The following is a 72089-nucleotide window of genomic DNA, read 5'->3' as shown; positions in this document are numbered from 1 at the left end:
CAAAAGGAAAACATGTAAATTTTGTCTTTTTAAAAGTTAGATATATTAAAACTTATCTATATCTATCTATCTATCTATCTATCTATCTAATTTAAATACAAAGCTTACAATTAATTGCCATTTCATATAATAATTATATGAATATATTATATGAATTATAAACAATTACCATTAATATAATATAAATATAATAAGTAGCTGCAAAAGTTGGGCAATTTTGTCTCTAAACTTATTTGACTGGTGACCTCTAGTAATTTGTAATAATTATGGAGGTTGTCTGTGATTGTCTTAATACCATGCGAATCAGCCATGTCTGTAATTTGTAAAGTAAAAATTCCTCCACAAATGACCTACAATATTTTGTCGAACACCAAAGTGATAATATTAATCCAGTGCAAATCAGCATCTCTGTGATTTGGCCAGCATTTGGAGGTGTCATATATCATTTCATTTCAAGGTTTTTGTTTCCTGTGCGCCTTTTTATCCATCTTTTGTGAAAAATGGAGGCTGCAAAGTGTTTTGATAGTATTTTGGGTGCATATCGCTATACACCATACTACTATACAATTTGCACTTTTGCATAAAGAGAAAGCTGAAAACCATCAGAAGAGCAAAAACAAGAATGATTTGATGGAGATGGATGACATGTATAGAAGCATGCGGTAAGGAACATTCTTCTGTTTATCATATCCGGGAGATAAATCAGTAAATTAGAATAAAATAAATGCCAAGATTAGACATTTTAATGAATAAATGAATGAAGGAATGAATGACCCACCATGCTCACCAGCTCGGCTTTCAATGTGATGGTGATGAATTAATCACATAGTTGTCTCTTGACTCTACATAACCTTCTTATTAATAATCATGCACAAAAACATAACATAATAAATGCACTAATATATGCATTCATTTTATGGATATTTCATGGATATAATGGACATGAAATACATGAGATGGGTTTGCAAAGAGCTAAGAGTAAACTTTTAAGAGAAAAATGTGTTGGCATAAAGCAGCGGTTTTCAATTCCAGTCCCCGCGCTTCCCTGCTCTGCATATTGTCCATATGTCTACTTTGTAGGGCACTTACGGTCAAATAGAATAAACATCTGACGTGATAAGAGATACAGTACATACAAAATGTGCAAAGTGGGGGTGGAGGAGGACTAGATTTGAAAAACGCTGGCATAAATTCTCTGTCACTGTAGTGCCATGGTCACACCAGGCTCTTCCCTTACACATATGCAGTTATCTTGTCTACCTCGCAGTGTGCTGCTCTGCCTGTGAAACCATTATCATTTTTGGTTTAGATTATCGCTGCCACAACTCACTCACCTGCTTTCACGAGTTCACACTTACATATAATAAACTGAGTAAAGGTTTATGCGTATTTGGCGTGCTGTCCAGGGAGACGGCTCCAAGCTCGGTACTTACCCCCGAGCCCAGGGTACTCCCCCTGTACGGAGAGAGGGGTCCGAGCTCTGCATTTAGCCCGGACCCAGAGCGTTCCCCCCATGCGGTTGTAGGAACAGGCAGAAGGTGAGGAGTCGGGGTGGTGGAGGGATGCTGAAAGACTAGAACTGATGGAGGTAAGACTGCTTTGATTATTTATAGGGGTTCTCTCTTGAGCTGATTGGATAGATGGTGTGATTGCTGATGATGAAGTGGCTGCGTTAATTATCTGCGCGTGCTCCTCCCGAAACTTGTTAATAAAACATCACTTATTTTGAGTTTCTGTCAATACATTCCTGCATTGGGTGCAATACTTACATCTCCTCTCATCTAGTATCCCCTAACAGAAGGCTAGACCATGCCACCATGAACCCTGCAGGCACAGCATCTCCGGATCCATTTTAAGAATTAGTGTACACCAGGGATCTCCACCCCTGCTGTTGGAGAGCTACTGTACTGCAGACTTCAGTTCCGACCCTGCTCCAACATAACTTTTTATAATGTTCAGGTAATCCTGAACACCTTGATTAGCTGGTTCAGGTGTGTTTGATTGGGGTTGGAGATCCAGGAGCAGGGCTGGAGACCACTGGTGTGTAAGGGTGGTTTTCCTAAAGTGGTTCAGGCTGTAGGATTGCCAAATGACTAAAGAAACATTATCAGCACGATGGTATAAAACTGTATATTTCTAGTCTATTACCACCCACTGTCATTTATACCAACAACGGAAAAAAGTACAGTTAGAATAGCTAAATATGTGGGAGAGCCTTGCTATTGTGTGACTGTATTGTATTGCAATAGGCAGCACTTCAATGTTAATGTTGAATCAAGACTAGTTAGCAAATCATTTATAATTAAAATGGTTTAATAACAGTATTTTGTTATGGTTACAATTGAATTGGTGACAGAATAGATGAAGGATGTTAAAATATAAACAGTTAATTGTACCCAGCAGGTATGTAAAATATTACCTGAGAGAGAGAGAGAGGGAGAGGGAGAGAGAGAAAAAGAGGGAGAGAGGGCAGAGCCCCAAGAAGAGAGCGCCAGAAAAGAAAAGAGGCAGAGCAACAGCTACAATCTTCTTGTATCCCTTCCTTGACGATATGACTAAAAACCAAATGTGAGACATTCAAACCGACCAATCAGCAGATTACAGCTTCACCCACTGTGCAAAAGGTGTGACAATTAGCAGACCCCCGATGTATACATAACTTGGCCTACAGGCCTTGATCACTATCAGCCACTTTGCGCCTTCAAGAATTCCAAATGGCCCTTTTGTTACTGAAGATAGGTTTGGGACAGGGAGGCAGAAGTCTTTGATTATTTTTGACCCTATGTACACCCTCGACCATGCACTCCAATCCTTTCCTCCCTTCAACACCTCCATCGTGCAAGTCAGCTTTACTTCACTTCCCATCTGAAATATGAAAGCATCATTCCCACTGTGCTTGTGGTCCGTCCTATCCAGTGGCCCCTGTATGATAGAATGCTAAAGTTGCCTTTATTGAGTCAGCTCCGCCGGGCTGCCCCATTAACCGCACATACTCCTGTCTCCCAAAGGATCTCCTTCATTGAGTCCGCACAGTCCTCCATGGGCACTGCTCAACCAGGGACCAAACCTCTCACTCCTTAAACCCTCACACTCCTCTAGAATCATTCTGGTGGCCCTAGATGGCAAGAGACATCAGAAGGTTTGGGTGCCGTGGAAGAGCAACTCAAAGATGGCAGATGCTGCACAAGGTGCTTCTTGTATCATCAATTAAGACTGTTAATGGAAAAGTTAATGTAAAGGATGAGTTTGTTAATTTACTTGCTATTAAAATTAAGACATTAAGCCAGTACAAGATTGTTCTGTTGACTGCAAATAGGTTTGATTCTGATACAACTGAATCCTCAAAGAAAGCATGGTTTGAACTCTGTCCTACAACACAGTGGAATGACATGCCTTTCTGTGGGCATGTCTTTTGTTGGCACTGGTGCTATCGGCAATATCAAAATGGTTAAGAACGAGTTGGTGAGTGTTTTTGCTTCCAAGTTTACACCTGATCTACAATTGGAACTTTGAAAGAAAGAAGATTTGTACTGTACACAGCAGATACAGTATCTGATGAATGTAATGAGATTGGTGAAATGTACAATCTGGAGCCTTGCCAGAAGGGTCATTTGTCAGGCACTATTATGAGCCATGCAGGGTGGGAGTCTAAGGCCCCGTTTACACTGTCAGTTAAATGTGACCCGTTTCCGATTTTTTGCTCATATGTGAAACAGATCGGATCTGTTCTATGACAGTGTAAACAGAAAAAAAAAAAAATGCATGCATTCGGATATTTCGAGATCGGTTTCAGGCCTCATTCATATGTGGAAATAAATCGGATATAAATCGAATATATGCCAATGCGGCTGTCATGTAAACAGGCAGATCGGATTTTCTGAGGCATCGCGTTCTGTACGTTATTAAAATTTGACAAGTTGGTACTTCTCTGCGGTTTAATGACGTTATATGGGACCCATGCTGGCAAAATGAGTGTAAATGTGCACGGGCTATTTTGAGCTACAAAATGAAAAAAAAAAAAGGTTTTCACAAAAATTTGTTAATTAAGCCCTCGTTTAGCTATCCCAATGCTCCAAATAGTAATTAAACATCTAAAAGTATCTTTAATTGTATATTTTCTGAGAGAATTACCTTTTCTCCGCTCGCTCTGACTGTCATCTGAAGAGCGCACGATCCCGATAAATACATAGAATTACAGTATTTCAGTATTCTCGCTAACATAATCTGTTCTGTCTTAAGTGAACGCTTGGGGAGCTGATGGGGAAAAACATCTGATGTGTAACTTTATATGATTCATGCATTACAGTAGGCCGTCTGTCTCAATGTTATCTATCAATAGCCTAAAAGAAAAGAGGCAATCACTCGTAGCACTTCATTTAACTGCTTTTGTAGTTTTAATAATCAATTTATTTGTAATGAACACACTGAAGTGATTTTTACACGATTTGATAATTTGTTTTTCGTAGGCTATATGAATGCTTTTGTTTAGATGTAAAATGATAAAGGATACAATTTGTTTCTTTCTAGGCTATTAGTTCCTACGTTTTTTTTTTGTTTGTTTTTTTTTATAATAAATTAAAAAAAACAGCTATATTGTGATCATTAATATAGTAGACTAATTATTAATAAGAGAAGAACTGGAGGAAAACTTTAATCTTTCCTTTATCAACCTTGATGACTCTATATCGACTTTAAACGGGTGTAGCAGTAATTTTGTGTCCGATTCCAAAAAATCATACATCATTTTGAAGGTCTTTTAATGGAGAATGTGAAAAATAAAAATAACTCATTTTTCAAATTTGCTCGACTCGTTTTGTCAGCACAGGCCACATTATTCTCGGGAGGAAGCACGTGTGGAGGCGCTAAATGACAACAACGATTAATGATTAAAGATTAATGGTTGGTAAGTAAGTAAATCAATCAATCAATCAATCAGTCTTTTAATGATAATTTTGAAGTGGGTTGGTGAGTCCACAACAGATATTGGCATGGGGATGGTTAGTGGCCTGGTTAGTGGTAGGATAAATGGGGGTTTGGTTATCCTGTGGAATAAGAAGCTTGACTTATTAGTAAATGTGGTTAGAGTTGGTGCCAACTGGTATTCTGCAATACAAGGAATGTGTTATCCTAAATGCGTATACCTTATGAATGTCATCATAGTGTGGATGAGCATTTAAATAGGCTTGCCTTCATTAACTGTTTTATTGAAAGTAACAATACCTCTTGTGTAGGGTACAACGGGGCTAAAGGCCCCCCTAAAGAAAAAATGTGCTATTCACTGCGCCTAAAATGTATAATTGCAGAAAAAAATATATACGTTGTATTGAACATTAATGGAGCAACAGATTTTGTGTGGAAATAAATCATTCAAGTTTTGTTTAAAAATCTTATAAATGTATGAGGGGGCAAGGGGGCCCTTTTACCCCACACGGGGTAAAAGGCCCACCAGTATGGGGTAAAAGGCACACGGTATTGATACAAATATAATTCAGCTAAAATAATGTTTTTTTTTTTTTTTAAATAATGTCTAAGTTAATACTTGTTCAAAACAATCACTTTAACAAAGTTTGTACTATTTTCTGCTTATTTTAAAAAATAAAATAATGAATTTTTGTTCAATAAATATACTGTCATTAAAATTTGTTAATATAAAAAATATATTTAAAAATACAGAAACAAAATCATTTTAATAAGTAAATATTATGAAAGTATTGAAGGAGATCCAATAATAATTGAATATATACAGTACAGTAGTAACAACAAATTATATTTTATGTTTTTAAATACGATGATTCTAAACATGGTGATTATCTCTAATATGGACACCCAACATAATATATGATATTTACCATCTGAATCTAACCATGTCATGTCAGCGATCTATTAATTATCCTGTTAATTACTGTGCGCCTTTAGCCCCAACAGCAGGGGCGCTTTTTACCCCAAATACCATAATTTTACATATTCTTCATTATTTAAAAATTGTTGCTTTAATTATCTAAACAAAGCAGAAAATCATAAAGAAGACCTTTGTCTCAAAAATACATGCATTCATTTCAGCGATTCGCATGTGCTACTTAAATCTACAACATTTAAAAAAAACATAAAATATTAGATCAAGTAAGCACGGAATCAACTTTGCGCTGCTGCGCGCGATCGCCTCAAAGATCAGATAAATATACACGTGCATCTTAAAAAGGGATGTTTCGGAAAGTCTTAAGCTATGTTTTTGTGCCATCTAGTGGTTTAGATGAAAATAATATCAAAGGCGCCTTTTACCCCGGGGCGCCTTTGATATTAATGTTGTACCCATATGTCACCGAGGATATGAATGTGGACATTTCAGATAGAAATTCACTATTTGATAGTTTTGTCAAGATAATAATCTCATATTTTCAAGTAAAGTACTTTTGCTTGTAGATAGTTATATTTATACAAGCTGCAGGGCTCTCAAGTTATAGCGAAAGTTTAGAGTGAGATTAGGGGAGGGGCCATGCAAAGGGGAGGAGTCACTCAAAGGGGAGGGGCAAGTCAACGTGGAGGAGCAACTCAAATATTTGCAGCACCCAAGTTTTTGTTAGCAGTTCGATTTTAACTATTGTTCATAATTGACCAGCACAAATAGAAGTTATAACATTTGGTAAATTCGATGAAAGAAAGATTCATTCTAATAAAATAAAAAGATTTATGTATTTAAAAATACAAATGTATCAAAAATAAAAATAAATCTTGCCTCAAACGAGCCAAATGAACAGCAGTACTCAATGCACACACTGTACACATATACATTACAGTACTTACCCTGAGCATGTATGTCAAACTGTGTGTGTGTGTGTGAGAGAGAGAGAGAGAGAGAGAGAGAGAGAGAGACAGAGAGAGAACACATTTCAGTTTATGTTTCTTTTTTTCTGTTGTAAATGTTTGTTGCACATTATGATGCCTGATGACAGGTAGAGGACTCCCACATAAAGCACTGTCATGACAATAGCGTTCCATCCAGAGCCAAACTGTTTCTAGTTTTGTTCAAACCCACCATGGAAAACACACTGCATCTGAATTTGAATTTGGGGAAGCCTCAGTGCTTTATACGGGAGCCCTCTACCCCTGTCATCAAGGCATCAAGATGTGCAACAAACACAACAGAAAAAAAAACATTCATAAGCTGAAATGTGTTCTCTCTCTCTCTCTCTTTCACACACACACACACACACACACACACACACACACACACACACACACACACACAGAGAGCTTGACATACATGTTCAGGACAAGTTCTGTAATCCTACTGTGTGTGTACAGTATGTACATTGAGCACTGCTGTTCAGTTGGCATGTTTGGAGCCAAATTTCTTTGTATTTTTGATCCTTTTTTAAATATGTAAAACAATTTATTTTATTTGGATGGATTTGTCTGTCTTTTATCAGATTCACCAACTGTTATAAGATCTCTAGTACTTTCCTTTCAGGAAGCCAAAGCTAAGTTAAAGCTCCTGGTTGCAAAGCAGTTGGAGATTTTTATTTATTTATTTTCTTTCCGACTGCATCAGTAATACTTTAGCACGAATTTGGCTATATTCCCCAACATCAGCTCTCACTATCTTTTCACAGGCAAGCGATTTCGTAGAGTAATCTTAAAATCGAGAAAAAAAAATAAAATGAAGGGGTTACCTACAGCATTCATCGGATCTTTCTCTTCCAGTTTACACTCCATGCGCGCGCGCATCCATGTTGCTTAGTACGAACTAAGCAACATGGATTATGAACACGCTTGCGGCAGAATTGCGTAATGTGGCATTTAACTCTGTATAACTCGAGAGTCGAGAGAGCTATGAACTCGGCAGAAAACTTACCTCCATATTCCCTCATCCATTAATTGTATAGTAATTGTAGCGGGACAAGTTATCCCTTCTCAGTGTGAGAAATACAATGTGTGGCGTGAGAGCGTGTAAACTGGTTGAAATGCGAAATACTTGATAACCCTGCAAGCTTTCTGACAATAGAGGAAGTGGCCTAGACCACATCTCTGTTGACCATCTTAAATATGGTAGTAAGAGGATAGCCCCCCTTTTAACTGTCTGTTTTACTGGTTTTTTGATTCATGGTTTGTTACCAGACTTAATAATGTCTGTTTTGTTAGTGCTAAGTTATTAAGGACAAAGTTGGTCTGCTAGGATGTACAGATAATTACAGACCAATAGCTGTTGTCAGGATAGGATAGGATAAATGAGTTCATAAATTCTGCAGATAACTAGTTTGGTTTTAAAACATGGCAGTGACGTTTGTATATATGTTTTAATATGGTAAACGCGTATGTAACTCATCAGTTCTGTGCGTGGTTTTGAACATGGTATCATATAAAGTGCTAGTAAGAGTGTTGTTATGATCTGAAGACTTAAACAGAATGTCAAAATTTTCTGGCTTTAAATTGTCTGATAAGGATCTTACGGTTTGTGTTGAATTGAAATATATTGGACATTTTATTACTGAACACGTGGCAGAAGATGAAGACACTGAAAGGCAAATTGTATGAGTAAATGGATGTTTTTGTTTTGGTACTTGTACTTTGGTACAAGTCAAAGAGCTCTAAAGCAAAGGTCTTCAACCATACTCCTGGAGACCCACTGTCCTGCAGAGTTTAGTTCCAACCCTAGTGGGTCTCCAGGAGCAGGGTGGACGACCTATGCTCTAAAATATATACTCCTCAAGCCTCAAGTGTATATTGTTGGGGGTAAAAACTAGGTGATGGTCACCAGTTTTCATTTTAGGCAACCAGATGTTTCCTGTGCTCTGAGAATGGAAGTGAGTTTTGTTTTTCTAACAGCTTGGTTTATCTAGCACTCATCTGCATTTCTACTGGGGTTAGCAGTAATGTCAACCACAGCAACCAGGGTCCGACGTCACATGCGAGCAGAGTTTCCTGCATAGGTACTGGAGTTTCTGAACAGACATGTATCCAGTCACTTGCTCAAGCACAAGCAAACCAGCCACACAGGTAAGAGTGCTATTCTTTTCTTGGGATCTTAGCATTTATTCAAAAGCAATTCAACAAGTTGTAGGAATAGATGAGTGAAAATCTGTTATCATATAGACCATTTTTTTACCTTTTCCTCCCATGCCCCATTAGGACAATCAAAAATCACTGTATGTCAAGATTTTGAGGAGCAGCGGTCAGCAAGTGTACACCATTTATTTTTTTTGGCTGTCACAATGTTGCAGGAAGGCAATTTAACCACCAATGAGTCCTGTCAGATTCATGATGGCATATTGTGGCCATTCTTGCCCATCGGCTACATTCTCATTTGTTGCATTGGTCTGCTCTGTAACACCGTCACCCTCTACATATTTTTCCTTCGGCGGCATACAGACTCTTCCATGGCCGTGTACATGCGGCACCTTGCCCTGGCGGACACCCTCCTGGTCATGTGTTTGCCCCTGCGAGTTTACTACCACAACAAAGAAGGTCCCTTCTACTTGTGCAAGGTGGTGGGCATCTTTTTCTACATCAACATGTATTCCAGCATCCTGTTCCTCAGCCTCATCAGTCTGGATCGCTATTTAAAAATCATCAAGCCTGTTTGGGTCTTTCGAATCCAAAAGACAAAGTGGAGCCGCACGGCAAGCTACATCGTTTGGGTGATCCTCATTTTAGGATGTATTCCCTTTTTTTCAAGCAACAGTCAAAAACATCCGTGTGACAAGATTTGCTTCCACTTCCACAGCAAAGGACCTGTCAGTGGGATCATTAACCTGACAACAGTGGTGCTCTTCCTTGTTTTTTATGTAGCCTTTCTTTGTTTTTACGTGAAGATCACTAAGAAACTCAGCACTATGTCCATGGGTAATGGTGACCCTAAGGCACAGAGTCGCAAAAAGATGGTCATCATAAAGACTTTCTTAGTACCAGCCATTTTTACATTGTGTTTCTTGCCCTACCATGCAGTACGAATACCATACGTTCTGGCTCAGCTGAATGTGATCGGAGATCTTCATAGCCAACAATTGTTGCACATCTTAAATGAGAGTACTTTGCTATTGTCTGCTCTAAATAGTTGCCTAGACCCAATTATCTATTACTTCTTATCCAGTGCATACAGGAAAACAATACTTTGTGCCATTCAGGGCAAGTTTAAAAACATGCATGCTTTAAACAGAAGGAGAATCAGCATAAACCGCTCACTCACTGAAATTTAGCATTAGTCACAGCTTGGGTACACGTGACTTAATATGTATCAAATGACCATAACACATGTTTATACAGTATTTGTATAAACCTGTAAGGCATATGTATTCGTGTGTGTGTGTGTGTGCGCATGTGTGTGTGTGTGACAGTTCTAACATCGTTGATAAGATTTGTGATATTTCATACTTTTGATCATTTCACTATTATTCTAAAATACAAATAATGATAATAACAATCAAGAATTATAAGTTTTGTCCAATCCTCTGAATGGCAGTTTAAGTGTATTTAAGTATGTCTTGTTTTTCTGTAAATAATGAATATGTAGCTGCATTTTCTCTTAAGCAGTGGTTCTCAAATTATTTTCCTTTGATGTAAATTTTGTGGTGGTGCCCAAAAACAATATCAAAATGGTTTATCCAAAATCAAACATGGATACATATCAGTATGAAATTGTACAGGTCCATTCATGATACAGGCTGAATAGGAAAATGAGCATTTGGTTTCAAAATGTGTTATTTAAACATGCTAAAATGTGTGGCAGTTTATTATTATTATTATTATTTTAAATGATAGATTGGATGCACAGCTGTTAACTTTAACAGCAAGACATGGGAAGTATTGATTTATAGCTCAACTGTACACTATTATATTTGTTTTGCTTTGTTTAATTATCTCCCTCTATCCCCTGTGTGTGTGTGTATATATATATATATATATATATATATATACACACACACACACACACACAGCATTTTAAATTTTTTTACTGTCTGTGACCTAGAACTGATGTGCAACCAACCAGTTGAGAACCACTGAGTAGAGTACTCTGAGTGTACATTTGTGGATAGACTTTTTAGATTTCTTTCATGGCTTTATTTAACTGAGAGAATGACCTATATTTATGATAGTTATAATATGTGAAATAAGAAAAAAAAAAACTTTTGTAAATGTTATGGGTTCCCCCTATTGTAATAGATTCTGTGTGGTTGAAATGGGTGCTGTTGTGTTATGAGTGTAACCCATGTTTGTGGTGGTAGATTCTGTATGTGTACATTCCTCTAAACGTGAGAGCAACGTGGGAAAATACTAAATGTTGTTCATAATCAATATATATATATATATATATATATATATACACATTTGCACTTTTTTTGTATTATTTAATTATTTAAACAATTTAAACTTTTTTTTTTTTTTTAAGAATTTGGTTGAATGTTTGATTTGATTTTGTTGACAAGTAACTGAAAACTGATTGAGATCAACCATGTTGCATACTGCATTACTAACCTAAAAAATTACAAATAATATAAAATGGTGTATATTTTTTTTCTGTTATAAAATGCATTACTGTCTGCATGCCTTTCTTCATGTTCTTTATAAACTGTGTATGTACATATTAATACATGTCTGTAATCTGGCTAAAGCCATTATTGTAACAGTTCATGGTAATAAAATACAAAATAATTGTTATTTAAATCAAGTTTTCATTGTTTGTTGCAAAAACAGCAGTTCTCAGCTGATGTCTTAGATAGGTTTAGGGAGCTTAACATGATGTTCAAAGCCGCTGTGTGGGTTTGATGTTGTCATTAGGTTCTGATCAACGGATTAGAGAGAGCACTGATGAACTGATGAGGAGTTTTTTTCTGCAGCGTGTGGGTAACTTGCAGGATCCTGTTTGTGACTTGAGTTTCAAGTTCAGATTATTTTCCACTTACACACCATTTTGCATTTAATACATCCTTACACACACACACTTTGTGTATTCCTTTGTGTATATGATCGAGATTTAGTTAAATGAAGTGAAAGGTCACCACTACATTTGCACTTATGACCTAGTTGCATAGACCTTGTACTGTAACCAGTTATAATCATCAAACGTTAAGCAGCAGTAAACCTGAGCTGCTCACATTTTTTAGTGCTTTTTTTGGTGTATTTGTGTCCTTTTCTGAATTATTATATTATATTACATTATATTATATATTATATTATGATAATTACGTACAACATAAAAATAATGAAAGAAATGAAGCAAAAGCAAAATCTTCATTTCTCATTTGTTTTTCATGTTATAAGCTACACGATATACTGTCAACTCTTTAAAAGCACTCATGTTTTACGACATGTACTGGATATTTGTTTAAAAAACAGAAAATGCCCATAGCACTGACATCAATTGTAATGAAATGCTTTGAAAGAGTGGTCAGAAACTTCATTACATTGGTCACTGGTCAGAAACGTCCCAGGATTAATTACAGTTTGCCTATACCATAATTAACTGACAATGCCATCACACACCTTTCTGCACACGGCCCTGAACCATCTGGATGTGAGAAACAGATCTCTATCTTCCTGACTGACAGACAACAAGCAGTAAGGGTGGGCAGACATGTCTCAACCTCAGCGCTGGAGCTCCCTGCTGTACTCATTGTACATTTATGACTGCATGGCCACTTTTAACTCCACCACTTTTAACTCCGCCTGCCTATAGATGGGATCAAAGGCCTGGAGGACTGGTGCCAGGAGAACAACCTCCTTGAACCAGTGGTGTACTCAGGGCCATTCGCTGTTTGCTTACTTTTTGCCCAAGGCTGTTTGCGTGTTACGACTTCTTTAGATCAATGCCTGCGTATACCCTCGGTTTTTGTTGTTTTGAAAGTCCATAATCTGCTGTCATGACAGCTTCCCCTTTAACTGTGTCCCATGTTGTGAAACTCATGATTCATTGTTGTAATTGGTGCATTATCACTACCATTCTACCTTTTCCTACCTATCATCAACTGACAGTGTGACTTTGCACTGTAGCGAGAAAAATGAAAAAGGTCCTTAGCTGGTCATCAGCTGGTTTTAAGCTGGTCCTGAGCAGGAGCTATAGTAAACTTAAAAATAAAAAGCTAATATTTACTTATTTTTTAAATATGAATTTTCATCTTTTTCAAACTTAAAATCAGTAGGTTTTTATTTTGGCGGGTTGCCAGCAAGTAACTATATGCACTTCTGACGCCACCGTGGGCATTTTCAAAAGACTTTTGCGTGCTTTTCTTGTATTGTCAAACGGCGGTAAGTTATTTACTTCCACAGTCTATAAATATGTAAGCAGAAACACTGTAATGGTCAGTGGTCGAATTGTAAAAAAATAATAATAATTCAGGGGGGATGGTGTGGTCGGGTTGGGGGGTTTCTTGTAGCTAATTTTACACAATGATTACAAAATTGGTTTCATTTTTAAAAAGGTTTCTATTTAATGAAAAATTTGCCTTATTAAATGAGCTGTTATTTATAAGTTTTTCCCCTTCTGGGGCCTGAAATAGAAGAATTTTGGTCAATATTGATGATAATTAAACAATATTTTGCTGAAAGTGTTTTTGTGCTGGCACCTTGGCTGGTTTTATAAACATGACAATACAACCGCCAGTAGGTGGCAGCAAGTCCCTGTTTTAATAAATAACTTACTAAATCATTCACATCAAACGATTCGTTAAAAACGTCTGAATAGTCCATCTGAATGGACCGTTGAATCACTGGCTCACTCGATTCGTTCAAAAACGGATTCATTCATGGAATGAAACACCGTGTTGCTCTGTGCTGTTTTATAAAACTAATAGCACTGTAACTGTTTGTCACATGTGCTTGCGGCCTCGCGCACATGTGCTGATATGCAGAAAAGTACATTGCTTGTGCAATGAATATAAAAACGTAAAAACTCATACATGGGTATTTTTTTGTTTCATTGCTGGAAATATAAGGGCATTCTAACTGTATTCTAATGGGCTTCATCGCGCAGTGAATGCTTTTGGACTCTCAAGACTTGTTTTTTTTCTTTCTTTCACAAAGTTGGATCATTTCAGCTCTCCTTATCGTCTTTCAGTCACACATACATTATGTCAGGATAATGTCTTTAAATTCTAATCAAGGAAAAATCATTTTCTTCTTTTAAAATAACTTCAAAAGTTGCGCTTACCATTTTGCGCGAAAAATGACGAAATTTCTTCTGCTTGTGCGCTGCTTCGCTCGCTGCTTGTTGCAGTACAGAGTTCTGATTGGTCAATCGCCGTTATTTAGATCGTAAATGACCATAAGCAGAGAATTTTAACATTTCATGTGCATGATATTTACGTAATACACAAAATGAATAATTACAGAGGGGATGCTTTTTGTCATTTTTTTTCGACCAGGGGCATGCCATTGGAATGGCAATGCTTAAAGTGTTGTCAGGCGGCAACTGAAGCAAAATAAACCCTTTGAAATTAGCCGCGAAATTAACTTGTCTCATTCTTCGCGCAAGCAACCGCGAAGACGAAATATATTAATTCTGTATATTACCAAACACTGAAGATAATACCACCGGGATAGATTTTGTATGTAATTAATTTTATTTTACATTGAGGATACTTTATAAAACCTACAGAGGATGAGACCCAGCAGCCTTCGCTAATATGATGCAGTTTGGGTCATCTGACAGACGGAGACATGCTAGCCAAAGGTAAGCATTATAAATATTCATCATTTTGTCCATGTAATGTAAAATTTCACGCTAAATTTATATTGTTCTATGTTAATAAGTTTTCAAATTGCCCTCTTTGTTATTTTACACATTGGTTAATTTGCGCGTGAGGTGGTACAGGATACAGTCTGAGGTAAATTTATGTTTGTCCCTTTTAGTTGTTTAAATTGATCACTAAGTCACATAACTTTACAATAATATATGTAATATTTTCAAAATTGTATCTGGTGTGAAGCAGGGGCGAGGCCAGAAATGTTTAAGTGGGTGGGCCGACATAAAACCGGGTGGGCAAGGTGCGTGTAAGAAAACCGCATAATTGCCGACAGAAAATACAGCACAAATGTTCAATGCACAACACTTCTAAAGCATTAATTAACATTAATTTTAATTTCAACATTTTCTAATAATTATTAACATTTAAATTTAAAATACCGAATACCGCAGAAATGTGCACAGCTGCAAATATGCAGTTTGTTGTGGAGAAGAGTATGTAGCACAACGTTTATGTGTTTCTTTCTACAAAGGACGCATCTATTTAGCGGTTTAAACACCGCACCGTTGCTAATATGATGCTTTAAACACACTCATAAATTTCCAATCTAAATCCATCACCTGGTGGTCTGGTTTCATTTGTAGGCGGTCTGGATTCAGTGCTAAGACTTAAGTTTCATTTGGGATATCCAATATTTTTAAAGACTGATTGAGGTTTGTTTCACTATTTTCAAATTCAACATTATTTTAAAACGTGATCATGTTCTTACGTCGTAAACATAAATGTGGGTGGGACTAACTGAATCGGCACGGACGAATCATCATTTTTGACAAGGGTATGCTATATGCACCTATAGGAAGAAAACTCACGTTAAATATATTTTAAAGTGAATATATGAAGTTATAGGGAAACTATTCGTTAATTATTATTATCGTTTAATAAATATCATTCATTTGGAAAAGTACCAACTTCTCATTGGGTGGGCTTCGCCACTGGTGTGAAGTGTTTGTTCTTGTAGTAAAATACGCTAGACTTTGTCGTGGATCCCGCCGGAAGCTCATGCGATTCTATGAGAGGCTTTTAAAATTTAAAAGTAATTTTAAAAAGCACTCTGAAACGATTCAGTAAAGACTAAATATCAGTCTGACAGAAGACAAAATGAGCATCGTGAAGCTATATTTATATTTATAATAATCGTTTATATTTAAATTGTGTTTCAGGGCAGTTTGTGAAGACGGATGTTGTGACCATAGACATAATAAATATATTTTATATGTCTATGTTTGTGACAGCCTGCCACATCAGACTCTGCTGTATATGGAGGCTCTTATGTGTGTACTTTCCATCATTGTGTATGCAGATAATATTCAGGTATGTGAACACTTGACTATTGCATGAATAATGAATGTACCATCTTTGAATGTACCAGAATTTTAATTGGTTAATTGCAGTTGAAATAAAAATGAATTAGAAATTTTCCAACAGGTGAACAAACGCTACCAGTCAAAAGTTTTTGAATGTTAAAGATTTTTAATGTTTTTTTGTTTTTTTTTAAAGACGTCTCTTCTGCTCACCAAGCCTGCATTTATTTGAACCAAAGCACAAAACTGTAAAACTTTTAAATACATATTTAAAAATATTTAAATATTTTGAAATATTTGGTGAGCAGAAGAGACTTATTTACATAAAAAACAACAACAACAAAAAAAAACTTTTAACTAAAAAACAAAAAAACAGACTGTACTGTTCAAAAACTGTATAGACCGTACTGTATGGACCCAACTAAACTAAATAGTTTGTTATTTGTTTGTTATTTTGATTTTACAAATACACTGTGTCTGTGAGTTGATTTGCATGAGTTTTAATTAAATGCAGCCTAAGGGTGTTCATTTTGTCAAGCAGTATAAATTATGTCTAAATGAGACTGTGGTTATCCCTAAGATGTTGAAAATATATCCACAAGAACTACATCTGAATAAAATTTTAACCTTCTAGAGAAGTCTTGTGGAAGTCAATACAAGACGCTGAGAAGATGTCATAAAAAGACGTCCTCAGAGGAGGTCATTTCAATGTGCAACAAAGATGTTGAAAAGACGTCTTTTGAACATACTTTTGCTTACTGGGTATTGGTATTTTGTGATAAAGACCAACTGGATGTACATTGTCAAACTGACTGAATATTTACAAAATATAGCCTACAAGGGTGGGATGGGATCAGGACATGTGATTTAGCTAGTTAACCATTTTGTGTTAATGACTTTCATATCATTTCAGGTATATCCTTAGAACACGCTTAAGCAGTGTTGACAATCTTGCAATATGTAAAGAAAAGGTAGTGTAATTGTAATGTTTGAAGTGTCTGTTAAATTAGTCCCAAAAAGGCCACGTCTCATTCTGAAAGTGTTCACTAACAATGTCAATAATACCTGACGTTCTGGTTACATTGTAAGAAGTATGGCATCTACGTTAATATTAGTCTGTTTCATTCTTATTCCGAGGTCACCGTAGCCACCTGGATCCAGTCCGTATCCAGATCAGATGGTGGAGACAACTCTATAGCCCTGAATGTCAGCAGAGACCATGTCAACTAGAAGAGCCCCAAAGACAGATCCCCAGTGAGGCCTCATCAACTAAACGACCATTGGCACAAAACCTCAGCAAAGACCACGATGAAAAACACCATGTTGATTCATCTGGCCAGAGGAGAACTGGGCCCCCCCTGACTGAGCCTGCTTTCTACCAAGGTTTTTTCTCCATTTCTGTCGCCTTTGGCTTGCTAATTTGGGGACAATTAATTTTGGGGAATATTAACGACTTGATTGCAGAGACACTATTTGAAAAGAACTGAAATGAGCTGGATGATGATGAACTGAATAAACGATGAACTGACTTTAACTGAAATATTGACTCTTTACTTCTGTCCTCTTTTTATAGCTGCTTTACTGCATAACTGAATTTTGATTGCATTATTGACACTATTTTCCTGTTTAACAATGTAAAGCTGCTTTGACAGAATCTGTATTGTATGAAGTGCTATGTATAAATAAGGGTGAGTCGGCTTGATTTTGACAATTCTTCATAGAAATGTTTGCATGCAGTCTGTTTTGAACAATTTTGTATTTTTGAGAATTAATAGCCTTCAATTTGAAAGAAATCAGTAAAATAAGATTACATCAAATCAGTGTAAGGGAAACAGGTAAATTTAGCTCAAAGGGAATCATTTATGATTATATAGGGAATTTGAACAGAATCACTTTTACTATGGGATCAGATTCCCGCCTAAAGTATTGCAGTCACGGATAAAAAAATAACAAGCTTGAATCAAAAAATTAATAACGCATTTTTAAAAATAATAAGCATGAATCAAAGCTTTAAACACATTTAAAATCATATTGCACAAAATTGAAATATTAATGCAAAATTATCTGACTTGCGCACAAAATCATGTTTTCCTTGGTTACATTTCTGTTTTTTCTGCTCTCCGACATTTTCTGCTCATTTTTAATTTTTTTTGTGCTTATGCTGTTTTTCCCTTCGCTCTTGTTTCCACGTTCTGCGCTTGCTTTCCCAAATGTTGCGGTTAGAGTTTCATGTAAATCAGGGCGGGTTTAAGCCTCATCATTGGTCCACTAGTTCTTGATTGACAGCTCCTCCTCAGCATTCAGTCGAAGAGGGACGGTGACGTCACTCCAGTGCGCCTCATTAGTTGCTGATGCTCAGCGTTCACTTGTACAGGTGAAAATGGATAACTGTCAGCTGGGAAACATCTTTCCATACAGGACACCGTTATATGTGTCTGTCTGTCACTACTGTACGTCTGCCTGGCGATCCGTTAACGTTAAATGAGCCATCCTAGCGACCCGTCGTGGTTATATTCACCTGTATTTATTCACCTATGGCCACATCACAAAAGGGAGCAGCCACAGTATATACCGGCCTCGCGAAGTCACCCTTATATGTGCCTGGCTCTCCCATACCTGACTGATACTGATAATAAGTCTTATGGTTATTACTGTTAGGAGAGGATAATATGAGTAAGAGTAATACATCCCAGTCACAATTGTTTAGTTTGCTGTATATTGCTCGTAATTGTTAAATGTCTGTAGGCAATAATTTGCTTATTTTTTGTCATGTATTCTTTTTTGTAAACAGCTTTGCAGCTTTTTCTTTCATGTACAGTATGTAATTGATAAGGATGATGGTTTTGTAAGATTTATCACATTTTGTGTTTACAACGATAAGGAATATCACAGGAGGAAGAGTGTTTTCCCCGAATATAAGCTTAATTGAAAATCTTTATTGAACTGTAGTATAAAATCAATATAACAAGTAAATTTTGAATGAGTTATATTGTAAGTATTTTCTCATTTTGCTCTATTTTGATGAAGAGTCCAAACAAAGCCACAGCAGAACAGTGTCCTACAAGCAACACACAGCAGCATTTCATACTGAATGATTGACTTTATTCCTCACTGAATGAATCTGCCGTTTGAATGAATGATTTAATGTCTTACTCTAAAGATACTTGCCGCCACCTGCTGGGTGTTTTACTTTCATATTGTTGCTGTATTCTAACTTTATATATTTAAAATGTTAATTTTATGCAATTATATATGTAGCTTGTTGCATAGTGTTTATTTAAATACACATAATATGCAAATAAATCATTGTGTACATATCAAATCGACCTGTTCTCTTTAACGGTCTCCTCTGTAACACTATCACTTTCATTGATCAGTAGTCAAATCTAGCCAAGTCAATGCAAAAACATTATTCATTCATTCATAATTAATTGACCAATTTACTCATTTAACGTTAACGGATCGCCAGGCAGACGTACAGCAGTGACAGACAGACACATATAACGGTGTCCTGTATGGAAAGATGTTTCCCAGCTGACAGTTATCCATTTTCACCTGTACAAGTGAACGCTGAGCATCGGCAGCTAATGATGAGTGATGTCACCGCCCCTCTTCGACTGATTGGCTGAGGAGGAGCTGTCAATCAAGAACTAGTGGACCAATGATGAGGCTTAAACCTGCCCTGATTTACATGAAATTCTAACCGCAACATTTGGGAAAGCAAGAGCAGAACATGGAAACAAGAGCGAAGGGAAAAACAGCATAAGCACACAAAAAATAAAAATATGAGCAGAAAAAACTAAATATTTCAATTCTGTGCAATATGATTTTAAACGTGTTTAAAGTTTTGATTCATGCTTATTCTTTTTAAAAATGTGTTATTCATTTTTAGATTTTTCTTTTTATATCTTGTGCAATATATTTTTACTTGCGTTTTTAAATTTTTGTTTTTATCCGTGACTGCAATACTTTAGGCGGGAATCTGATCCCATATTTTACGGCTGATCACTGAGTCGGCCAGCGATTCACTGACCGAGCCGTACAACATCAACTCTGCACTGGATATTAAAATCCAAAATATAGTGAAAACACTATTAAATAGCACAGTTGATCGGCAGTTTAAGACATTAAAGGGCACCTATTAAAATCCACTTTTACATGGCGTTTGGACATAAATGTGTGTTGGCAGTGTGAACACAACCACCCTACAATGATAACAATCCACCCACTCCTCATTTTTTTAATCCCCTTTAAACAAGTCAGTCTCATTAGGTCTGCCGTTTTGATTCTCACCGCAGTGTGATGTCATATTTCGGAGGGCGGGGCCACATGGTTTGATTGACAGCCCTGCATTGCTATAGTTTCCGCCCTCAGTGGTTACACTGTCTTTCTTTTTCTCCGCGCTCGAGCAGCTGTAACGTCAACAATGTCAAGCAATCCCGATGCTCTGTGTTTGGATGTAAGACTGAACATAAGAGTCTTGATTTTTCTCCCAACATCTGAGCTGCTGAGGACGCTGTGGATTACTTTCATTTTTCAAGGTAATGTGCCTCAAAATCTACCTAAATACGTGTATCACTCCAGACTCCTTTGTAAATGTCATGTCGTTATAGTGCTAAGCGTTTTAACTGTATTTGTGTGTGTACATTAAATATTTTTAACTGATCAGCGCCATGCTTGTGAGATTAGTTCGCGCCGTTCGTAGCTCGGTCCATTGCACTTTCAGTGCATTTGACTTCCCATATGTACGGCTAAACACCGGTTCTCTCTCGCTCTGTTATGTTGCTTCTACGGCTGTTTATTGCTGTAGATAATGCAGAGAGACGTATACGTGACACCCTCTTCTGGAGACGGGGTGGGAATATGCAGCTCATTTGCATTTAAAGCCATACACTCCAAATCAGCTCTTTTTTAGACACACCCCAAAAAATTACATTTTCCAGCTGTTATAATAAATGATCTGCTGGGTATTTTGGGCTTAAACTTCACAGACACATTCTGGGGACACCCAAGACCAATATTACATCTTGTAAAAAGGGGCATAATAAGTGCCCTTTAACTTGTAAGTGTCACAAACTGAGCCGATAACCAAGGGTGAGAGGTGCAATGTGACTTTAATTAAATGAATGAATAAACAGAGGAGGTGAGGGAGTTGATGAGGGTCCAGGAAGGGGTAAAGAGTAATGTCCTTGGGAGTGAGTATCCGGGGAGCAATGGAAGTAATCGTAGGTATTCGCTGGAGTAACGGTGGAGTGTCACAGGGGAGATCTGAGGATGAAGCACAAGAGAGTTACAGGAAAAGAGGAGCCTGGTCTGTGTTCAGGGTGTGAACCGTAGACCGGACGATGAATGCCAGAGAGTGGGAGTGCTTTATGGGAGTGCTGATGAGGGTGCGCAGGTGCTGGTGATTAGAATGCAGGTGATTGCGATCTCGTGATTCCTGGTGATGACGGAGACAGTGACTCTCTGACAGTAAGCACAAAACACAAGATACTTCTTTTTTTCAATATAAATAAGACTTTATTGGAAAAATCTAAGACATGTAAACTAATCTAACACATGAACACACACATTCACAAATTCAATGGTTGGGCGTTGGCTGAGGATGCAGAGTTGCGGTCTGGTTGAAGTTTTGAGGCGGTCACACTCGAAGTGAACGCAGAGACACAAAACTCTCAACGGAAAGAAAAGAAAATGAAGTAAAAGAATAAAAGGATATAACGAGACTAGGTGGTTTTTCTTCTCATCGTGGTGTTAGCAGCTGGCATGTAAGCCAGAGCACACTCAAAGAGCGCTAAAATGCAGCGTCAAAACGCGGTGGCAAAAGGCAAGAAAAGCCAAAACACAAAAAGGGGATGGTTTGATGGTGTCCTGAGTTTTTAAACTCGGCTTTTGGACACATCCCAACTGGTGTCTTGACCAATTAAATACTGTCTTAGCTCAGGGTGTTGCTCTGTTTCTCCTCCCAATAAATAAATCAACATGTTATCTGGTCAGTCACATGGTCCGAATTTTCCCGTTCTTGCAGAGTATAATTTTGGACATGATTTCTATAACCAGAATAGGATACATTTGACGAAGTACTGATTGGAAGAAACGTTTCAAACTAGATTTGTTTTTTATACTAATACATACCAAACATGAATATAAACCCTTAAGCTATTCAATAGCTATTAAAAGACATACACGATGAGTGATTAGGACATGAAAGTCAAAAGTGTGGGCTACATACATAATATAGAGTTATGCATAAAAATGATTAGTTGCTCATTAGTCCTTTTAAGATGATTTTAGCTGCATCTACAGAGTTTCTGTGCCGTTCTGTGGACGTGAGAATGCGTTCTGAGGAACACAGGTCAAAAAGGGTTTAGAAGGAATTTCACTCTGGTTCTTGTTCTCTAGGTGGGGGAACCCATCCAACAAAGTCTTTACTAATGATTTTCCTCATGTGATGGCCATGATGTGCTGTGTCTTTGACCATCTTGATTACTTGCCCCAAATTTGACAATCTCCTTTCTGAGTTGGGATTATCAATAAGTGTTCTTTGTGTCAATGTTGTACGATGTTCTGTGAAAGAGGCTTGTATGTTAGGCTTGCTTCAGACAGGCTGGCACTAGGGATCTGATTTATGACATCTTGTTGTGTTGTCCTTGGCCTCTTTGTGGAATTTGGCTCTTTTGGTGGTTCTAACACCAACCTGATCGACTCTTAAATTGTCTGATTCGCTCTGATATCCTACATCAGTCTCAAGTGAATTGTAATTACTTAAATACAATAAGTTGTGGTTACTTAATTTTTTCAAGGCATCGGGTTTCCTCAATTTAATTAAGTAGACAGAACTCAGATTAACTTGTTAGTTTTAAGTTAATTAGATTCACACTTTTAAGTAATAGCAATTTAATGAATTTAAGTTAGTCCAAATTAAAATAAAAAATTACCACAACACATTTTCTTTTGTTTATTTGTTAATGTAACTCAGAATTGTCAATTTCACTTACCTTTTTTCTTTTAATTATGCATGAATTTCGTTTACTTAATAATTTTAAGGCAACGGGTTTCCTCTTTTTTTTTATTTTATTTTTTTTAAGTAAAGTCAACTGATCGCTTTTTACAATAGAGCCCTGCATTTCGGCCCGGGCCTGACAGGCCCCGACTTTTTTTGTTACGTCCCTAGGGCTGGGCTTCGGGCCTGTTTTAGGCTTCTCATTATTTTTATATTTTGGACATCCATCAATTAGTGATGAAAAAAATAGCCGTGCTAGTGGAAACAACACGAGATCGTGCTGCCGCAACTGAGAGTGGCTCGACAGTGTTTAGTGTCGCAAAGATGAAGATGAAGATGATGATCCTGATTCGCCATCTCCTCATTAGACGCGCCTTTAGAGAGAAATGCATCTTCAAGGATTATGATTATAATGAAAGAGTTTTTGTTTTCGATTTGATTTATTTTGTTAAGTAGTAATTTAAAACTTTCTATAGATATATTTATCATGTCTGTGATGCATATATTCGCTGACATTCGGTTCATTTTTGTGAAGCGCTCCTGTTCAAGATGAGATGGCAGAAAGCGCATCGTTTATTTTATAAAAGCACGACATTTTCTTGATATCGTGAGTGCACACAAATAAAAGTAGACCCTTTACAGTTCCGAATGATTTATTACTCTTACCTTTATAAACAAAAATTATTTTAAGTTGTTTCCATTGAAAAAAAAAGCTTTAACTTCCACTCTCCGCACAAACTATTGGATGCAGCGCACATTTATCTAGGTTTAACGTTTAAACATGTTATATGCTTGAACTGTTTCAGTATATAGATTTTATTTTAGGCAAGTCGTGATGATTTGAGAAGGCTAAATTCATCAAACATAAGCTATGATCAGCCTGATGATCAGCCGGTCTGCCGCTGGCCGCTTGGTCATTACTTTAAGAAAGAAAAAACTGATTTAATGAACAAAAAATTGCCCCAAAAGTTTTTCTAAATTAACTTAATAAAAAAACAAAACGACATATCACTTATATGCCGGGAAGTCACCTGTAGGAGAAAAAAAAACAATCCGTGCCGACGGTTTTGCAATCCGTTCCCTCAGTTTATAAACCGTACTCACGAATTCTTAAACTGTTCCCTCGGTTTAACAAATCGTGCCCACGGATTAATAAACCGTACCCACGAATTTCCAATCTGTGCACTCAGATTTTGTAAACCGTACCTTCGGTTTTTGAATCCGTACCCACAAATTAATAATCCGTGCGCACGCTTTCGCAATCCGTTCCCACGGGTTTGTAAACTCGTGGATTTGTGGCTCCGCCCCCACCGGCAGATTCAATCACACCACCTGTTTTGTGTTTATTAATATATTATTTGTCATAGTAGCCTATGAGACCACGATCCGCACTCACAAAATAGTCTTCTTTTTAGCGTTTATTTTGCATTAATCACCAATAGGATAAAACACCGCCGCCTGTAAGAATAAGAATAGAAAAATAAGAATAGAAAATTTCCTGAATTTTCTAAAAAACAAGAGTTTTGAGAGAAGAAGGTAAAAGGCAATACAAAACAAATAATGTACCAGTTATGTTGACATTCCTTTGCTCTCTACATGAATGTAATGTTATAATAGGCCTAGTTATTTAATAATAACATTAAGGCAAGGAAAGGCAAGTTTATTTATATAGCACATTTCATACACAGTGGTAATTCAAAGTGCTTTACGTAAAAGGACGTGAAATAGTCATTAAAAATAATAATAATCACAACAATAAAAACAAAATGATATAAAAATTGATTTAAAAAGAATTTAAAACAGTTAAGGATAGAAAATGATTATACATAGTGCAATCAGTTCGGACGTAGCACAGTGCTCATTCAACAAATGCACAGCTAAACAGATGAGTTTTGAGTATGGATTTAAATGTGGCTAATGTTTTAGCACATCTGATCTCTTCTGGAAGCTGGTTCCAACTGCGGGCGGCATAATAGCTAAAAGCAGACTCCCCTTGTTTTGTGTGAACCCTTGGTGTTTCTAACTGACTCGATCCTAATGATCTGAGTGGTCTGTTAGGTTTATATTCAGTGAGCATATCTCCAATGTATTCAGGTCCTAGGCCATTGAGTGATTTATAAACGAGTAAAAGTACTTTAAAATCAATCCTAAATGTAACTGGAGGCCAGTGTAAGGACCTGAGGACTGGTGTGATATGCTCAGATTTTCTGGTTCTTGTCAGAATCCTGGCAGCAGCGTTCTGGATGAGCTGCAGCTGTCTAATGGTCTTCTTTGGAAGGCCGGTGAGGAGACCATTACAATAATCCACCCTGCTGGTGATAAAGGCATGAACAAGTTTCTCCAAGTCTTGACTGGAAACAAAACATCTAATTCTTGCAATGTTTTTGAGATGATAGTATGCTGATTTAGTTACTGCTTTGACATGACTACTAAAACTAAGGTCTGTCTCCAGAATCACCCCAAGATTTTTGACTTGATGTTTAGTTGTTTGACCTCTATAGAGTCAAGCTATGCATTCCCTTGAGAACTTCATCTTTGTTTCCAAATGCGATGACTTCAGTGTTCTCATTGTTTAACTAAAGAAAGTTCTGGCACATCCACATTAACAGTATCTAAATCTGGGGGAAAAAGCTTAGTATAATAGAATCACCAAAATATGTCTTCATGTAAAGAATGAATAGTACACAAACACATTTCCAAAACTGTAAAATGTTATTAAAAATAAAGCATTCATGAATTATTTTATGACAAACATTTTACTGTCTTAAGTGCACTCATTTATTTAGCCTATAAATTAAAATAATAATAATAACTATGATTTAATTATTATTATTGTTGTTGTTATAGACTATATTTAGGTTACATGCATTTAGAATAAGCTTTTATTCAAAATGACTTACAAAAGAGTAACAAATGACTCCAAAGTCAGTCACAATGCCAGGTTTATTATACAATAATAATCAAGTCTAAGATGATCACAAATTAAACAAGATTTTTATGCACATCTTTCTTATTAAATCGTTGTATTCCAACTCGTGTCCGTTACAATTTGCTGTAGGCCTATTCCACATAATAATATGCAATAAAACAATATACAATATGATTCGTTAACACGTAGGCTACCTAGGAGCTTGCTGCACGAATCCGTGAGTACAGTTTACAAACCCGTGGTAACGGATTGCGAAAGCATGCGCACGGATTATGAATTTGTGGGAACAGATTCAAAAACCGAGGGTACAGTTTACAAAATCTGAGCGCACGGATTGGAAATTCGTGGGTACGGTTTATTAATCCGTGGGCACGATTTGTTAAACCGAGGGAACAGTTTAATAATTCGTATGTACGGTTTATAAACTGAGGGAACGGATTGCAAAACCGTTGGCACAGATTGTTTTTTTTGTTCTCCTACAGGTGACTTCCCGGGCTCCGTACGTTACAAATGAACATGGATTGACATGGAAATGTGGTAATTTCACAAAAAATAGGCTTTTTGGCTAGGAAACAAAAACAAAGAAAAGTGCACTTTTAGATAAACAAGGCAACATATGCACTTGTGGAGGTAGAAAAACAAAGTTCTTTAAGACCCGCGGGACTGTTTGTAATAAAGATTTAAATGTAAAAGGCACGAGAGCCGACTGTTTCTGTCAGTGGTAAGTTTTAATTCAAAATATAGGCTATATGCTGTGTTTAAATGTGTTTCCACTTGCTTGAGCAACTTAATATACAAATGTAGCCAAATGCATTTAATACGTTGTTTATATTAATTGAGTTTAAACGTGAATATGTCTTTGAAAGATTGTGTAATTGTACTGTGATAAAGTGCTTTTTCACTACTGTAGTGACCCTCTTTTAAGTATATGCTAACAACATTTGGATTTGAAATCAAAATAATGGATAAATGTTGCAAACGCGTGCCGTGTGAAAGCTGCTTCTGCACCGCATACCTAACGCACATGGACCGCATACGCACTGCAGTTTGCAGTGTTTCGGCAACACACTGGCATGAGAATTAACACTATTTTGGTAAAAAGCGATTACAGACAACGGTTGCATACACTTAAATTAAAATGCTACTTCTATATGCCTTTTTTATTTCTAAAATGCTTGTTAAACTAGTTTAAATGTATGTAGTATTGTAAACTATGCTGTATTCACCCAAATAAATTAAATTTGTCTTGTATTTTGTCCATGGGTGTTCTTGTTTAATAATATGTTAATATTTTACGGTGGCCGGGAAGTACAAAACAACATTACAAAGTGTGAAACACTTTTACGAAGCTCGAGACAAATTTACATTTTGGAAAACATTTTTACATATCATAAAACACAATTACATGGGAAAAACACTTTTACCAAGGACGAAACAAATTTACATTTTAGAAAACAAATTAACAAGACGCAAAACACTTTTACCAGTCCTGAAAAAAATTTACAATCACAGATTCTTCACGGAAAGGGAATGTACCACACACCGGAAGTGACGCGGTGAAAGGTGGTGTTGTTGGTGAGCGCGGTAAATTCGTGTTGTGGTTGTGGAGTAAATGCCGTAAATAAAGTTTATGGTGACCGAACATGGACTGCGGCCGAGGGATGTTTTGCCCGTTTTGTGGCAAACACATGAGCAGCTTAAGGCGGTTTTGCTTTACGTGTGGTCGGTGTTTGGAGTTTCTAAAGGACGCGGACCAGACGGAAACACAGGGGACGTCTCGACAGCCGGACAGTGTTAAGCTGCTCATGTGTTTGCCACAAAATGGTAGTGATGTGACGTTCGACACCGAGGCTTCGAAGCCTGTATAAAAAAAAAACGAAGCATCTGGCATTTTGATCATTTATGCATATCATATATTCTTGCCTATTTTTTCCACAGATTTATTCACTCATTTATTCATATATTGTGTAAAACAATGACTGACATGTAAAAGATTAATTTATATAGCGTTAATACTTTCTTTGTTTTATTTTCATAGCACAAACTGATTTATTATCTGAAACAATCCAAAAATGGCTGGTTCGTCTGGGACGCAAAGGCAGCTATTTCCACCTTTTGACCACAAGATGTCGTTAGTGTGCATCGTTTTGAAAAGCTTCGAGTAATGAACCTTTTTACGATACAGTTGAGGGGAAGCCTTGGTGCTTCGCAAAGCTTCATTTATACATCACTACAAAACGGGCAAAACATCCCTCGGCCGCAGTCCATGTTCGGTCACCATAAACTTTATTTACAGCATTTACTCCACAAGTACAACACGAATTTACCGCGCTCACCAACAACACCACCTTTCACCGCGTCATTTCCGGTGTGTGGTATATTCCCTTTCCGTGAGGAATCTGTGATTGTAAATTTGTTTCGGGACTGGTAAAAGTGTTTTGCGTCTTGTTAATTTGTTTTCTAAAATGTAAATTTGTTTCGTCCTTGGTAAAAGTGTTTTCCCCATGTAATTGTGTTTTATGATATGTAAAAATGTTTTCCAAAATGTAAATTTGTCTCGAGCTTCGTAAAAGTGTTTCACACTTTGTAATGTTGTTTTGCACTTCCCGGCCTCCGTAATATTTTGATTATTGCTGTTGCCTATAGTAATTCTGTGTATGATTTTTAATTTCCAGCCCATTTTAAGCCACAATATAATAATTTTTAAACAATATATTAAACAACCAAGCATGGTGGGTAAAAAAGTTTAACCCAACCAGCTGGGTCAAAATAACCCAGCATGTGTTCTGTCCAATATTTACCCAGCGCTGGGTTGCCAAATAATCCAAGTTGGGTTGTTTTTAACCCAGCATTTTTTAGAGTGTACCTAACCAGCATATGCTGGATTCTCTTTCACTGGCTCTATATATACAATTTGCATTTAGCATTGTATTCTCTATGCTGTCTGTGACCCAGAACCGATTATACATTTGTGGATAGACTTTTTAGATTTCCTCAGAGGTGGGTAGAGTACCCAAAAACTGTACTCAAGTAAAAGTACTTATAGAAATATTTACTCAAATAAAATGAATAGTCTGAATAGTTACTTGAGTAAGAGTAAAAAGTATTGGATAAAAAAAAACAAACAAAAAAAAAACTACTCAAGTAGTTAGTTACTAGTTTCTTCTATCATATACTGTATATCTAAAGTCTATTTTTATTTAGATATATAGATCAAATTTATGTAATGTGTGTGTGTGTGTGTGTGTGTGTGTGTATAACCTGGATTTCCTTCATGACTTTATTTAACTGAGAATCACCCACATTTATGATAGTTAAATGAAAAATGAAATGAGAATGAGAAAAACATGTTATAGATTCCCCCTATTGTAGGTCCCATGTGGTTGACATGGGTGCTGTTGTGTTATGAGTGTAACCCTTGTTTGTGGTGGTAGATTCTGTACTTGTGTTAGCCACATTTCATTTTTTCATGCAGGTTGACTAAATGGAGATTGTAGCGGCAGATATACAAGCTGTCTGACAACAAAGGAAGTGGTCTAGAATATATCTCTGGTGGCCCTCCTAAATATGGTATCAATAGGATAACATTGTCAGTATTCTTTCAAATGTTTTAGAAAAGATTTTGCTGTATAGGATAAATGAGTTCATTAATTCTGCAGACAACTAGTTTGGTTTTAATGCTAAACATGGAAGTGACCTGTTTATGTATGCTTTACAGGAAATGGTAAACAAGTAACTCATTAGTTCTTACGTGTTATGTTGATGCATTTAAAGGTGGTTTTTTTTCACACCTAGTGGTATAGCTCATATACACTGAAAAAAAAAGAAGTTCAAAGCTTCAGCAGATGTTTGAGTTTTCTCAACCTCTTGTTTTAAGTTTATACAACAAAAGGTAAACTTTTTATTTGTTTATTTATTTATTTTACAGTGTAGGCTGTGAACAAACCAAGTGACCTCAGACACCCCTAAAAGGACCCAAAAGCGAACCGTACTCAGACTACCTCTGTGTGTGGATCGATTTCCTCCTGATTTGTGAAAGCAATGAAGTCCCAGTACACTTTGTATGGACCAACATAACAGTAATGCTAGAGACTGAACTAAGCAGTTTATTATGTTTTTTATGTATATGTATAGTTTATTATTATTATTATTATCAGTGTAATTTTCAGATTTTTCAATCTCTTGCTACATTTTCCAAATAATAATAAAGAAATAAGTAAATAAATAAACCAACTGTTAACTTTAACAATACAAAACAATTCTGTTGTCATTTATGTAATCTATGGTCAGCTGTGCATTAAATGATTTTAATGCATGAAGGAGGTAAAGAACCACCCGGCACATCTCCGTTACCCTTAATGGAAGAAGTCTGAAACAATTAGAACACTTCCTAGAGCTGGCATCCTGGCCAAAATGAGCAATTGATGCAGAAGGGCTTTGGTTAGAGTGGTGACCAAGAACCTGATGGTCACTCTAGTTGAGCTCCATGATCATACAGTGGGGCAAAAAAGTATTTAGTCAGGCACCAATTGTGCAAGTTCTCCCACTTAAAAAGATGACAGAGGCCTATAATTTTCATCATAGGTATACCTCAACTATGAGAGACAAAATGAGAAAAAAAAAAAAATCCAGAAAATCACATTGTAGGATTTTTAAAGAATTAATTGGTAAATTCCTCTGTAAAATAAGTATTTGGTCACCTACAAACAAGCAAGATTTCTGGCTCTCACAGACCTGTAACTTCTTCTTTAAGAGGCTCCTCTGTCCTCCACTCGTTACCTGTATTAATGGCATCTGTTTGAACTTGTCAGTATAAAAGACACCTGTCCACAACCTCAAACAGTCCAACTCCAAACTCCACCATGGCCAAGACCAAAGAGCTGTCAAAGGACACCAGAAACAAAATTGTAGACCTGCACCAGGCTGGGAAGACTGAATCTGCAATAGGTAAGCAGCTTGGTGTGAAGAAATCAACTGTGGGAGCAATTATTAGAAAATGGAAGACATACAAGACGACTGATAATCTCCCTCGATCTGCGGCTCCACGCAAGATCTCACCCAACTGTGAGCAAAAATCCCAGAACCACACGGGGGGACCTAGTGAATGACCTGCAGAGAGCTGGGACCAAAGTAACAAAGGCTACCATCAGTAACACACTGCGCCGCCAGGGACTCAAATCCTGCAGTGCCAGATGTGTCCTGAGAAACTCCTCTAGTGGCCGCGCGTCGGCATGTTTACATCCTAACAGATGGCATCTAGTGTTTCTTGTCTCAGCCGTTTGTAAGCTCTTTCAGTAGCTGTGGTCTACTAAAAGACTCAAAGGCATCAGGGCTAAAGTGGAGAGAACAAAGAAGCGGGTCTTTAGGAAGTTTTATTCGTCCACAGGCATCCCATTCTTTTCTCCTCTTCTTATCGCTAGGAAAGCAGTGAAGTCTTACATTACATCGCTTCTTTTGTTGCCCTTCGACTGAAAATTAGAGCTGATAAAATGTAAAAACTGTAACTTGAATGCAATGTAAGTCGCTTTGGATAAAAGCGTCTGCTAAATGCATGAATGAATGAATGAATGAAATTACAACCAAAAGCATCACAATGTGGTATCTGTAATAAACTATACCCTGTTATCATAACATCTCTCCCCCTAAGAATCAATGTAATTACCCCGGCATAATTCAAATCAGAACTTCCCCTTCAACCCCATTACAGGTTATTAAACAGTCATTTACACTATCATCTACAAATTAAGCCTTTTTGGTGCTTTCTTTTGACGTTCTGATTTCCTTACAATCTCTACAGTTTTCTCAGGGAAGTTTGGTACACTGTCAAGAGGCACAGGTGCCCCCAGTGATCCCAGAACAGCCATTTCCTCCGAGCTCTGTGCGGGTGGCAGTTGTTGAGAACTCTGCGCTTCTTCGAGCCCAGAACTCCCCATGTTTTCTGACCCTCCCGCTTGATCAAGACAACCCCCCTGCTCTGTAGCTGGACGGTTCCTCAGATGATCCTGATGACGACGAACCTCCCGCCCATCTGACAGCCTCACCACACAAGAACAGGGACCGCTTCCCCTCATGATGGCTCCTGGTAACCAGCGCTGACCCCTGGTGAAATTCCTGACAAAGATAGTCTCCCCTTCCTGGAAGCTTTGTGCTCTCGCATGTCTGTCATGCCAAGCTTTCTGCTTCCCTTGCTGGACCCTCACTTTCTCTTCAACATCCGGATGCAGCAAATCCAGGTGAGATTTCGGTTTCCGTCCCAGCAACATCTCTGCTGGCGCCAAGCCGGTAGTAGTGTGTGGAGTAATCCGATACTGGAACAGAAAATGACAGAGGTTAGTTACAACACTTGCCCCTGACATCTTTTTTAAGCCTCCTTCAACGTCTGCACCGCTCTCTCAGCCAGCCCATTAGATGCAGGATGGAAGGGTGCTGTACGGATGTGTCTGATTCCATTACGCTTGATGAATTCTTGAAACAGCTCTCCTGTAAAGGTCGGTCCATTATCAGTGACAACTACATCAGGCAATCCGTGTACTGAAAACACATGGCGCAGTGTGTCGACTGTCACAGATGCTGTAATGTTTTTCAAGATGTGCCAATTCCAGCCACTTGGTGTGGGCATCCACCATGACCAAGAACATTCGCCCCATGAAAGGACCTGCGAAATCCAAGTGCAACCTGGACCAAGGCCTGTTAGGCCACTCCCAGGGCTGGATGGGAACTGGTAGAGGCATTTTCTGGTTTTTCTGGCACTCCTTGCAGTGTTGGACCTTGTTTTCCAGATCTTGATCCATCTTTGGCCACCAGACGTATGTTCTCGCTAAACTTTTCATGCATGACACCCCAGGATGGGCTGTGTGGACCTCCTGTAACACTCGGGCTCGTCCTGCTGGCGGCACCACCACCCTTGACCCCCATAGGATGCAACCGTCCTGAACTGAGAGCTCATTTTTTCTTTTCTCAAAAGGTTTCATCTCTGCATCCATGACAGTGGGTGGCCAACCCTATAGAACAAATCTTTTGACTTTCGACAAAACGTTGTCTCTTTCCGTCCACATTTTAATCTGCTTTGCGCTCACTGGGGAGTCATTCAACCTTTCCAGCAGGAACACGGTTTCAGGCGGCAGAGGAGTGGATGCAGGGGTGTCTGGAAGTGGTAACCGGCTTAATGCATCCGCATTGGCATTTTCTTTCCCTGCTCGATATACTATACGATACTGATTGGCAGACAGGGTCAATGCCCACCTTTGGATGCGAGCTGACGCCATGGAAGGAATGCTCTTATGCTCGCTGAACAGGCTCATCAACGGCTTATGGTCCGTGAAGATTGTGAATGGACGACCATAGAGAAATTGGTGGAAACGTTTCACAGCAAATACAATGGCCAATCCTTCTTTGTCCAGTTGAGAGTGCCCCCTTTCCGCTTTAGTAAGCGTCCTTGACACAAATGCAATGGGTTTCTCTGAGTCCTTCTCCATCACGTGCGACAATACGGCACCAATGCCATATGGAGAGGCATCACAAGACACTGTCAGCTCTTTCTCTGGGACAAAATGGACTAACACACTGGCTGACTGCAGCAAATTTTTGACTTTCGTGAAGGCAGCTGTCTGCTCTGCCCCCCACTTCCAATGGCAATCATGATGCAACAACTGGTACAACAGGGCTAGCACAGTTGATAGATCAGGCAAGAACTTCCCGTAATATGTTACCATGCCCAGGAATGATTTAAGCTCGATCACGTTTCCTGGCTTGGGGGCTTCCCTGATGGCCCTGACTTTTTCTGGCATGGGATAGAGGCCCTGGGCTGATATTTGATGTCCCAGGTATGTTACACTCTCTGCCTGGAATGAACATTTGCATTGTTTCAGTCGCAGCCCTGCCTGCGACATCCTCTTAAGAACCTGATCGAGGTTACTAAGGTGTTCCTCTTCTGTTTTCCCCGTGATCAGTATGTCGTCAAGGTACACTGCCACGTGTGGAATGTCCCGCAACAAGCTTTCCATTGTCCTTTGAAAAATGGCGGGGCTAGACACCACCCCAAACACCAGCCTGTTATATTTAAACAGTCCTCTGTGAGTGTTGATCGTGACGCATTGCTTTGACTCCTCATCTAGCAACAACTGTTGATAGGCGTGACTCATGTCGAGCTTTGTGAAAGTTTTCCCTCCCGCCAACATTGAGAACAAGTCCTCCACTCGTGGAATAGGGTAAGTCTCCAGTTTTGCTGCCTGGTTGATTGTCAGTTTATAGTCTCCACAAATACGGACTGTACCGTAGTCTTTCAGCACGGGAACAATTGGGGCTGACCAATCAGAAAACTGAATTGATTCAATGATCCCGAGCTGCTGAAGCCTCTCAAGTTCCTTTTCCACTTTATGCTTCATTGCAAATGGAACAGACCGGGGTTTAAAGAAACGAGGTGTGGCATTGGGCTCCACGCAAAATTTCACCGTGGTGCCCTTTAGGGCGCCCAGTTCATCCTTTATTAACCTTATCTCACCCCAGTTTAACTTAACTTTACTGAGCCAATCCCGGCCCAGCAAGCTCGGCCCTGTTCCTTTGACAACAAGTAAGCGAGCTTCAGCCGCCTGACTGCCATAAGCAATGTTCACATTCACAGCACCCCTTATGGGAATAATCTCCCCGGTATACGTTCTCAGTTTAATGGGGGATTCACATAATGCTGGAGTCTGGTCATTAGACCATAACTTCCCATAAGTCTCCTCACTGATGATCGATGCCGAAGCTCCTGTGTCTATTTCCATCTTAAGACTTGCTCCATTAACTTGAACTGTCGCATAAAGAGGGTCTGAACGAGTTTCACTCAAGTTAAACATTGAATAGGAGTTCTCCTCTTGTTCAGCCTCCCCTAGGTGATGTGTCTTTGCGTGAGGTTTTCCTCCATCCTTTGTTTTCTTCAGTTTAGATTTGCTGCCTCTGCATTTCTTTGCTAAATGTCCTTTCTTGCCACAATTATGGCACACCGTCTCTTTGAATTTACAATCATTTACATAATGAGCTCCTCCGCATCTATAACATTCCACTGTTTTCACTTTAACAGTCTTAGTCACATGAAACACATAATTTTGCACATTGCCATTTGCCTTCTCCGAAGGCTGGCGAAAGCTGGCGAAGCTCGGCCATAAACTTTGCAATGGAGTCTCCAGGCTTACGAAAATGGCTGTGGAACTTGAAACGTTGCACAATCACTGAAGGTTTAGGACTGTGGTGGTGCTGAATCAGATCGATTAAATCTTTGTACGCTAAATCTCCCGGCTTCCGCGGCGTTGCTAAGTTTCTCATGAGCTTGTAAGTCTTTGCTCCGCAGACACTTAACAAGATAGAGTGTTTCTTATCTTCGTCGGTGATCTCATTCGAGAATGGGGATGCGCCATTCTCAATGCACATACACCCCTTAAAGGGGCAGCATAACATAAACGAGAACCTTCCTTAAAGGGACTATACCCTGTTATCATAACAGTATCGTATCAGTATTTTATTTTCTGAGTTGTGTATTCTGAGCTGTGTTGCAGTAAACTCACTGAGTGCAACCATTTGACGTCATCAACGCAGAATGTACTGTGCACGTAAAATAATGGCGCCCCCCATAGTCCAAAAACAATGTCGATTTTTTCAAATAACATACATTTTCATGGGTTTTTTACTACATATTTAAATAAGAGACATAATTTACGTTATATTAAGCTATACATGTCTTAATAGCCGGGGATCCCTTTAAAGGAAACCAGGCACTGCTCATCACTTGCAGAGTACCATCCCAAAGGTAAAGTGTGCTGGTAGCAGTCTCATGCTGTGGGGCTAGAATAGAGAAGCTAGTGTTAGTTTTTTTTTTTTTTTTAAGAAAACAAGCAGTAAATGAATAGAGTGAAAGTCTAAAAGGGGTAAGTTTTTTTTTTTTAAGAAAACAAGCAGTAAATGAATAGAGTGAAAGTCTAAAAGGGGTAAGTTTTTTTTTTTTTTAAAGAATAGAATTAGAATAGAGAGTGCTAGAGTTAGAGGGTCAAATAAAGATGGAAGAGATGTGTTTTTAGTCGATTCTTGAAGATGGCTAAGGACTCAGCTGCTCGGATTGAGTTGGGCAGGTCATTCCACCAGGAGAGAACATTTAATTTAAAAGTTAGGTGAAAGTGATTTTGTGCTAGAGACCTGCACTCCCGCGGGAGTACCGCAGGACCCAACGCAACAGGGTGTGGCGCGGGACAACTCCTGATGGGCGAGTGCGGGTGCGTGCGGAAAGAGACTTGTGTGTGTGCGGGATACGGGAGAAAAAAATGATCTAAACATATAATGTCTAAAACATATCAATTGTTATTTATTTATACAATTTACAATAATGTGCCATTCACTTGCAGAATGAAATCTTCTAGAGGGCATAAAAGTCTGAAGTAATGAATTTAGGTAAAGGGGTGCAGAGCCAGTGGTGGTTTTGTTGGCAAACATTAATGCCTTGAATTTTATGTGAGCAGCTATTGGTAACCAGTGCAAATTGATAAACAGAGGTGCGATGTGCATTCTTTTCGGCTCATTACAAATTAATCTTGCTGCTGCATTCTGGATTAATTGTAAAGGTTTGATAGAACTGGCTGGAAGACCTGCCAAGAAAGCATTGCACTAGTCCAGCCTGGACAGAACAAGAGCTTGAACAAGGAGTTGTGAAGAATGTTCTGAAAGAAAGGGCCTGATCTTCTTGATGTTGAGTAAAGCAAATCTGCAGGACCGGTTAGTTTTAGAAATTTGGTCTGCGAAAGCCAGCTGATCATCAATCATAACTCCAAGGTTTCTGGCTGTTTTCAAAGGAGTTATGGTTGATGTGCCTAACTGGATTGTGAAATTGTGATGAAATTATGGGTTTGATGGAACCACAAGCAATTCTGTCTTGGCAAGGTTGAGTTGAAGGTGATGGTCCTTCATCCAGCAAGAAATGTCTGTTAGACAAGCTGAGATGCAAGCAGCTATCGTCAGATCATCAGGATTGGAATGAGAGGTAGAGTGTCATCAGCATATCTAATCTTAATGTGTTTGTCTCCATGTCCGCTAGCTTAGCTAATGTTAAAAATCTCTGCAATACAGATGTGTACATCTTTGCCTTTTCATGCGGCTCCAGATCACCCCTGTGCAATATATCTACACATTCAGCTTAATCCCTGCTTTCTCAAAGTAATCTCTGATGTAAGATTCTTTGTCAGCGTCGGTCACCACATCTTTTGGAAACCCTGAGCTCTCCTGTTTGAACTGTAAAAATGTTTTAACATAATCACGGAACAGTGTTTCTGATCGCTGGTGAAAATACAACATAACCTTTTTCAATCTTTGGCAGGGTACGGTCCTACATACGATTCATTTTCGATGCGGTTGAATTGATGTGGGAAATATCCCTTCTCAGCATTGGCCAGATTAAACGCTGCAGGTGTGTTGGCTAGATGCATGGGAATAAAACTGTAACTATCGATAAACCTCTGCTTGAATGTATCATCATACATTAAGATAAGATGACAGCCTTGCATTGTAATTTTAGGGGCAATCCCCATCTTAGTGAAGTATTCGAAAAGAATGAAATTGTCAAATCCGGACGCATTATGTGCAATCCATGTGAAATTACGATAACGAGGCCGTCTGAACTTCTTAATGAGACGATCCACACAATCAGAACCTTCAGCAACGAATTCTTCACCGTCAAATGTAATCGCACATACAAAATTAGCCACATGCCTGCCATTTTCATAACGAGTTTCAAAATAAAAAAATATATAATGGTCGGATGGTTTCTACATCTTAACCGGCTGAATAAAACATTGATGCACCCCATCGGTAACCGAACTGTCACCACACTGGACACAACGATCTGCAGCACATTTGTGTGGCTTGGGGTTGGTACCGCTGGTTAACGACTATTACATTTACGGCAATATTTGGTAACATCGCATTGTGCAAATTGCTGACCTGGAGGTGGCTTTTTATGCATCTCAAAACAATAGCCTGATCTGCAGTAACGTAAACAATCATGACAGTGTTTTGTTTTTTGGGGGTAAAGATGACATTCAGATGCATTACAAACATCACAGGTGTTTCGGCATCTGTGATCTCTCCTGTTGGCAAAGCCTCGGTAACAATACTCACACACATATGCTGTGCCAATAAATGTTCGCAGATTTTTTTAATCATAAAATAATGGTTGTCATGGAGGTACAAAAACACTGTTTTAAGGTGTGGCACGTCTGTGTTTGTATATTTTTCCAACACCCCTGTATTCGTTCTATAGAATACCACTATTTTAATATTCAACATACGTTCAAACTGAGCGATATCATTTAGTGATATCATATGTTGATCTGTGTATCCAGCAGCCTTCTGCGATGCTGATGCCACAGACTCTAGCTCCGTGTGCAGTTTCTGAGGGTTTAGAAAGTGTGCCAAGCAGATTGCAAAACAAAGATTATTTTCCTCAGTAATGTTTAAGGGCATGAATAGATTAAGTCTGTTTTTAGCAATCACTTCATCATGGGTAAGCCCTTGTATTTTTTGATGAGCACCAACGTGTTTACTTCTTGCTATAGACACTCTTAAATTTAAACTCTCATCAAACTGCACATGAGAGTTGCTCTGCATGATTTTTTCAAGGTCATTGATAAAGAGATCGACACTGTAATCGTTGTTAGCTGACAAGAGTGTATTAACATCTGATGTCAGGCTAGCACCCCTCAAGTTGATGTTAATTAAACTATCGTCTTCACCTAATAATCTGGAAAACGCCACTATTTCAGAAAACGTGTCATGTAAAAACACTGTGTAGTCTGCTAGATCTGTAGAAGATATTCCCCTGAGATTTATAATTCTGTGGATTTCCAATCCATTGAACCGAGCTCGTGGTACTATTGTGTATCCAGCCACATTACCACCCTGCCTTACAAGTGATGTGACTGGGTACCTGCTGCCTCACCTGTCTGTTCAAAGTCAAAAAATGGTTCTGGATGAGAATCTGGCACCTCATATGTCTGTTGAGAATTTACAAAAGGTTCAAAGTCAAAAAATGGTTCTGGAGGAGGTTCTGACCTTGATCGCACTTCGTTTATTAATTTTATTAATTTGTTTTTTTTCATCTCATCAACAGTCTGAATGAGCCGGAGCAGATTTTCTGTAATGTTTTGTTGAGGTTGGAAATTGCTATGATCATCCCTACTACATCTTAACGGAGGACCTTGTTCACTGTCACATGACTCCCGACAACGTTTTGCAGCTATTTCTAACCCTAATTTATTTCAAAATATTCACAGCATACAACCCACGAGGAAAGTGATGAATTGGTCAACAGAAAAATCGAATCATAAAAACACACCTATGTGCACTCGCGACTAAAACAATACACAGTTAGGAGAAAAAAAATGGGTAAAGAAAATAGGACTCACCAATACCTCTATTTAAACAGGTCAAGAAGTTCATTTAACAGAGTCACCAACATTTACTGATTGCGGGCTGTTTGTTCATGTCCACCATCATGGCATTTTTGCAACGCAATTATTTGTTTAAAGACGATCCCGTGTTTCTGTAGCGTTGTTGTCACAGTCTGATTAAAACGTGCTTGCTCCTCCCGGGCCCTCTGATGGTCCTCTATAATTATTTTTTGGTTCTTGACAACAGTGTTCAGAAAGTTCAAAATGTCCTTGTTTGCATCATTCTGCCATTGGTTCTTGTATTCCTCTTGGTTGGATGGATATGCATGGACATGGATATGCATCCATGTTTGATTTTGGATAAACCATTTTGATATTGTTTTTGGGCACCACCACAAAATTTACATCAAAGGAAAATAATTTGAGAACCACTGCTTAAGAGAAAATGCAGCTACATATTCATTATTTACAGAAAAACAAGACATACTTAAATACACTAGAAGAAAATATGGGGGACTAGCTGTCAAAAGTGATTGATTTATGACCCCTATGATTTATTGATATATTTATCAAATTGCCACCTCTGACCTCCTGTTCCTGTTTCTTGATGTTTATGACACCCTGTTTATGGCCGTGTACATTTTGTGATCAGGATATGATTCGGCCATTTTTTTTTACCATTTGTTCTGAAGTGTTACAGCAATCTCGGATGGGTTGGTCCGTCAAACGCTCTAGTTGTTTCACACCTTTGAATAAGAACAAGAATGAATGAGATGAGAGGCATTGCATTCTTTTGTTTTGAGATGAAAGAGTCTTCCAAACATTTGTCCCTATTATCATCAATGGCTACTCAATAGATCAGAATGGCAAACAATTATCCAAGTCAGCAATTATCTAATCCATCCATGCTTCTGAAAAGTGATATGCCTGGACATGTTCTTTTTAGACCCTAAGAGTTGCAGTACATTTTCCACTCATGAAGGCAAATGAAGAAACAACAGAATAGTTTAAGAAATAAAACAAGAAAGTTCTAAGAGAACTTATACGAGTTAAAGTGAGCTCCATACAGTCCAGATGCCTATCTGTGAATTAAGTCGTTCCCAGATTGCATGTGCTGCCCCTCCTATTTGTGGACTGTGTTTACATTGCAATGCATTACCCTGGCTGGTAGTATCAAACATGTATTGAGAAATTAGCCAGTATCTAAACCTTTTACATGAATGTCCTAACTAGTCTAAAATCTTCTAGTCTAAAATCATCTTTTTCTTAATCTGTCTCCTTCCTGACTTTCTGGGCCTGTACAACTGTGTTTACATCGACACCTCACCATGGTCTGATCTATAGACTGTATGTTAATGGCTCTTGTTAATATCCGCTCTGGATATCAAACCCATGCTGCAAAACCAATCCAGCTAAAGAATCTGTAAACAACAAAATAAAAGATTTGTTTTTAAAAAGTTTGAACTACATACAGCATCAAACATTTAAAAGAAATCATGATCTGACCTGAACTGGTCGATGTTGATGGCTCTGAGGGGCCGGCAGCACCGTTCTGGATGTCAAACCCAGGCTGAGAAACCAATCCAGCAAAAGAATCTATAAACAACAAAATAAAAGATTTGTTTTTAAAAAGTTTAAACTACATACAGCATCAAACATTTCAGAGAAATCATGATCTGAACTGAACTGGTCGATGCATTACCTACAGCACCGCTCTGGATATCAAACCCCGGCTGAGAAACCAATCCAGCTACATCAGGGGCTAACAAGTCTGTAAACAACAAAATAAAAGTTTTGTTTTTAAAAAGTTTAAACTACATACAGCAACAGATATTTCAGAGGCTGACAAATGTATATCACAATATAATACAACATACCTTGCAATGAACTACTGCTATTGTTAGCAGACCGCTGATCCAAGTTGTTAATCAATGGAGCTCTAACTAACCACAAATAAGTAAAATTAACAAATAAATAACAGGATAAAAACTTAAACACCCCACAATGTGTTTACTATAATATAAACATAAAACAATATATAACTCGATACTTACATAGCTGGCCTAGATGATCAAATGCAGTCTGCAGTCTAAAGTATTCCGAATTGTACACACATACGATTTAAAATCCTGTTAAACATTAAAGTTAATCAGCATAAGAACAAAAATTTTTTACAAAGAGAACAACATATATATAAAATAAAATGTACTCACCGTTATTGCAAGCCATTGTAAAAAAAAAAAAAAGCAAAAAAAAAGCAAAGTCTTTCACAGAGATACCACAGCGACGTCTTGGCTAGCAAACACACAATCAATGGGGTTTTTCGGGCAGCTGATTAAGTTACAGGGGAGGTAAGACCCTTTAAATGTACGGCAGTGTGATGTAAATTAAAATTTACATAAAACACCCCTACCCAACGACCAGGCCAATGGGAATGGCTGTTTTATCTCTCGACTAGGCTATGGAAAATACACTCCCCCAAGATCTACAAATTGATCAAATATAACTTGCTAGATCTACTAGTAAATAAACTGATGTGTTTTAACCAGATAAATAATATATAGTCAAGATTACAAGTTGGACAGATTCCTTAGTAATGGTTGGGGTAAGCATACATAGGCTACCACATTCAACAGTATTGTTAAAAAATAAAAAGGTTAGAATCGAAGGGTACCATTTATTTCTTAAATCATCAAGTTGTAAGTTTTGCTTAATCATTGTTGTAAAAACATAAACCATGTAAAATGTTGTAAAGCATTGTTTAATTTTAAGCAGATCTAAAGAGATTTAGATTTACAACAATCTAAAGATACTTCAACATCTTTGTAGAAAAAGTGTGCCTCTATGAGTAATACCTATTTTAACTTATTTTATTTAATTTTTTGCCAATCTTAAAACAAATATGATGCTAAAAACAATCTATGTAAAAAGATGCAATGTAGAAGTTAAAGGGTGAATCATTCTATCCATATTATGTGTAAAGCAGCTGAAGATAAATCGATAACATTGAACAATTAGGGGTGCATCCACCACTATGAAATAAAAGTAAAACTCTTAAGAACCACCTTCATTTAATCTTGTTTTTTAAATCTTAAACAAAAATTGTTGTTGACCCATATTCTTATTGTGACGAGTGGCGATGTAAGATTACAAAGGGTTAAAAGAATTACTAAACATTGAAACTTTGCTACTAAATCACACAATCATGACTATGCCACCCGGAAAATTAACACCCGGGAAACCCCACAGGTTCGCCCCCTCTCACAAAATGACCCAGAGACGTGAATACCTTGTATAAAAAATAACAAATCTTTATTAAACAATTTTTCAATTAAAATGAATCTTATTCAATAAGGAAAAATGGAAAACTATACACAGCAGATACAAGAACTGCCGTGAAAATCATACAAAACAACAAAAAGCCAGAAGAGCAGGAGCTTCGCAATAGGGAGGCGGCTAGACACCGGGCTTCAATAGAGCCCGTACTACTGAAAACCCACACGTGTACAAGACCACACTTACACCCAAGGAAATTCACTGCAAAGCCACACCACTTTGGAAAAGAGGGATATTTCTGCACGGGAACAGCCAGACTGCCTTCTCCATGCCCCTGCTCCCCCCAAATACAACAAAAGAAAGAAAATTAGACAAACAATTAAAGCACAACAAACGCCAAAATGCAGACTTGTTGCCACAAAACAAAGGAAAAAAATAATTAAATACCAAACCAAATGATTAACTACAAAACAAACATGAATACTATAACAACCTTAAATGCAAACAAAATAATTACATACAAACATCCATTCAAACAAAACAAGTTAACAAATGCAGCCAATCAAATAAATTGACTGCAAAGAAAACAAATGCAAAACAACTAATTGAATGCAAACCAAATAATTAACCAAAAAAACTTGAATGCAAAGCATGCATTAAAGCAAAACAAAATCAACAAAGGCCAACATAATACAATATTAAGGAGAAACAACTGGATTAACAATTTATAGAAGCAAAACAGCAGCGTTGAAATTTCAAGCCATGCCGTAGTCCCTGCTATAGGCCGCGCAGCACCGGGAGCACAAAAGCAGGCACGCTCACAGGATGATTTAAATACCGGATAATGGGAGCCACATCATCTATCCAACAGCCCTTACTTCAATAGATCACATACAGGCAGCGGCAATCACTCAAGCAGACAGCACCCGCGTTTCTCAAATACAGAGAAACGCAACAGCAGAGGACCGGCGATTTCCCAAATACGGGTGCAACATGCGCCCGAACCAAATGCCAGCGTCGCAGGGATTACCCTCGTGCAACGCAACGCAACGCCGAAAGTACGATCAGCTGAGTATGACGTAACACCCTTCTATTTTGCCTCCCCCTTTATATACATTCCCATAACTAGGATGCAATAACACACAATTACCTAGGGGGCGTGATCAACCAAACAGCGGCAAACCCCCCACACTAACTGCATTTCACCACATTATGTTTTTAAATCATACCACCCTGAATCACCTCCAGCTAGACAGCTATCCCACATGCTACTTAAATAACAAAAAGGAGAAAACTATGCTTGCTGGCTATCATTCCCTACTGCTTTTGTTCAAGCTAGCATTAGAGAAATGACCCTGTTAAGCAGTATTCATATGGGGATAGCATCGTCTTGTCTAATCCCCTCAAGAAACTCATCATCCATTGTCTGAAGTATAATCCAATTAACCATTTAGACACAAAAAGTCATGCATTAACATAGACACATTAAGATAACTATCTTCCACTGCTGAAAGGTAGACGCCCTGGCACCTTCCTGCTCAGAAGGTAAGAGGTAACATACAGTCTATAGATCAGACCATGGTGAGGTGTCGACGAAAACACAGTTGTACAGACCCAGAAAGTCAGGAAGGAGACAGATTAAGAAAAAGATGATTTTAGACCAGAAGATTTTAGACTAGTTGGGACATTCATGTAAAAGTTTTAGATACTGACTAATTTCTCAATACATGTTTGATACTACCAGCCAGGGTAATGCATTGCAATGTAAACACAGTCCACAAATAGGAGGGGCAGCACATGCAAGTCTGGGAACGACTTAATTCACAGATAGGCATCTGGACTGTATGGAGCTCACTTTAACTTGTGTAAATTCTCTTAGAACTTTCTTGTTTTATTTCTTAAACTATTCTATTGTTTCTTCATTTGCCTTCATGAGTGGAAAATGTACTGCAACTCTTAGGGTCTAAAAAGAACATGTCCAGGCATATCACTTTTCAGAAGCATGGATGGATTAGATAATTGTTGACTTGGATAATTGTTCGCCATTCTGATCTATTGAGTAGCCATTGATGATAATAGGGACAAATGTTTGGAAGACTCTTTCATCTCAAAACAAAAGAATGCAATGCCTCTCATCTCATTCATTCTTGTTCTTATTCAAAGGTGTGAAACAACTAGAGCGTTTGACGGACCAACCCATCCGAGATTGCTGTAACACTTCAGAACAAATGGTAAACAAAATGGCCGAATCATATCCTGATCACAAAATGGACACGACCATAAACAGGGTGTCATAAACATCAAGAAACAGGAACAGGAGGTCAGAGGTGGCAATTTGATAAATATATCAATAAATCATAGGGTCATAAATCAATCACTTTTGACAGCTGTTATGTTCTCTCAAATGAGTTGTTTGATAATGCATCGAGTTTAATTGTGCTGAAAGCATTCTATCATGCCTGACCAATGTAGGTGTTCGTTTACGGGGGTCTGGGAGAGGGAGATAAAGTAAAAGAGGTACGATAAGTTCATGCTACTTGCGGTGTCCGTGTGTTCCTTTTCAAACACAACATTTGGCGACGAGGATGGCTGATATCGCACTACCACCTCCTGCTCCTTTCCTTGCTCTACCCGGCGAGCCTCCGATTCCCTGGACCAGTTAATTGAACATACCAACGATGCGAAAGTGCGTGAAACTCTGCTGTTAGAACCGGATGATTTATCACTGTCCCGGGCAATCGCCATTGCATTACGAATAGAGAGTGCAGCTGCATGTGCGTCGGCTCTGACCAAACAGCAAACAATCGCGGACTGCCTGACCCCCTCCCCCATGCCACCATCAATGTCACAACCCAGCCACAACGATACATTAGCGGCAGCAGATTCCCCTGCAGTTATGCTACTGAGGCGCCAGCAGCGGTCTCGGCCACGCCCACAAGCACAAACATCACGGCCCTGTGATAACTGTGGATCTTCATCTCATATGTCTAGAGCACAGAACTGCCCAGCCCGTGGCCAGACATGCCGCAACTGTGGTAAACACAATCATTTTGCCTCAGTCTACCGCTCTGCTCCAGCTGTGTCAGCCCAAGCACCCACTATCATTCACAATGTCTACTCTGGACCAGTCTCATTTAAAGCATGTTCAGTGCGCTTAAATGATGTGTGTATCCCACTGCTTTTGGACACTGGTGCTAGTGTGTCTCTCCTCAATATGCAAACATACAGCACTTTTTTCGGTGCACTGCCACTATCGGCACCCTCTGCTTCACTCTGTGGCTATGGCGACTCAAAGATTGACTTAGTGGGTTCCCTGCACGTAACCGTTGGGTATGGCAACAAGATGGTGCCCAGCTTTACCTTCCATGTTGCCCGTCGTGGGGCCAACCTGATGGGTCTGGATTTGTTCTCGGTTCTGGGATTTTCTCTAGTTGACACGAAGGGAGCTGCGATCCTGACAGTCTCCACGCCTTGGCAGCAGAAGTGGCCGTCCCTGTTTGAAGGTTTGGGCTGCCTTACTGCTTTTGCCCATGAACCTCTCCTGAACCCTGCCATTAAACCAGTCATCCAACCACTCCGACGCATTCCCTTGGCTCTCCGTGATGGTATCTCGGCTGAGCTCAAGCAGCTGCTGGACGTGGCATTATTGAACCAGTGGATGCGTCGCCCTGGGTCTCGAACCTGGTGGTAGCTAAGAAGAGATCAGGGGCCCTACGGGTGTGTGTCGACCTGCGAGCGGTGAATAAGGCAGTGATCCTGGACAGGTTCCCTCTGCCTACCTCAGAAGAGCTCACTGCTCAGTTCCATGGCTCAACCGTGTTCTCTAAACTGGACCTTAGACAGGGCTACCTACAAGTGCCTCTCCACCCCAACAGCAGAAACCTCACAGCCTTCGTGACCCATGCAGGTGTGTTTCGCTACACGTGTATGCCGTTTGGACTCAGCTCCGCCCCCAGCTGTTTCCAAAAAATCATGGTGTCGGTGTTGGCTGGTATACCGGGGGTGGCCATTTACCTGGATGATGTGGTTATCCATGGGCCCACCCCCGAGAGTCACGATGAACGCCTCAGCAGAGTCTTCGCAGCCCTAGCCAAACACAAACTAACCCTCAACGCTGAAAAATGTGTTTTCTCTGCACCGAACATCGAATATGTGGGTTTCCGGCTGTCGGCAGATGGCGTCGCACCACTTCAATCAAATGTAGATGCCATACTGGCAATTCCTGAACCCAGCTCAGCTGTGCAGGTCGCCTCCTTTTTGGGCATGACGGGCTACTACCTGAAGTTCCTCCCACATTATTCTGCTACCACTGCCCCACTACGGCAACTGCTACGTAAGGATGAGCCATGGGTGTGGTCACAGGCATGCTCTGATGCTGTGCGTGCGCTCAAGGTGCAGCTCACCACAGCCCCAGTGTTGGCTCACTTTGATATCTCCAGCCCCACCTGGGTGACCTGTGATGCGTCGGCTACAGCCATGGGAGCAGTGCTGTCACAAACCCAGCGGGGCATTGAGAAGCCCATCGCCTTTGCATCACGGGCCCTCAATCAGACGGAGCAGCGCTACTCAGTGGGGGAACGTGAAGCATTAGCCTGCATCTGGGCTTGCAAGAGGTGGCACTTGTATCTCTATGGCCGCGCCTTCACCCTAAGGACAGATCACCAGGCCCTGACAGCACTACTTTCCACATCTGGGACAGGCCACTGAGGCTACACCGCTGGTCTGACCGTCTTCGCCAGTATAACTTTGACCTGAAGTTCACCCCGGGCAGAGACAATGTTGTGGACGATCTACTGTCCCGTTCCGCTCCGCCACACCCCACCACACACACACACACCGACATGGATCAGGTGGAACGGGACATTGTCCAGATGTTACACACACCCCTCCAGGCTGTTGTATCGTTACAAGAACTGAAGGAGGCATCGGAACAGGACCCTGTCCTTTCTCAGCTCCGAGTCTATATTCTGAATGGCTGGCCTCAGGAGGTACCAGAGGGGCTGGCAGCATTTTCCAGAATAAAGCAAGAGCTGTCTTGCTGGAATGACACCTGTGTGGCACGGGACCTCTGCACAGTCATCCCCAGCACCCTACGTGCACGTGTCTTGGCGATGGCTCACGAGGGCCACCTTGGTATCGTGAAGTTGAAGCAGCGCTGCAGAGACCGGGTTTGGTGGCCAGGGATAGATAAAGACATTGAGGCCCTGGTGAAAGATTGTGCTGCCTGTCTCTTAAGCGGTAAGACTGGTCACCAGGCCCCCCCACCCTTACAACCTCTTGCTTGGCCATCGCAGCCCTGGGACCACCTGCAGCTGGACATTTGTGGTGAGATACAGGGAGTTCCTCATCACCAACGCTTCCTAGTGGTTGTCTATGACCTGCATTCGAAATGGCCTGAGCTCATTACCATCGGCTCTGTGACTTCTCAGGTCATAATTAACTTCCTGGACTCTCTGTTTTCCCGCTGGGGCCTTCCAAACACAATCACTACTGACAATGGCCCGCAGCTAATCTCAGCTGAGTTCACAACATACCTCAAAAACAAAGGTATTCATCACATCCGCACGGCATACTATCACCCCCAAGCTAATGGTGGCGTCAAACGCATCCATCAGTCGCTGAAAAACAGTCTCAGAGCACATTTGTTCCAGGGGTGGACCTTTTCAAGGGCCATCCATCACACTCTTCTGCACTACAGGGCCACCCAACACTATGACGGGGGTCTCTCCAGCTTTCCTCATGCTTGGCCGTGAGCTCCACCTTCCCCTCGACAGGCTCAGCCCCACACTGCCTAAGGGCTCACAACCGAGAGTCAGGGCCTCTGTCACCCGCCAGCAGAGAAGGATGAAGCAGAAATTCGATCTCTCAGCACGCGTTAAGGTCCCTGACATAACGGCTGCAGATTGGGTCAGGGTTCGCAGGCCCCACAGAGATAACAAACTCGCTTCATATTGGTCTGCCCCTCTCCAAGTTACTCATCAGCTGGGCCCAGCCACCTTCTTGCTCAGCAACGGCACACGGTGGCATGCAAGCCGCCTCCGCAAAGTGCTGCCCCCGGCACATACAACAGGCGTCACACCTCAAGCCACACCCCCAGTTTGGCAGGACACCCCAGCACTTCAGCTGACACCTCAGATAGCTCCTGCACAGGCTCCAGACATGCCTATCAACCTGCCAGCTGAGATTTGTGCCTGCCCATCACAGGCTGCCCAGCCTCATCCCCTTGTTTCTCCACGGCCTGTCCGCATTCGTTCTCGCCCAGGGCACTTACAGGACTTTGTGTCAACATTTCATGTTTGAAACCCCGTAGGAGGGGGGGAAATGTTATGTTCTCTCAAATGAGTTGTTTGATAATGCATCGAGTTTGATTGTGCTGAAAGCATTCTATCATGCCTGACCAATGTAGGTGTTCATTTACGGGGGTCTGGGAGAGGGAGATAAAGTAAAAGAGATACGATAAGTTCATGCTACTTGCGGTGTCCGTGTGTTCCTTTTCAAACACAACAACAGCTAGTCCCCCATATTTTCTTCTTACACTTAAACTGCCATTCAGAGGATTGGACACAATTTATAATTCTTGATTGTTGTTATCATTATTTGTATTTTAGAATAATAGTGAAATGATCAAAAGTATGAAATATCACAAATCTTATCAACAATGTTAGAACTGTCATATACACACACACACACACACACACACACATACCCAAGCTGTGACCAATAGTATACATAATTTAAAACTAACTATTTTCAACTTGTTGAATTTACTTGTTGATTCATGTAGACCTCACAATCACAAATGGAAAAGTCATCCATTAATGCTACATTTCAGCGAGTCAATGGTTTATGCTGATTCTCCTTGTGTATGAAGCATGCAAGTTTTTAAACTTGCCTTGAATGGCACAAAGTATTGTTTTACTGTATGCACTGGATAAGAAGTAATAGATAATTGGGTCTAGGCAGCTATTTAGAGCAGACAATAGCAAAGTACTGTCATTTAAGATGTGCAACAATTGTTGGCTATGAAGATCTCCAATCACATTCAGCTGAGCCAGAACCTATGGTATTCGTACTGCATGGTAGGGCAAGAAACACAATGTAAAAATGGCTGGTACTAAGAAAGTCTTTATGATGACCCTCTTTTTGCGACTCTGTACCTTAGGGTCACCATTACCCATGGACATAGTCCTTAGTTTCTTACTGATCTTCACATAAAATCAAAGAAAGGTTACATAAAAAAACATTGAAGAGCACCAGTGTTGTCAGGTTAATGGTCCCACTGACAGGCCCCCTGCTGTGGAAGTGGAAGCAAATTTTGTCACACAGATGTTTTTGACTGTTGCTTGAAAAAAAAGGGAATCGCCATGGAAGAGTCTGTATGCTGCCGAAGTAAAAATATGTAGAGGGTGACGGTGTTACAGAGCAGACCAATGCAACAAATGAGAATGTAGCCGATGGGCAAGAAGGGCCACAATATGCCATCATGAATCTGACAGGACTCATTGGAGGTTAAATTGTCTTCCTGCAACATTGTGACAGCCAAAAAAATAAATGGTGTACACTTGCTGACCGCTGCTCCTCAAAATCTTGACATACAGTGATTTTTGGTTGTCCTAATAGGGCATGGGAAGAAAAGGTCAAAAAATGGTCTATATGATAACAGATTTTCACTCATCTATTCCTACAACTTGTTGAATTGCTTTTGAATAAATGCTAAGAAAAAGAATAGCATTCTTACCTGTGTGGCTGGTTTGCTTCTGCTTGAGCAAGTGACTAGATACATGTCTGTTCAGAAACTCCAGTACCTATGCAGGAAACTCTGCTCGCATGTGATGTCGGACCCTGGTTGCTGTGGTTGACATTACTGCTAACCCCAGTAGAAATGCAGATGAGTGCTAGATAAACCAAGCTGTTAGAAAAGCAAAACTTACTTCCATTCTCAGAGCACAGGAAATATCTGGTTGCCTAAAATGAAAACTGGTGACCATCACCTAGTTTTTACCCCCAACAATATACACTTAAGGCTTGAGGAGTATATATTTTAGAGCATAGGTCGTCCACCCTGCTCCTGGAGACCCACTAGGGTTGGAACTAAACTCTGCAGGACAGTGGGTCTCCAGGAGTATGGTTGAAGACCTTTGCTTTAGAGCTCTTTGACTTGTACCAAAGTACAAGTACCAAAACAAAAACATCCATTTACTCATACAATTTGCCTTTCAGTGTCTTCATCTTCTGCCACGTGTTCAGTAATAAAATGTCCAATATATTTCAATTCAACACAAACAATATGATCCTTATCAGACTATTTAAAGCCAGAAAATTTTGACATTCTGTTTAAGTCTTCAGATCATAACAACACTCTTACTAGCACTTTATATGATACCATGTTCAAAACCACGCACAGAACTGATGAGTTACATACGCGTTTACCATATTAAAACATATATACAAACATCACTGCCATGTTTAGCTTTAAAACCAAACTAGTTATCTGCAGAATTTATGAATTCATTCATCCTATCCAGCAAAATCTTTTCTAAAACTTTTGACAGAATACTGACAAAAGTTATTGGTCTGTAATTATCTGTACATCCTAGCAGACCAGCTTTGTCCTTAATAACTTACCACTAACAAAACAGACATTATTAAATCTGGTAACAAACCATGAATCATAAAACCAGTAAAACAGACAGTTAAAAGGGGGGCTATCCTCTTACTACCATATTTAAGATGGTCAACAGAGATATGGTCTAGGCCACTTCCTCTGTTGTCAGACAGCTTTTATAAATATAACTATCTACAAACAAAAGTACTTTACTTGAAAATATGAGATTATTGTCCATCAAATAGTGAATTTCTATCTGAAATGTCCACATTCATATCCTCAATGACATATACACAAGAGGTATTGTTTCTTTCAATAAAACAGTTAATGAAGGCAAACCTATTTAAATGCTCATCCACATTATGATGACATTCATAAGGTATACACATTTAGGATAACACATTCCTTGTCCCTATAAGTAAACTGTATTGCAGAACACCAGTTGGCACCAACTCTAACCACATTTACTAATAAGTCAAGCTTCTTATTCCACAGGATAACCAAACCCCCATTTATCCTACCACTAACCAGGCCACTAACCATCCCCATGCCAATCAACAGATATGCCAATATCTGTTGTGGACTCACCAACCCACTTCAAAATAATTATCATTAAAAGATTGATTGATTTACTTACTTACCAACCATTAATCTTGCAATCATAAAATATCACAATTCTCCACAATAATGTGGCAGGCAACATTCCCTGCTCTCTGGCCCACACACAGCCTATGGAAATTGTATGACAATACCCAAACACCACTAACGTGTGTTCACACTGCCAAGAGGCACACTCATTCCCCCAACAGCTGGTGCAATATTAGACTCCCATCCTGCATGGCTCATAATAGTGCCTGACAAATGGCCCTTCTGGCAAGGCTCCAGATTGTACATTTCACCAATCTCATTACATTCATCAGATACTTTAAATTAACTGTATCTGCTGTGTACAGTACAAATATTATTTCTTTCAATGTTTCAATTCTAGATAAGGTGTAAACTTGGAAGCAAAAACACTCACCAACTCGTTCTTAACCATTTTAACATTGCCGAAAGCACCAGTGCCAACAAAAGACATGCCCACAGAAAGGTATGTCATTCCACTGTGTTGTAGGACAGAGTTCAAACAATGCTTTCTTTGAGGATTCAATTGTATCAGACCTATTCAATTGTATCAAACCTATTTGCAGTCAACAGAACAATCTTGTACTGGCTTAATGTCTTAATTTTAATAGCAAGAAAATGAACAAACTCATCCTTTACAATAACTTTTCCATTAACAGTCTTAATTTATGGTTTTAATTTAAGTTGTTTAAACACAGAAGCACCTTGTACTGCAGCATCTACCATCTTTGAGTTGCTCTTCCACACCAGATCCTTGGATGAACCTTCTGATGTCTCTTGCCATCTAGGGCCACCAGAATGATTCTAGAGGAGTGTGAGGGTTTAAGGAGTGAGAGGTTTGGTCCCTGGTTGAGCAGTGCCCATGGAGGACTGTGCGGACTCAATGAAGGAGATCCTTTGGGAGACAGGAGTATTCAGGTGCATCTCAATAAATTAGAATGTTGTGGAAAAGTTCATTTATTTCAGTAATTCAACTCAAATTGTTAAACTCGTGTATTAAATAAATTCAAAGCACACAGACTGAAGTAGTTTAAGTCTTTGGTTCTTTTAATTGTGATTATTTTGGCTCACATTTAACAAAAACCCACCAATTCACTATCTCAACAAATTAGAATACTTCATAAGACCAATAATAAAAAAAATGTTTAGTGAATTGTTGGCCTTCTGGAAAGTATGTTCATTTACTGTAATGTACTCAATACTTGGTAGGGGCTCCTTTTGCTTTAATTACTGCCTCAATTCGGCGTGGCATGGAGGTGATCAGTTTGTGGCACTGCTGAGGTGGTATGGAAGCCCAGGTTTCTTTGACAGTGGCCTTCAGCACATCTGCATTTTTTGGTCTCTTGTTTCTCATTTTCCTCTTGACAATACCCCATAGATTCTCTGTGGGGTTCAGGTCAGGTGTGTTTGCTGGCCAGTCAAGCACAACAACACCATGGTCATTTAACCAACTTTTGGTGCTTTTGGCAGTGTGGGCAGGTGCCAAATCCTGTTGGAAAATGAAATCAGCATCTTCAAAAAGCTGGCCAGTAGAAGGAAGCATGATATGCTCCAAAATTTCTTGGTAAACAGGTGCAGTGACTTTGATTTTCAAAAAACACAAAGGACCAACACCAGCAGATGACATTGAACCCCAAATCATCACAGACTGTGGAAACTTAACACTGGACTTCAAGCAACTTGGGCTATGAGCTTCTCCACCCTTCCTCCAGACTCTAGGACCTTGGTTTCCAAATGAAATACAAAACTTGCTCTCATCTGAAAAGAGGACTTTGGACCACTGGGCAACAGTCCAGTTCTTCTTCTCTTTTGTGTGTTTTTCCCCCCAAATCAGTGGCATCATTTATTAACTTTTTTAAACATTTAGTAGTTTTGATCAGGACTGAGGTTGATTAACAGATTTATGCAAAAAAAAAAGAAAGAAAGAAAAATTGAAAAAAATATTTATCTTTTCATTTATCTTTATATTTACAGCAGTTTAATTTAGTGGATGTTTTCATCCTGAACATAACGAAAGGGTAGTGAATTTGAACAATACACAAGGGTTAATGATGGTCAATATATTGTGAATTGGAATGCCTATTACACTGAGGTCATATCTAGGGATTTTCAGATTTGGGCCAGTAAGCATAAGTTTTTGAAGGTTTACTGTTAATAAGCAGATTTTCAAGGGAAATATCCATCTCTACTTTAGACCAGCTACTCATACATGTGCTACAGTTACTGTGCTTACAATCAGCCATGTGTGAACAGGAAAGCTATGTCTTGTGCTTTTATCTAAAGCAAACACAATGCAGGGACACCGTGTTATACACAAGCAGCTCCAAACTGTTCTCCAGACTCCCCCTTTTATCTGCAGAGAAAATTACCGCTTCTATTTATAGAAAGCTTGTGCTTTTCAGTGTGACTAGTGAAGCACCCCTGTCAGCAATCTTGAAATCCTTAGTATTCTAGACTGTAGGTAGTAGGCTTAGTATTCAAATTAAATGTTCGATGAAGTTATTGTCTTCATGATTTTCATGTGTTTCTTCTGTAGGTGGTTGCTGTTCTGGAAGGCTGCTAGTTAGCTTACAAAGGATGAGTTTGGAGACTTCTACCTCACAGTGTGAAGAGAAGGATGTGAACGAGTGTATGTTTTCTGGTAAAATGGGCTTGACAGATTGTGGAAAATTGTGCATTGATGGTTTAATTTTATTAATGAAGAATGTGGCAAAATCGTCAGCTGTTAGAGTTGATGAAGGAGGGGGAGGAGGAGGACAAAGGAGGGAGGAAAATGTTTTAAAGAGCATGTGAGAGTTAGATTAATTGTTAATTTTGTTATGATAGTATGTCCTTTTAGCAGTGGAAAGATTTTTAAGATTAAACTTTACCTCTTTTGTTACAAGCTATACGTTTAAAATTTACAAAGGAAATATGTCTGATGCACTTTTCCATGGTGGTTGTTTACTGAGGGATTTATGCTCTAAAGTATGTATTCCTCAAGCCTCAACTGTGCAGCGTTGGGGGTAAAAACTAGATGATGGCCACCAGTTTATTATTTTAGGCAACCAGATGTTTCCTGCACTCTGAGAATGGAAGTGAGTTTTGCATATCATCTGCATTTCTACTGGGGTTAGCAATAATGTCAACCACAGCAACCAGGGTCCGACGTCACATGCGAGCAGAGTTTCCTGCATAGGTACTGGAGTTTCTGAACAGACATGTATCTAGTCACTTGCTCAAGCACAAGCAAACCAGCCACACAGGTAAGAGTGCTATTCTTTTCTTGGGAACTTAGCATTTGTTCAAAATCCAAAAACAAATTAAAAAAGTTGTAGAAATACTTAATCAAATAAGAACCTGTCATAATACAAAACATTTTTTGACCTTCTCCTCCTATGTCCTATTAGGACAACCAAAAATCACTGTATGTAAAGATTTTGAGGCGCAGCGGTCAGCAAGTGTACACCATTTATTTTTTTTGGCTGTCACAATGTTGCAGGAAGGCAATTTAACCACCAATGAGTCCTGTCAGATTCATGATGGCATATTGTGGCCCTTCTTGCCCATCGGCTACATTCTCATTTGTTGCATTGGTCTGCTCTGTAACACCGTCACCCTCTACATATTTTTCCTTCGGCGGCATACAGACTCTTCCATGGCCGTGTACATGTGGCACCTTGCCCTGGCGGACACCCTCCTGGTCATGTGTTTGCCCCTGCGAGTTTACTACCATAACAAAGAAGGTCCCTTCTACTTGTGCAAGGTGGTGGGCATCTTTTTCTACATCAACATGTATTCCAGCATCCTGTTCCTCAGCCTCATCAGTCTGGATCGCTATTTAAAAATCATCAAGCCTGTTTGGGTCTTTCGAATCCATAAGACGAAGTGGAGCCGCACGGCAAGCTACATCGTTTGGGTGATCCTCATTTTAGGATGTATTCCTTTTTTTTCAAGCAACAGTCAAAAACATCTGTGTGACAAGATTTGCTTCCACTTCCACAGCAAAGAACCTGTCAGTGGGACCATTAACCTGACAACACTGGTGCTCTTCCATGTTTTTTATGTAACCTTTCTTTGTTTTTACATGAAGATCACTAAGAAACTCAGCACTATGTCCATGGGTAATGGTGACCCTAAGGCACAGAGTCGCAAAAAGATGGTCATCATAAAGACTTTCTTAGTACCAGCCATTTTTACATTGTGTTTCTTGCCCTACCATGCAGTACGAATACCATACGTTCTGGCTCAGCTGAATGTGATCGGAGATCTTCATAGCCAACAATTGTTGCACATCTTAAATGAGAGTACTTTGCTATTGTCTGCTCTAAATAGTTGCCTAGACCCAATTATCTATTACTTCTTATCCAGTGCATACAGGAAAACAATACTTTGTGCCATTCGGGGCAAGTTTAAAATCATGCATGCTTCATACACAAGGAGAATCAGCATAAACCGTTGACTCGCTGAAATTTAGCATTAATGGATGACTTTTCCATTTGTAATTGTGAGGTTTACGTGAATCAACAAGTAAATTCAACAAGCTGAAAATAGTTCATTTTAAATGATGTATACTATTAGTCACAGTTTGTGTGCAAATAACTGAATTTGTTTTATATGATCATAAAATTAATGTTTATATTTACATACATATAAACTATATACTGTATATGTGTGCATGATGGTTTTGATTTGTTTAATATTTTTGATTACGGCATAATTGATTGCACTGATGCTTCTGTTTGTGATATCTCAAATTTTTGAGGACTACACTTTTATTCCGAAATGCAGAAAATAGCAGGGTTGCAGACCTATGCTCTAAAGCAGATGTGGGGAATCTTTTTGACTCACGAGCCACATCAAGTTTTTTTTTTTTTTTTTAGTATAAGTGCAGCATCAGTATACCACTGATTCTTGAGACATGGGACAAAACATGTCCAGCAATCTTAACTGCTATTAGGTTTAAAAATGAAAATATTTTCAATTGTAAATGTTATGAGGGATTAATAATATAATGTATTATTGAGGGAACACAAAACACTGGATAAAACATACCTATACATCATAATACTGTCACGGCCCTGCTGGTGTGCCCTGGTTGGCCACCAGATGTCACTGTGTGTGTTAGCACATGGCTTGTTGTTTGTTGTTGGTGCCATGTGCTCTCCTGTCTATTGTCTGACCCCGCCCTCCTTGTTATCTCATTATTGTTTCAGTTACTTCACCTGTGTCCTCCTCGTTTGGCTCCCCATATAGTCTCCTGGTGTCTGCAATCCTGTGCTGTTTTGTTGTTTAAATGTCGGATGTTTCATGTCGTGTGTGGGCTGTTTACTTGTGCTGTGGTTCTCTGCCTGCCTCCCTGCCTGTTTTTCCCCTTCGGGGTGGTTTTTGTTCATTTTTTGTTGATCTTTATTATTAAAAGACCCACTTTCCCCTGCACTTGAGTCCTCGCCTCATCTCTCGACCGTCCCGTGACAAATACAGTTTGTTTGTATTCTGATCATATGTGTTCTGTTAATTTTTGGATAATTTGTTAAGATGTTTAAATGTGAATATTAAGATCCCGGTGAATGTAAATAAATAGAGGTAACATCTAATTGTTTTATTTGTTCATTTAACTGTTTTTAAAAGTTACCTTGTTACCATAGCAGATGCACAGCAGACATGCTGTTCTGAAATGAGATAAAATAGATCATTTGTGTTCCAATAATCAAAATCATATCAAAATACTTAAATGTGAATCCTGAATAAAAGCTTTATAAACAGAAACATACTCACTGTTTGTTGTGTTTGTTTTAATACAGTAATTGATTGATTCAATGTATACGATAGTTAAAATAACTACAAATTCAGGTTTTCGTCACTACCGTCAGATGTGTCAACTCTGTGTCACCTCCGTGAGATGAATATTTTGATAATATTTGATTATGATTTTATATTTGTTGAGGAACTGTTGGTCACATGTGAAAACGTAATCTGGCTGCTAACACCAGAATGTGTTTTGAAATGTTAAAAACATCTTGCTTGATTGCAAAATAAGTGATGGCAAGGTAAAAAACACATTTTGATAAAAAAAGAGGGTAACACTTTAGAATAGGTGTAACGGGATTAGGTGATTGACAGCAGTGGTTGCCTATCAGCAAGTAGTACCTTCTATTTAAAGACCGATTGGCTGTTACCTGGGATGCGTCACGTCCGTTTTCCCCCTTTGGTTGCCTGTGTTGACGGTGGCTGTAGGTAAGCGTGCTATGTTTTAATAGGTGGTAATTTAGGAATTGTTAGGGTGTGCATAACCTGAAATCATTTTGTTGATCATAGTGCAGCTTTGTCTTCTGGTGCTGGTACCCTTTTCACGCTGCTTGGTGGAGCCGATGACTGTTCGCCTCTCGGGTATGTTTATGTTTGGCAGCTCGTTGTATAGGGCTAGTATGGTTGTGTGGGCTTAACATTTCTTTTCATATGCTAAAGTGGGCATGGTTTCCTGTGTCCCATTGTGCTGCTGGTGGGCATGAATGTGACAGATCCCTGCCTATAAAGCGTGCTATCTAGCGTGATATCCTGATGGTAAGTGTTTAACCGCAATTATAATTGGGAATGGGGATAATATGATTGGTAACGTCTCCTTTTGTGTTCGTTGTAGGATTCTCCCTCTCGTTCTATGCCGTGATTATCTACTGTTGACTTCGCGCTGTTAAAGCGCTGCTGCTTCTACAGCCGCGTAGACGTGATCATCGTTATTAATTAAAGGGGACTGCTAGTCTGATTCTTATCGTGCCGTTTTAGTGCCCTGCTTCACATCTTTGGCTTGTTGGGGAGACCTGATCAGCTCTTTTTGTTTGTATAAGAGAATACTGGCCTCTCTTTCTTTTGACTTAAACTATTTAATCTTTTGTTTTCTTTTGCTTTTAATTCTGTGGAAGTAAAGTTTGTTTTGTTTGGCTTGGTTGATTTTCTTTTTCTTTTCTTAATGTTTGTACCTGCGGGCGGCAGATCCTATTCCTATTTAGCACCCAAACTCTGGAACAAGCTACCTAACACTGTTCGGGAGGCAGACACACTCTGTCAGTTTAAATCTAGATTAAAGACCCATCTCTTTAGCCTGGCTTACACATAACACACTAATACGCTTCTATTATTCAAATCCGTTAAAGGATTGTTAGGCTGCATTAATTAGATCAACCGGAACAGGGAACGCTCCCCATAACACACGATGTACTCGTTACATCGTAAGTAGAATGGCATCTACGCTAATATTTGTCTGTTTCTTTCCTATTCTGTTTCTCAGTCCGTATCCGGTCAGATGGTGGATCAGCACCAAGAGATGATGTCTACAGCCCTGATCGTCAGCGGAGACCAGGACACCCAGATGACTCCCAGAGACATACCCCCAGTGAAAACCTCGATTGAATACAATAAAACTAAAAAAAAATTAAACAAAATAACTAAAATATAATAAAATACCTAACTACATAATACTACTATTGTTAGAAATTGCAACAAAATTAAAATAGAAATATAAACTTTTTAACTGCGGGTTTCGTCTGGTCAGAGGAGAACTGGCCCCCCGACTGAGCCTGGTTTCTCCCAAGGTTTTTTTTTCTCCATTCTGTCACAGAGGGAGTTTTGGTTCCTTGCCGCTGTCGCCTCTGGCTTGCTCAGTTGGGGACACTTAATTTCTAGCGATTATCGCAGATTTGATTTGATTGCACAGATAATATTTAAACTAAACTGAGCTAGACAATGACATCTCTGAATTCAATAATGAAATGCCGTTAACTGAAAATTGAAAATTGAGTGTTTAATCTTATCATTATACATTACTGACACTCTATCCTCTAATTTGATACTGTTAAGTGCTTTGACACAATCTGTATTGTTAAAAGCGCTATATAAATAAAGGTGACTTGACTTGACTTGTAAAACTAATTAAGTGGTTATAACTTGATGTATGTGACCACAACTCTACTTGTGTGCGATCATCTATTGAGTTCAAGTGGAGGACTTGCTTCATTAGTGAGGTCCATATTGCCATTTCAATGTTCATTTTTATAGTTTCTTAATTTCTTTTTGATTTATTGCAGGAGCTGGGGTCCCACGGGTGGACTGATCTTCCTCCTTGTGGTGGTGGTTCCTTATCGTGTGCGGTGTACACGTTGAGTGTTTGATAGTGTGATCAGACTGCACGGGTGTGAAGTGGGGTTTCTAGTGCCTCATGGGCTTTAGTGTCCAACATTTTATATCATCTCTGTATTAATAAACATTTGTATTTTTATATTTGACTCACATCTCTGGCCTAATTCTATGAGGGAACCGAACCTGTGTGCTTTACTCAATTTGAGTGGTTTGAGTATTTTCCCTGAGGTTAACTCCTAAGGTGACGTAGTCGGACTTTCTTAATAGTAAAACCTTGTGCTTGTGTCTCAAATTGCACTGCCCCGCCACATTCTGGCGTAGTCGGCAGGGTTCCCTCTTGTGTAGTACAGAGACGTAGGTTTTGTTTGTATTGGTTTTTCTTTGTTTTTTTCGTTAGGAACCAGACTGCGGCAGTCCCTCTTTGTGGCGGATCGGCACCAGTCAATTTTGAGTTTATATATTTGGGGTAAGAGCTTGTGCATTTTGCAGATATGGAGGATGAATTGCGTGAGTTAAGAGATTTGGTAGCTCAACTAAACGCGAATTATGAAAAGCTGCGGCAAGAGCCAGTGTCTGTTGCACAGCCGGGTCCATCTAATGTTTCTATTCCTGTGGCTGTAGATCCCCCACGTATTGGTGCATCGACAGTGGAGTGGTTTGTTTTCGTTCCTCGGGATTGTGAGTGCCCAAAGTTTAGTGGCCGGTCGGGCATTGGCATCAATGAGTGGGTGGAGGAGGCTCAGGCCTGTATGCGGCTTGACCATCTGTCTACAGCTGATCAGGCATTTTTCTTGTTTTATCATCTGGAGGGAGAGGCAAGGGAGGAAATTCGTTATCGGTCGAGGAATGAGAGGGAGGATCCGGATCACATTATTCAGGTATTGCGTGTACTGTACGGTTGTACAAAGTCTTACGTAACGCTGTAGGAGTCGTTCTTTTCCAGAAGTCAACAGGATGGGGAGACGTTGGTGGAGTTCTCCTTGGCCCTGATGAGTCTTCTGGAAAAAGTTCAAAGTCCGTCACCTCATGGCATGCCTAACGCTGAAATTTTGCTAAGAGACCAGTTTGTTGAGTATGTTAACGATTGTGCTCTTCAACGTGAACTTAAGCAATTAGTACGTCGTCAACCCACTGCAACATTGTTTGACATTCACAGCGAAGCCCTTCGTTGGGAAAGAGAGGGCATGCCTGGGGTGGGTGCGTGGTCGAAGTCAGTCTGTCCCATCCACTTATGGCATTCAATATGGGGTGCAAGGACCTCAGCGCATTAAGAGTAGTAGTGGTTAAGCAACATCAGAAATGAGTGAACTACGGGATATGCTTAGAAAGCAGCAACAACAATTGACCTATCGGTAAGCCCCTCTCCTCGAATGCAGACTAGCCAATGGCAGTCGAGTATCAGTTGCACGGGGAGCGGAACTCAAACATCTTTAGGTTTCAGCGCCATAGAGAAACATTGGAAGATCCGAAGCTCGCATCGGTTTTATGGGGTTTATGCTTCAAAAATGGAATCCTGAGAGGATGGGCAATATAATTTATTTTATTGCATTTCCTGAATCCAAACAAAACAGAGCAAAATGTCCCTAAGTATTCACCCCAATACAAACGAAGACAAAAATGTTCATTTTTGATGGTTCATTTCTGGTTGTCATACACTCATTAAGTTACAGTTTTCATCTGCTCAAGCAGAACGTTAATGCTATCTTGTGCTTTAGCAAGGTATCTCTGGCTAAAACTAGCTAATGTTAAAGTTAGTGAGTCCATGCTAACGTACAAACTTAAATAGCGGACTGTTCTCGCGTCTTGTACAGTGTAGGTCAAAAACACATAAACGAAGGTCTACATTTCAGTGCCTCTCCATATTAAACTGGTTAAATGTATATTAATTTAATCGTACCCTGCGATACATGAACAGTGTTGATCCTGCATGTTGTCATCCGCGATCGTGATGACCGACCGTAATATGAGACTTCTCCCGCTTGCATTGTGATCTATAAACCCTCGCTTCCAGTTACCCACCATATTTATTTTTAAATATTTTATAAATCCCTCCATGGAATATTTAATTCCCGTTTGGTGGCCTTCTGTGTCCAAAATTGTGCAAAAACATCGTGGGACAAGTTTTTCACAATGCTGCTGTCATTGAAAGACAGTGAGCAACTCCGTTTGTTTGTCCGAGGGAGCAACAGTAACTAAGGGGGGCGGGGCTTACTGATAGGTCAATTGAATCAGTTAACTCAAAGTATGGCGCAGCTTCAAAATCCCCAGTCACGTTCGCAATCATTTAAGGCTGTTTTAATTTGCAGAAGGTGTCGGCAACCTGGCCATTTTGCCAGAGATTGTGACGGGGAGCGGATATCTGTCCCACCATCAGCCCGTGTGAATTCTGCTTTAATGAGGGGTGGACAGCCATCGTCCGTGCAGCCGTCGGAAAACTAGTTCCCACCGAGCTGCAGGGCCACAGCTTGGTTGGGAAAAGGATAGGCTCCACAAACGTAACTTGTTCTGATTTTATGTCACACTTTATGTCTACTTGTCCACAGCTCATTGTATCTATGGGTGGGGTTCAGGTTCCATGGTGTCCACCATTACTGAGAGTTGGTTTGTGGCTAATTTTGGGTCGTAGGGTCAGGAACAGCTTAGATCGTGTCATTGGTTACAGCTTCGAGCTGCAAACGGCCTTTCAATTCCTTATATTGGTTATCTGGAATTAGACGTGGCGCTTTGTGGGCGAGTAGCTTTAGGTTGTGGCGTGCTGCTGGTCAGAGATCCTCCTGGTGGTGTGTGTACAGAAGTTCCTGGGGTGTTGGGCATGAACATCCTGAGCCGCTGCTACCGGGAGCTCTTTGGCCAGCATGGCACAGCTCTCTTTGACCTAACAGTGGTGTCACAGGCCCCTAATTCTGTTTTTCAGGCTTTACAACATTGCCATCAGGTTGACGTTCAGTCAGTTTCAGATTGCGGGGGGAGAGTCAAAGTGTGGGGACGTCGGGCTTGTCGCATCTCGGGTGGCACCATGAAATTGGTTGCTGCAACCTGTTCGGTGCAATATTTGAACGGTACAGTACTGTTTGAACCACAAGCTTCTGGTCTACCGGCAGGTTTGCTGGCCTCTCCTGCTCTCTTACAGGTGGATGGTGGTACAGTCTATGTGCCTATAGTTAATGTTGGTACTGTAGATGTAGTGTTGTACACTAGCACTGTCATTGGCACTGTGAATAAGGTTGATGTGATTAGTTTGCCCCCGGAGGTTGCAGAAGTTAAGACTGTTACAGCCAAGGTGAGTACATAGGTTGTGCAGGGTTCCCCTACTGTGCAGGAACATATAGCCACGTTAGACTTATCTGTGTTGTCAGAAGAAGAACAGGGTAAGGTCAGGGCATTATTGGAGAAGTATGAGCCTGTGTTCTCTATAAACGACGGGGATTTGGGATGTACTGATCTGATATCCCATGAGATCCCCTTGTTGGATGACGTCCCTGTTAGGCAGCGGTTCAGGCGTATTCCTCCATCCAAGTATGAGGTGGTAAAGGCACATATCAATCAATTGTTGGAGACTCAGGTAATTAGAGAGAGCTGCAGTCCCTATGCTTCACCCATTGTCCTAGTCAAAAAGAAGGACGGTAGCCTGCGCATGTGTGTGGACTACCGTCGCTTAAATTCAAAGACTAGGAAGGATGCGTTCCCTCTACCATGTATTGAGGAGACTTTGGACTCACTGGCTGGGGCCCGTTGGTTTTCTACCATGGACCTGGCCAGCTGGTACAATCAGGTACCTGTAGTTGAGGGGGACAAATCCAAAACTGCTTTTTGCACCCCGTTTGGCCTCTTTGAGTGGAACAGGATGCCATTTGGGTTGTGCAATGCCCCAAGCACCTTCCAACGATTGATGGAGCGGTTGTTTGGTGTTCAGCAGTGCCAGTCCCTCCTCTTATATCTTGATGATATTGTTGTATTTTCCTCCTCGGTGGATCAACATCTTGCTCGGATGGAGGTGGTCCTGAGCCGCTTGCAGGCCAAACTATCTAAGTGTGTTTTTTTTAAAAGGGAAGTGCATTATCTGGGGCATGTCATCTCTTCAGAAGGCATTTCTACTGACCCAGGAAAGTAGAAATGCCTACACAGGGCTGTAGAAGCAGTTGCGCAATGGCCTTGTCCCACCAGTGTTGCGGAGTTACGCTAATTTTTGGGATTTGCTAGCTATTACCGGCGGTTTGTGGAGGGGTTTGCCAAGTTGGCTGCCCCTCTTCACAGGTTGGTGGCTCAGCAAGCAAACCCAAAGCACCTAAAGCAGGGTGTTCAGGAGTTTGCTGAAGCCTGGTCCGCAGAATGTCAGGGTGGCTTTGAGGGGTTGAAAGGCAAGTTAACCACAGCCCCAGAGCTTGCCTATGCTGACTTTTCGCTACCTTGCATTTTAAAGGTGGATGCCAGTCATGGAGGACTAGGGGCAGTCCTTTCACAGGAGCAACAAGGCAAAGTGCGCCCTATAGCTTATGGCAGTCGCAGTCTTAGGCCCACTGAGCGCAATCCATCTAACTACAGCTCAATGAAACTGGAGTTTTTAGCGCTCAAGTGGGCCATGACTGAAAAGTTCAGGGAGTACTTGCTGGGCCATAAATGCGTGGTGTTTACTGACAACAACCCCCCTCAGCTACCTGACTTCTGCAAAGTTAGGTGCCATGGAGCAGCGATGGGCTGCCCAATTGGCATCATTTGATTTCGAGATCAAATATAGGTCAGGGAGAAGCAATCACAATGCTGATGCCTTGTCTCATCAAAACTTTTCGGGAACGGGAGTAGTACACGAGTTGTGTCCAGCTGTGGCTGTTCCGGTGGCATTGCAGCAAGCTGCCCAAGGTGGATTGGTGACCTGGGTCAACCAGGTTACCTCATTTCCTTGTACTTCGATTAGTGACATGGGTATTCAGCAGGTAGCAGACCCAGTAATAGGAGAGTTGTTGGTGTTCTGGAGGCGCAAGTTGCCCCCGAATCCCGAAGAGTGTAAGAAACTCTCCAGGTTGGCAGTTATTCTGCTCCGTCAATGGGACCACCTAGTGGAGACTGATGGAGTGCTCTATCGGCGTGTGTTTCGCTCAGATGGCGGAGAGGAAATCTTCCAGGTGTTATTGCCGGCAGTCAGGAAACATGATGTCTTGACCCAGCTTCACCTACAGCATGGGCACCAGGAGATAGAGCGTACATTCCAGCTAGTGTGCCAGCGTACACGTTGAGTGTTTGATAGTGTGATCGGACTGCATGGGTGTGTGTGCGTTCTTTGCACTGCATTCTTTGAATTGCACATTCTGGCAAATGTGGAGGGGCAGTGCAATTTGAGACACAAGCCCAAGGTTTTACTATTAACACCCTCTCAGGCTCAAATTAAGTTTAATTAACAGGAAAAATCAGATATTTAGGGAAAATTATTGTATGGGGTAGTAATATACAATTCTGACTTTTTTTTTTGAGAGACCTTCACATGCAATGTGTTCTGGGATGTTGCAGATTTGCAACATTTGCCCGGTGAGATAAATTAACACTGAAGACTGAATATGATCTGAACACTAACTTTATTTGTAAAAACAAAATTAGAAATAACTTTTGATCCCTTGACATCAAAAAATATGGAGAAAAACCTTAAATTCTCAGTCTGTCAGTTTGTTTGGTCCATAATACCACACCGACGTCTCAAATCCTCATTGAGAAGACCATGTCTGAATGTCACTTTTTCGTGTGGTAGTCCAAGAAACAATTTTTGTCCTTTGTAAAGCACAAAAGTACTTTGCACTTCAGGCAGGCCATTTGCGTGTAACCAGTCTTGCACAGTCTGCATCGTCCACGTTTATCAGCATGGATGGGAAAATGATCAAATCGGTCTAGTCTGACGTCAACCGATGGCGCAACGATCCTCTGAAGTGGAGGTGGAGGTGAGGCAGCTTGATGGGGTTCTGGAGCATCTTCCAATGACGGTCGTCCTCTTTTCCTGCTGTTCAAGTCAGCCTGTTTGCCAACCTTGATGAAGGCATCTGCAACTTGAGCACAGAAGACAAGAAGCGGCATATACTTCTTCTCCTGCTTCTGGGTGAGATGACGGCGGTAGAGGAGCCAGCCATTGACCACTGATAGGTCAATCAAGTAGTTCAAGATGCACAGATACCAACGACGTGGGCGGATTTCAATGTGATAGAGAGCAGCAAACATGTCTGCCAAGTCGACTCCTCCCATGTTGTTATTGTACATCTTGACAATGTGGGGTCTGTCCACTTCCACATATTCCTTCTTCTCTTTTGACCACCTTCTGCATCTATCAACAGGATCAGGGCCAATGAAGGATGATGCCAGTAACACTGCCTTGTTATCATACCACTTCACGATGGCCATCCCACTTGTCATTTCGTATTTCACGTCATGCGCACCACGCACAGCCTTTGACAGTTCCTTATAACTTTTGAGGGTACATCCACGAAGACGGTTACGATTGATTGTAGCAACTGTTAGAATTCCCATTTTCTTCAGTTCCACAATGACTTCAGGGGAAGTGAACCAATTGTCAAAGAAGCACTTGTAGTTTAGTCCTTTTGGAACTTCTGATACGAGACGAAGCACAACTTCCCCTGCAACACCAAGTCCACGCTCATTGGTCACAGTCCCTTTCCCAGTGTACACTTCAAAGTCATAGACTAGTCCAGTGACACCTGCACGAGTAAAGACCTTGATTCCCCATTTTTGCGGCTTGTTCTTGATATATTGTTTCATTCTAATCTTTCCTTTGAAGGGGATCATCTGCTCATCAATGGAGTGGTTTTCTTCCGGTTCAACTTTCAAACAGTTTGCACGAACTTTCTCAAGTACTGGTCGCACCTTGAACAATGGATCATATCCAGGCTCACCCTTTTGCTTCACATTGGTATTGTCGTTCATATGGATGTATGTTCGCAGATGATCAAATCGCTTACGTCCCATGACTGTTGCAATTGGGTCGTAGCGTGTTGTCGTGTGCCAGTACATACGGTACGATGTCATACGTACTATGGTCATCAAGATGTGTAAACCAACGAATTGCTCCATTTCAGAAGGGGTTGTTTTCAGTTCTGGGCAATTCTCATAACTGCATACAGGTTAGATTGGTACGAAATATGTTCAAACACGGATTTGTCCATGAACTGATCAAAATACCACTTTGGACTTGGTATTTCATTTGGTGGAGGTGAGAATGCAGGTCCTTGGAATGAACAGTCTATGTCAGCTGCTGAGGGTTCCCTCTGCCTCCAAGAAAACTCTTTGTTGACTGGAGCTGGGCCTGGCTGAGGTTCATCGTCATCTGGGACGTCAGTGTCACTGTCTGCATGTATGTTATGAATTTCAACATCAAGGTGGTTGGGATTAGCTCTTGCTGTTGCTGCCAGTGGCTCATCATCATCAAGGCTGGAGTCAGACTCGTATGCTTCAGGATCAAAATCTGGATCGTCAATTTCATCATCTGCAGTGGATTCTGTGTCAGATAAAGCCCCATCAGGAAGGCAAACCATCTCAATGACTTCCCTGACTGAAAGACGACTTGGTCGGCCTGCCATAACACATCACAAATCCTGCAAAGAGAGTATTCTGTAAGATAGTTTGCATTGAGTCAAACAAAGATCTATACTAATTTATGTGCCATGGAATTTAGGCTACATCAGTTTTCCTCACTGCACAGTCAAATGAAAATCGTATTACGCCATTGCATTTCATCAAATCTGCCTCTGATAGTTTATAACTTCACGCAAAATTATTTCATTTTCCTTAGGATATACCCTCAATGACAACTCAAAGTAATAAGAAAATAACCCTAGTATAAAATGTTGCTAAAAATATAGGCAAGCTAGTAGATAAAGTATGTGGCATCCATTGGTACCTGTCCGGCCACATGTTGCAAATCGGCAACATTGAAATAGAGCTGCCCGTGGGGAAAAACCCAGAGGAGATAAAATCTACTAATTGGCATGTACTGTATCTAAGTATATTCATGATTCATCTTATGCAGTATTGGTGTCAAATTAATGGAGGTTCATAGTGATACTTACATGAAATTGATGCTTAGAAAATCTGTTTCAGTGAAACCAGGTTGGATGTGTGTTGGAAGTGAAAGAAACACTGCCATCTGGTGAGCTGGTGGGGAAACAGTTGGTTGCTAATGTACAACTAAGTCCTGCACTGGTACTTCTGAGTAAAAAAGGCTCATAAAATATGGATGTGGAGTAATTAGGCAATTAGCATTTAGCTGTTGCAAATCTGCAACGCCTGCCTCGAAAGTCCGACTACGCCACCCTTGGAGGGAAACCCAGGGAAAATACTCAAACCACTCAAATTGAGTAAAGCACACAGGTTCGGTTCCCTCATAGAATTAGGCCAGAGACGTGAGGCAAGTATGAAAATACAAATGTTTATTAATACAGAGATGATTTAAAATGTTGGACACTAAAGCCCATGAGACACTAGAAACCCCACTTCAAACAAAAACACAAATTACAAAAGGTGAAAATAATAACAAAAACCCACTTAGTATGTAGCGTTTATGTATATGTAAAACAAAACAAAACAAAATAATACCAGCAGGGCTGAGGCTCCCAACGGCAGGAATAAATGTAGAGTTTGATTTTACAAGGGAACACATCAACGCGCACACACACCCGTGCAGTCTGATCACACTATCAAACACTCAACGTGTACACCACACACGATAAGGAACCACCACCACAAGGAGGAAGATCAATCCACCCGTGGGACCCCAGCTCATGCAATAAATCAAAAATAAATTAAGAAACTATAAAAATGAACATGGAAATGGCAATATGGACCTCACTAATGAAGCAAGTCCTCACAACAGTGGATGTCAATAACAAAGAGGAATAAAAAGAGAAAGCAACATAACCTTACAAGGATCAAATAGTTGGTCACCTGAGATTATCACAAAACCACTTGAACTCAATAGATGATCACACACAAGTAGAGTTGCATTAATAAATGATTGATCACATACATCAAGAGTTATAACCACTTAATTAGTTTTACAAACATTAAGAAAAGAAAAAGAAAATCAAATCAACCAAGCCAAACAAAACAAACTTTACTTCCACAGAATTAAAAGTAAAAGAAAACAAAAGATTAAATAGTTTAAGTCAAAAGAAAAAGAGGCCAGTATTCTCTTATACAAACAAAAAGAGCTGATCAGGTCTCCCCAACAAGCCAAAGATGTGAAGCAGGGCACTAAAACGGCACGATTAGAATCAGACTAGCAGTCCCCTTTAATTAATAACGATGAACGCGTCTACGCGGCTGTAGAAGCAGCAGCGCTTTAACAGCGCGAAGTCAACAGTAGATAATCATGGCATAGAACAAGAGGGAGAATCCTACAACGAACACAAAAGGAGACGTTACCAATCATATTATCCCCATTCCCAATTATAATTGCGGTTAAACACTTACCATCAGGATATCACGCCAGATAGCAAGCTTTATAGGCACGGATCTGTCACAGTCATGCCCACCAGCAGCACAATGGGACACTGGAAACCATGCCCACTTTAGCATACGAAAAGAAATGTTAAGCCCACACAACCATACTAGCCCTATACAACGAGCTACAACATAGCACACTTACCTACAGCCACCGTCAACACAGGCAACCAAAGGGGGAAAGCGGACGTGACGCATCCCAGGTAATAGCCAATCGGTCTTTAAATAGAAGGTACTACTTGCTGATAGGCAACCACTGCTGTCAATCACCTAATCCCGTTACATAGGGAACACTTATTCACTATTAACTACGACTTTTCCCTCAATCAATTCCTAATTTGCTGCTTATTAATAGTTTGTAAGGTAGTTGTTAAGTTTAGGTATTGGGTAGGATTAGGGATGTAGAATAAGGTTATGTAGATGTAACACAGTTCGTAGATACGGGAAGGAGGTGGGAACCGGCGAACATTCACACAAGTTTTAATAAAATAACCAAACATAAAAGTAAAGCGGCAGCCCCTCACGGATGACTGCCGCACACAAAACACAAATCAAAGTCCAGGCCTGGTCCTCTCTCCTTGCACTGTCGTCGCTCCTCCTTTTATCCTTCCGGATCTCCTCCGTGGGACTCGAGACCGGTGAGTGGCGCAGGTGTCGCTCAATATTATTAACTCCACTGGCCTCGCTCCGTTCCCACGGCTCTCGGCCCCGCCCCACTCGTTACATACCCCCCTCGCAGGCCGGGGGTACTCCCGAGACTGTGCTCTACTCCCCCATTCCCTGCTCCTCCCCAAACATGGCGGATGGCAGCAGGCTCCGGCCTCCTGGCGAACGGTGCCGACTCCTCCGCTCCCTCTTGAACTATAAACAACATTTATTGTAAGCGCTTAGCCAAAATGAATTTATTTAAAGCAAAACTAGCGGCATGTGGGAAATGTATCAATCCAAATGTGCGTGCTTACTGCTAACGTTGATTGCTTTATATAAATCGCAGTACGTTTCAGATGATTAAAAACGTGATTTATAATCTGTAAAATACAGTAGACTACTATAAAAACATATGTGTGGAAAACAGAAGAAGAAAACATAATCTTTGCCTTATAACCAACTTTTGTTACAGAGTCTTGAGAGCACTGTTTTGTAAATGTATATTTTGCAAATGAGGGAGTTTTGTAGTCTTTTGTAGTATTTAAAACAGCAACACACTCTTGGCAAATCTGACATACTGCTTTTTGGGGAGACTTACAACTAGAAAAAAACAACAGCTTGTCAAGACAAACTTTGAAGTTGGCTTGAGAAAGTCAGAAAGTTTTAAAGTTTTAAAAGCTTGAAGTTTACTCGGTGTAGTTGCTCGGGTGTTGCTATGAAGTTGCTGGTATCATCACATTGCTAGCATGTTTCAGAGAGATAGATAGATAGCGTGTAACATTTTTATTAATCATGATTTTTCACAACTTGTGTGCTTATCCTGGGTGGGTCGGAGTGAACTGCAGCACTTATAGAGTCTCATGAACGCACAAGTCATGCACAGAGACCAACAACAAGTCTGAATATTTTTAAATGTTATATGTTAAATTTCAGTTTGATTCTCACCAACCCCTATTGTATACCCCTCAAACATTTGGAATGTACACATGTTGTATGGGACCATTCTGTGATACTTTTGCATCTTTCTGAAAAGATTGATGCTGATTACCATACACTACCATTATATGGACAAGCATGTGTGGGACATTTATTTATTTATTTTTTTTAAATCTCCTTTTGTGGTCTGAAAAAGAAGGGCATTGGAACAACACAAGGGTGAGTAAATGATGGCTTAAAGGAGTAGTTCACTTCCAGAATGAAAATTTCCTGATAATTTACTCATGTCATCCAAGATGTTCATGTCTTTCATTCTTCAGTCCCAAAGAAATCAAGTTTTTTTGTGAGGAAAACATTCCATGAATTGTCTCCATATAATGGACTTCAATGATGGCCAACAGGTCTACACGATCCCAGCCAAGGAATAAGGGTCTTATCTTGCAAAACGATTGGTCATTTTCCTAAAAACAAAAACATATATATATATATATATATATATATATATATATATATATATATATATATATATATATATACACACACACTATTTAACCACAAATGCTTGTCTTGCACTCGCTCTATGATGTGCATGCACATTTTCACAAATTGCATAATCACGTTATCATCTGTGCACTCCGGTTCAAAAGGATAGGCTAGGGTTAAAAACTCCATCTCATTTTCTCTTCCAACTTCACAATCGTCCGACATCATTGTTTTAACTTTTTTTGTAAAGGGCATTTAACTTTCTTTGCATGTTCGCTTTGTAAACATTAGGTCAGTACGTCCGCCTACACCATGCAGGCGTGAATACATAATGCATGATGTCGAGCTAGTGCATGATGAACATTTGTGGTTTAAAAAGTATATAAATTTGTATTTTTCTTAGAAAATTACCGATCATTTCACTAGATGAGACCCTTATCCCTCGGCTGAGATCACGTAGAGCCCTTTGAAGTTGCATTGAAACTGCAATTTGGACCTTCAACACACTGGAAGTCCACTACATGGAGGAAAATCCT

At 39.9% G+C, this 72089-nt stretch overlaps 2 protein-coding genes and 3 pseudogenes across 2 annotated transcripts; 2 read left to right on the top strand and 3 right to left on the bottom strand.

The window, feature by feature from the left end:
- Positions 1-8623: 8623 nt before the first annotated feature.
- LOC131529047 (probable G-protein coupled receptor 34) lies at positions 8624-11592 on the top strand. The gene is made up of 2 exons (XM_058758559.1): positions 8624-8994; positions 9127-11592. The coding sequence occupies exon 2, from the start codon at positions 9210-9212 to the stop codon at positions 10191-10193; it is 984 nt and encodes a 327-aa protein (XP_058614542.1). The 5' UTR covers positions 8624-8994; positions 9127-9209; the 3' UTR covers positions 10194-11592.
- Positions 11593-31703: 20111 nt separating this feature from the next.
- LOC131529083 (uncharacterized protein K02A2.6-like) lies at positions 31704-45398 on the bottom strand (annotated as a pseudogene).
- Positions 45399-49489: 4091 nt separating this feature from the next.
- LOC131529079 (P2Y purinoceptor 12-like) lies at positions 49490-50135 on the bottom strand (annotated as a pseudogene).
- A 4979-nt stretch (positions 50136-55114) lies between these two features.
- Positions 55115-56338, top strand: LOC131529282 (probable G-protein coupled receptor 34; annotated as a pseudogene).
- Positions 56339-65712: 9374 nt separating this feature from the next.
- Positions 65713-67014, bottom strand: LOC131529078 (piggyBac transposable element-derived protein 2). The gene has a single exon (XM_058758593.1). The coding sequence runs from the start codon at positions 67012-67014 to the stop codon at positions 65713-65715; it is 1302 nt and encodes a 433-aa protein (XP_058614576.1).
- Between the last annotated feature and the right edge of the window lie 5075 nt (positions 67015-72089).

The sequence above is a fragment of the Onychostoma macrolepis genome, chromosome 21 (genome assembly GCF_012432095.1).
Source record: "Onychostoma macrolepis isolate SWU-2019 chromosome 21, ASM1243209v1, whole genome shotgun sequence".
Classification (NCBI taxonomy): domain Eukaryota; kingdom Metazoa; phylum Chordata; class Actinopteri; order Cypriniformes; family Cyprinidae; genus Onychostoma; species Onychostoma macrolepis.
The sequence above is the reverse complement of the archived record's forward strand: the minus strand, read 5'-3'. Positions and strand labels throughout refer to the sequence as shown.

Bases quoted from the DNA above. Each gene is read 5' to 3' on its own strand.
- LOC131529047 (XM_058758559.1), top strand. From the start codon at position 9,210: ATGTTGCAGGAAGGCAATTTAACCACCAATGAGTCCTGTCAGATTCAT.
- LOC131529078 (XM_058758593.1), bottom strand. From the start codon at position 67,014: ATGACATCGTACCGTATGTACTGGCACACGACAACACGCTACGACCCA.